General features: G+C 34.0%; 3 protein-coding genes and 1 pseudogene across 5 annotated transcripts in view; 2 read left to right on the forward strand and 2 right to left on the reverse strand.

Moving 5' to 3' along the window:
• LOC120169483 (aconitate hydratase, cytoplasmic) overlaps positions 1 to 2,666 on the reverse strand; it is a 19,943-nt gene extending 17,277 nt beyond the window's left edge. For both annotated transcript variants that reach the window (XR_005520663.1, XM_039177616.1), the window contains exons 1-6: positions 2,249 to 2,666; positions 1,751 to 1,855; positions 1,441 to 1,601; positions 1,253 to 1,345; positions 638 to 823; positions 376 to 537 (exon numbers count right to left, since the gene is read on the reverse strand). Coding sequence is in view for 1 of the 2 variants with exons in the window: in XM_039177616.1 (XP_039033547.1) it covers positions 376 to 537; positions 638 to 823; positions 1,253 to 1,345; positions 1,441 to 1,601; positions 1,751 to 1,855; positions 2,249 to 2,528 (987 nt within the window). In the remaining variant the exon portion in view is untranslated. The remainder of the gene's footprint in view (positions 1 to 375; positions 538 to 637; positions 824 to 1,252; positions 1,346 to 1,440; positions 1,602 to 1,750; positions 1,856 to 2,248) is intronic.
• A 21,679-nt stretch (positions 2,667 to 24,345) lies between these two features.
• LOC120169497 (NEDD8-activating enzyme E1 regulatory subunit AXR1-like) lies at positions 24,346 to 29,902 on the forward strand. Of its 2 annotated transcripts, none has more exons than XM_039177627.1 (14): positions 24,346 to 24,491; positions 24,673 to 24,845; positions 24,951 to 25,114; positions 25,353 to 25,463; positions 25,697 to 25,776; positions 26,221 to 26,371; positions 26,460 to 26,553; positions 27,050 to 27,138; positions 27,827 to 27,900; positions 27,984 to 28,146; positions 28,613 to 28,734; positions 29,057 to 29,140; positions 29,226 to 29,406; positions 29,542 to 29,902. In XM_039177627.1, exons 1-14 carry the CDS (start codon positions 24,454 to 24,456, stop codon positions 29,623 to 29,625), a joined length of 1,608 nt encoding a protein of 535 aa, XP_039033558.1. In that variant the 5' UTR covers positions 24,346 to 24,453; the 3' UTR covers positions 29,626 to 29,902. The 2 variants fall into 2 exon arrangements, with proteins under 2 accessions (XP_039033558.1, XP_039033566.1); XM_039177635.1 differs by having other exon boundaries at positions 28,613 to 28,698.
• A 22,707-nt stretch (positions 29,903 to 52,609) lies between these two features.
• LOC120169523 lies at positions 52,610 to 56,708 on the forward strand (annotated as a pseudogene).
• Positions 56,709 to 56,787: 79 nt separating this feature from the next.
• Positions 56,788 to 58,871, reverse strand: LOC120169513. Its single transcript, XM_039177643.1, has one exon. It carries the CDS (start codon positions 58,430 to 58,432, stop codon positions 57,212 to 57,214), a length of 1,221 nt encoding a protein of 406 aa, XP_039033574.1. The 5' UTR covers positions 58,433 to 58,871; the 3' UTR covers positions 56,788 to 57,211.
• Positions 58,872 to 63,525: the final 4,654 nt, after the last annotated feature.

The raw sequence follows: 63,525 nt of genomic DNA on the forward strand, positions 1-63,525 counted from the left end.
AGTTTACAGGATTACAATAATTCCTCCATTTATTGAACAAGATATCATCTTATTTGATTAGAATCTTCAATCAAATAGCAACTGAAACTAGTGAAAAACGGCTGCTTGATAAATGCTGCAAACAAGGAATGCAAGACTCATAAACTACCATGCCAATACTTCAGATTCTGCAAAGGTTTTCATGTTCACTTGTAACTTTAATTTTAGCATGCGGTATAGAAACGTGAAATTGCAACACATTCGACGGAAAAGACCCATTTTCTACTCATCCTTGTGGTACAGACAGCCTTTAATTAGCAACAACTTAAATTATCAAAAACCAAAGTTAGAACTATTGCAGTAAAAGAATTGGCCTTGGTCTATGAGAATACTGACCTGACCGAGCATGGCTGCCTCAGCTTCAATACCTCCAACTCCCCAACCAGCTACTCCTAGCCCATCTATCATAGTTGTATGGGAATCAGTTCCAACCACACTATCAGGGTACAGCATGCCATCAGTGTTGAACACAACCCGTCCAAGATATTCAAGATTAACCTAAAATTTTTGGGTGTTAATTTGCCACAATGTTTACACAGATAACTATTTTGTCACAAGTGTTTATTGCATAATATTGCACTCTATTTCCAAAGTATACCTGATGTACAATACCAGATCCAGGAGGAACAACAAGCATATTATGGAAGGCATTGGATCCCCATTTAAGGAAAGAAAACCTTTCCTTGTTCCTCTGAAATTCAAGCTCCATGTTTGCTTGCACTGCATTTTCTGATCTTGTTACATCAACTTGAACTGAATGATCAATGACAAGATCTACTGGAACCTGAATACAAGATATTTTCAGCAACAAATTATATGGATAGATTAAAAAAGAAAATTACTCCCAGGAACTTTGCAGAGGACATTTGACATGCAAAAGTGCTATTTATTGAACCAATACCAATTATAAATATCAAGGTATCTCCCCGTAATTGATACTGATCAGGATCAAAGATGGAAAACAAGATATCTCACACTGATAACATATGAAAAAAAAATCAGTTAATGATGCTTTCCTACTAAAAAGCATATTTATGTGATATGTAAAAATTTCTCAATATCCACAACATTATTAAGCAAACTTTTTTAAAAGATTACAATTTAACCTATAGCTTCCAGCAACTGACTATCCCTCGCAAAATAGAAACAGTTGGCAACATTTCAGTATTCTCATTACAGAAAACATTTGTGCTAATGGCATAAAAAAGCGTACCAAAGGATTAATCTTGTTTGAATCACTGCCAAGCTTGTTCATAGCATCACGCATACAAGCAAGGTCGACAACAGCCGGCACCCCAGTAAAATCCTGGCAACAAAACATAATGGATTGAATATAAAGCAAATCATCATTTGTTCCTTTTAGTAGAGAATCTATATGTATCTAGAAGATTTATCAAACACCTGCAATAGAACACGAGCAGGCTTGAAGGGGATTTCAACTTGCTTTGGAGAAGTATTTTCCCAATCGATAATTTTCTCAACATCTTCCTTCTTCACTTGGAAGTTGTCACAATTACGAACAGCAGATTCAAGCAGGATTCTGATAGAGTACGGTAGTTTGTCTATTACAAAGACACCAGAAGCAAGGGACAGATACAATCAGTTGGACAACTAATAGAAACTACTAAGCTGGACAAAGGCAAGAAGTAGTATATCCAACCAAGTCATCTAGTGAATGTATATACTAAATATAGTTGTACGAGAAAATTACCAATCCTTGGATCATTCAGGGCAGGCAAGCAATAGAACTTTCCAAACTCGCCTCCTCCTGGCTTGGGAAGACTCGTTAACACTGACTTAAAAGGATGTTCGCCAGCTGAAAACCATAAACATAAACAGATTAAATAAATTTCAATTTAATTGTCAATTTTTTAAACTACTAAACACGATAAAATCTAGGGGATATATATATATATATATATATATCCCTTTTCACAATCATTATGCTGAATTCAAAAGGAGAGTATCTTTTTGATCATGCAATCACATATTTAATCATGATTCGGGAAGAATAATTAAAATTTAAATCAGAGGTCTTTCATTTACTTAAATCTGGCCGAAAATTTGACTGAGAGTGAGAGAGACGGAGAAGTTAATCAAGGCTAAAACTAAATGTCTAAATCAGCAAATAAAATGTTAAATGAAGCTAAAATCAGATTCAAAACCAAGCAAAAGAGAGAGGCTCCGAAAGCATTGGAGAGAGCAGTACCCATTGAAGAGAACTTCCTCCGAAACCGTTCGATGATAGGATGAAAGGCTCTGATCTGAGCACGGAGGCTAAGAGGAGATCTACAATCGAGACGGTGGCTCCCCCGCGAGGGAGAACAGTGGAAGGAACGAAAGGTGGCGGAGGCAAGAGATCGGTTGTTGTTGTTAACAATAGAAGCATTGAGATTCTTGAACGAAGAAGGAAAAAAGCGAGTCCGAGTGTGAGAGGAAGCCGCTGCTCTTAAGAGAGAAGCGGCCGAGAAAGAGGCCGAAATAGGCATGACGTCGGAAGATCAAATGGATCACACGAATTAATGAACACGCATTCACACGACGATAATGGCAGTAATGTTTAAGCTGAGGATAAGGAATTCAATGACAGTAGCAGTCTATAACAGAAATCCATGGCCCTTTGAAATTAAAAAAAAAATGTTAAAAGTGGATTTGAAAGAGAAAGGGGCGTGTGGAAAGGGAGAGCAGTGGAATGAGGAAAGAGCATAGGGCAGCGTGCCGGCTTTCTAGAATGCCTCTGGCCCGTTCAGAGACGGTCGTCCTGAATTCCAGGAATCAATTCATGCTAACCGGTCTACGGTTTATATGTTTCAGTCACCAATTATATTCTGCCACGTGGAATCCTTTTTTTTGGGGGGTATGTTTACTCATGATGGATCTGAGACCCAGAAAGCCGATTTGGCCACAATCCTAAAATTGATTTGATCGCAAATCTGATCAAACTTTTGCCTTTATTCCCGATTTATTCTTCAAATTATATTCTTGGGTAAACTACACTTTTAGTACTTAACTATCATTTTTGTTCTGTTTTACTCATCTAACTATTTGTTTTTTTTTAAATCATACATAGTGTTACAATTTAGTTTCATTTTAATCGACCCCATTAAAAAATTAATAACATTGTTGGCGTGATATATTTATTTGTTTCAACGATGATGTGATATTACCTTATGGTAACACATCAATAACACCATTAATATTTTAACAACGGGTGACCAAAATGAAACTACAACTATAAGCTAAGTATGATTTAAAAAAAAAGATTGATTACCGAAATTAAACAAAAGTGATAAATATGATACTAAACATGTAGTTTATCCTATATTTTTCCATTTTATATTAGTTTTTTATCCACTTTATTTAAATTATTATTTTGTTTCGCTTTATAAAAAGAAACAAAAGCATTAGAAATTTGCCGGTTATTCCAGCCAATACTAACACACGACATGTCTATTTTATTCATATCATGAATAATATTATTTATCATGTATTATATTTTTATTTTTATTGTATTGAGCAACAAAACTAATGAAACATTGTTGTTCGCCCTCCATTTACACCATTATAGCAATCATATGCGATGGTGACTCCAACATCACCTCTCCAACAAGTTCTCCACACGTCATCGATGTCAAACAATCAATGATTTTGTTAGAATATTTTGTTGGTCAGGTGAATTATACCTTCCAGATTACCTAAACTTCTTGGAAAACCAAATAATCATTCATTATGATTATTACGTAAAGTTCACCATGTCGTGATAACTCTTTCATGATATCATACCACTCCATCTACATTATATTTGATTCATTCAATCGAAGTACAATGCATACTGCCTTTAGACGAGGTCTTTACCAATCCAAAAGTGTCTTTGCTTATGATCTCCTCTAAGAATTGTGGGTTGCTCTCAAGAATACTATACTCTCTTTTTTTCACAAATTTTTCATTGAATAGTCTTTTATTACTCCTACATACCAAAATTTACAATAAAAATTTACAAACAAGTTCCCATTGTTACTATTGATTGCATATGTTCCAAGTAGCTCGACTCGAAAACTCATGAGCTTAAAATTTTTAAGTTCGACTTGAACTCGAAATCCTGAACTAAAGCTCGTGGGCAGCTCGAAAATGCTCGAAATGAAAAAAAAAATCTTAAACTTAACTAGATTGAAGCCTCAAACTCAAACTCGAACCTAAACCTTAATTACATGAAAGTCTTACTGTATTTTTTAAAAAATTCAATACATAAATGTTAATATTATTAATAATTTATTTTTTTAAAAATAAAATCTTAATATATTATATTTTCGAGCTGCTCACGAGATTTTCGAGTCGAGTATCAAGTAGCTTGTTTTGACTTGTTAAGAATTCGAGTCGAGCTCTAGTCGAGTCTATTCGATCCGAGTATTTATCGAGCCTTGACCGAGTCGATCTCGAGCAGCTCACGATCTGTCTCGTCTCATTTACAACCCTATTTCCAAGTTCACAACCACCCACTCCTTTAAATCTAAAGAAATAAAATCAAGGGATTTTTATGATTTAATCAACCTCTTTCAAATCGTTATCATCTCAAATCTTTAAATCTCTCTTCGAAAATGAAAAAAAAATATCGCCATTAGTCATATGCTATAAAAAATTGAATTACCTTAACACCTACATGTGAATTATCTTACTCACAATTTAGAGTTGACTAGAATGTCGTTTGCTTTAAAGATATGAATACATTACATGCAAGGAGACAAACATTATATTTTCAGATACTTGCTTACTCATATGGAGTTAAACTTGAGGTGGTGAAGATGGTTAAAGATTTTGTAAGATTATGACTTTGTTGTTAAGTATCATTCTGAAAAAGTTAATGTCGTTGAAGATATATAGAATAAGAAGTCCATGGCGAATTTAAAAGTCATGTTTCCTCATTTGAGTTTGCTTGAGGGTGGTGGTTTGTTGACAGATTCTCAGATGAAATCTACGTCAATTCAAGAGACTAAAGCTTAACAACTGTTAGATGTTTTGTTACTACCCTAAGTGAAGCAAGGTGAAAAGGGTATGACATTAGATTTTACTCTTACTGTTGATGGCGTATTGTGCTTCTGAGGAATATTTTGAGTGTCGAACAATAAAGATTTGTAGAAGATGATACTTCATAGGGTGTATAGTGGCTGCTATGCATCATAAAGGAAATATGGTATATTAATAAGTGTTTGACTTGTCAATAGCTGAAAGTCGTGAATTAGTTTTCTTCAGAACTATTGCAATGGATTCAGATTTTGGAATGAAAATAAGAGCTTCTGACAATTAAATTTGTTAGTGATTTATCATTGATGCATACAAAGAAGAAATCAGTATGGATTATTATAGACAAATTGGCTAATTCGACTCATTTCTTGTTCATCCGTACAACCTACTCTTTGTAGTGTTTAGCAATGTTATGTAAAAAAAATAGAGATTTAAAAATTTTAAGGCATATTTTTATCGGGTAAAGGTAGAGATTCGAACTATAAAATTCTAATTTTATAGTTTATTCTATATAACCTTTATAATAATAAATTATATGCTCAAATAGTACTTGAAGCTAACAATAAGCAGCATCAATAATAGGAAAAAAAACTTACCAACGGGGTTGGTTCAATGGTAAGCAGCTTGATATCGTTTAAGTAAGTCTCAAGTTTGAGTCACTCTGTATGTAGACAATTTTCGTTGGGAGACTCACTCACTAAAGTCAACTGTGCGACACGAGTCAATCCGGATTAATCAAGGCAACGTCCTGAAAACTGGAAAGATAATGAAAACAAAATAATAGAAAAAAACTTTATATAAAAAAAAAGGGTACGAGTCACTCATCTTTTGTTCTATATCCGACACTGAGGTTAAAAAGTTTTATCCAAAGGAAAAACAATAAAAAGGAAAATTTGAATTTTTAAAATAGATACGAGACGTGAGAGAAAAAATATCAATAATAGATTTAATATTTGATCCTTCTGTTTGTGATTAAGATTTATTAAGAAAATAAAATTGAAGATAAAAAATAAAAAATGGTAAAATACATAAATTATGACTCAACTTTCTTCCTATTCCTATTTTGATCACTCAAGTTTAAAAACTTTTAATTTAATAACTAAACTTTAAACATTAAAACTTTTTCATCACTCAATCGTTGACGTTTTAACACTGTTATGACATGATTTAATAAAATATTATTTATTACTAAACTTGGCTTCTTTTGACTGACTGAAACAATACATTTAACTCAAAAGATAGCATAAGGAAAGAAAAAAAACTAAACTGTAGACACCCGTTTTTGTCCGGGTCTTTTCTATTTAATTTTAATTTTATTATTATTATTATTATTAATTAATTAATTTACAATTTTTGTAGGCCCAAATACAATCTCACCCAAGACCCAGTCCACCCGAAGCCCAACATGTGACCAAATCCCAATACTGGAGCCAAAAAAATACAACCCATCAGCAGTGAACCGCCCAATAAACTGACCCGACTCAAAATTTAGGGTTTTGAAACCCTAAAGTACCAAATCAGCCGTTTGGCTTCCCAGCAGCCGCCGGCTCTTGGTGTTTCAGTTTCTTGGTCAAGCTTCTCAGTCGTCGAGCCGATCAAGCTGAGCCTCCCCTCCAACAGCCTTCTGTCGCCGCCGTCCTCTTCTGCAACAATAGTGACTCGCATCCATCATCAACAGTGGATAGAAATCACACCAAGTCAGAAAACAGAGAAATAAATCAAAACAAATCTTATCCTAGAACCTAGGGTATTATTTCCCTACAAACTGAGCACAAATCCATCAATCTTCTGGGGCATAAAAGAAGAGATATCGCATGCAAGAGAAAGGACCAGGGGAAGATTCGGGAAAACAATAAAAATAAAGAGAAAAAAATCAGAAAAAAAACAATAGAAAGAGATAGAGAGCATTCGGGGTCCTAAAAAAATAATAGAAAGGGAGTGAAAATGCCCTTACCTTGGTCGGAGCTCGTCGGGGAAGCGCACGGGTCGCCGGCGTTTCGTTGATTCGAGAGGTAACCCTTTTAGATTTGAGGCTCTAAGGTTGTTTGTAGGAAAAAATATGTGAGTTTCTGGGAGGAGGAGGAGGAAATGAGGTTTTTTGGGTCTCTCTCTCTCTCTCCGGCCGTTGGCACGGCCATACGCCGCCACGACTCCGCCGTGGTTCCCTCTTGCCGGCAAGGAGAGGTTGAGAGAGTTTTAATATCTCTCTCTTCTCTGTTTTGAGAATGAAGCATAAATGAGGAAAATGGGCAGAGAAAGCCTGATTTTAGGCTTATAGCCATCAAGCGAAACGACGTCGTTTGAGGCTGTGGGGATTTACGTGTTTTGGTAAAAGGGATAAACTACACTGTAGGTCCTTGATCCTTGTAATCTCATGATTTAGCAATTAAATGAAGTTTCATTTTATTTGACTTTGAGTTTTTATTTTTCACTGTTATATATTGGTCACTATCCACGTTTTATATAATTTTTGTCTATATTTGATTTTGTCTTCAATATTTTCAAATAGTTCAATTTGATCACTGATTCCATGTATTTTATAATCTTTGTATTATTCTAATTTGGCCACCCTATTTGTAATAATTTTATTTTAGTCATTTATCTTACATATTTCTGTGATTGCTTGAATATGGTCATGATACTTTTAATTAGTCCATTTTAGTCACTATTTTAGTGTGCTGTTCATTTTCATTGACATCCTAATTTGGCCATGACATTTGTAAAGTCTTTATTTTAGTCACTGTTGGATATTTGGTTTAATTCTGATTCGGGCATCATGTTTGTTTTCATTGTATTTTAGTTCTAGCCTTTATATTAAATATGTGTATGTTTATATGTTATTTTGAGCACAGTTTTCTTTAAAGTTTTCATTTTAGTCAGTGATTTTATGTGGTGTATGTTTTTGTTGATGTTTGAATTTGACCCTTTAATTTATGTATATTTCAATTTGGTCTTATTATTGTATATTAGGCTACAATTGTTATTATCCGAATTTAGTCACCATGTTTTATATTGTTGCATTTAAGTCACCAATCTCGTGTTTTGTGTATTTTCTTTGATGTTCAAATTTGGCTACAGAATTTATGAAATTTTTATTTTGGTCATTGTTGGTTATTTTGTGTTAAATATGGAATGTAGCATGTATGTTTACTTTTATTTCATTTTAATCTTTTATCATAATTTTTGGGTTATTTCCATTTCAGTATTTGTATTATTTAACATTTGCTACTTGGGCTCTGATTTGTTTGTAATTATTGTTGTAGTCCCTAAGTTTCTATTTGTTTCAGTTTAGTCATAAATTCATGTTTATGCTATTTTAGTCCTTTAACTTTCTGTTTTGCTATTTTAGCCATGTAAGTTCATGTTTTATCATTTTAGTCCCCGAAATTATCCTATGTGTTTATTTGATTTATATTTATATTTGGATTTGTAATTTTATCTTAGTTTTATTTTAGTCCTTTATGTATGAATATTTTATATAATGTAGTTATTTGTGAACATATATATTATTAGCTCTAGTTATTGTACATGTTTTATTTCGTTTTTTAATCGTGTTTATTTACATGGTTTTATTTATTTGTTAATATTATTTGAATACTTTTAAGAACACGTATGCGTAGAATGAGCGTGGAAAGTATCACTTGGTCGAAGTGGTACGATCCGATACGGCATTTTAACGACATAGTAACTTAAAATAAGTTGAGTATATTTTGTTAATTTGTGCAAATGATGCAATGTGTGTTATTTTAAATAGTAATTTATTTTATTTTATGTAAATGTAAATTTCAAAATTTTCATTTGTATTCAATTCAAATTTTTAGTTAATCAATTTATTTGTATGTAAACATCGTTTTATAGTTATATTCGATTCATATTGTTTTTCATAATCAAAGATAGAATATTCTTTAACAATGAAAAATAGTTGAAGTAGCTTTCTCGACGGAGGATTGCTAATTTCAAGATTTTTTATCGAGTTAAAGGATTTTCTTTATATATTTAATTCGAAGCAAATCAATCGCATTTCAATAAACGAATCATTTTTTAACTTTATATTCGATCTATCATTTTCATTATTACGACAGTGTGTAAGCGACACAGTACCAGTTTTTTGGCGTTGTGGGGGTGCTAATCCTTCCCTATGTGTAACCGACTCCCGAACCCGTTTAAATCGAATCTTTGGTAAACGCAGACCGTTTTTGTCTTTAAAAATGATTTTCCTTAAAATTGTTTTTCAAAGATGTTTTTAGGTATTCGACCTACCTAACTCAAATGTCGATGGCGACTCCCTTTTCCATTTTATTTCAATCAATTCAAAATCACCAGTTTTTCCAAAATTAAAGTCATAATCATTTTTTAAAATAATATTTTAATTGTTTTATAAAAAATGGTTATGACATAAACCATCTTGAAATCAACATATCAATGAACGGTTCAGAAGACAACTATATTGTGAAAAACGATGGAAAAAACCGTTGTTGGTTGATGACTTCTCATTAAATGTCTAGCCGAAGGTGTGAATTTATAGTGAGGAATTATGTTATTGTCAGACGAAGTATGTATAAATATTTAAAACCATCATTTCATATTAAAAAGCATGCATGCACATATTTGTAAACAAAGATGCCTGCCTAGAACATGGAACGATAAGAGATGACATTTTAGGGGTTTTGTGAAATGGCTTCTGCATCTTATTGTGCCTGTTAACATCCATAAAATTTCTACCAAGTCCTTAATTATAAACATATTAATGTGAATTTCTCCCACCATACTGCAACAACTGGATATATAGTACCATGAGGATGTTGTTTGCTTGTAGAATATATTAATTATACGATGATATCTTCACTCTGTGTTCTTATTGTTGATTAATATTAAGAGATATTTGATGTTACATTGTGCACTGTAATGCATAACATAATATCCTTGTTGCTTAATGTGTAGCATTTTAAGTCTTCATCTCCCAACTTTGTTTTTGCTTTAGCATCTGTGCAGTGCACCTCATTGATATGTTGCTTTCAGTTTTAATGGGTTAAGAAAATCACAAACTTCTTTAAAGATATTGTTGATGTTTGAATCTTTATTGTCATGTATTTGTTCCAATAAGGCATATCATATATGTTATGAAATAAGTTTCCATACAGGTAACAGAAATGAAGACACAGAAGCATAGAGTTACTGGTTAGGATTGATGCAATCATAATGGAAAGTGAGCAATCATCCTTCTTCCAATCGTTCTGAGAAAAGTTGGCTTTACTGTGCTGGTCCACTTATTATTTCATGGAGGACGACAAGGAACCTGAAACAAACACTAACACTATGAGAAAAGCTCTGTTAATAATAAACTACACCATCCTTTCTATATGCACAATACAAAAATTAAGATTTTTAGTGACCATTTAATTATGATACTAAAAGATTTCATCACATAAAGTATGTTATTTATGACGAAAATTATTTTTGTCACCTTTGAAATGAGTAATTGTGACTTTTTCTATTTGATCAATCTTTAGATAATAATTGTGACAATTTCAAATTTCAGCACAAGTAATTCATCACTAATAGTGTTTTATTGTGACCAAAGTAAGTTGTCATTATCAATTAGTCACTAATAGAATGCTCGAATTGACACCAACTTATTTTTCGCGGGAAAAATTTGTAATGACAATATGTTAAACATTCACTATTATTATTCATAATTGTGACAAAAACATTTTATCACTAGTCTTAGTTGGTGATTTATGACGACAATTGTTTTAGCACTAGTCGTGATGATTTGTGAAGATAATTATTTTTGTCACTATTGAAGTGAATAGTTGTGTCATACTTTGGTCACTAATAAAATGCTTGAATTGGATCAATTTTTTAACAGGAAATAATGTAACAGTTACAAATATTAAGTGATCACTATTATTTCATAATTGTGACAATAACATTTTTTTACTAGTAAGTTTACCATTTTTAATGGTATACTTGTGACAGTCTTAAATTACATCACAAGTATCACTATAAAAATAATTGTTTTTACTGACAGATTGATAGTGGCTATTAGTAATTTTTTCACAAATATTAAATTTTTCGTGACAAATTTTGTATGACACTATTAATTAAAATAATTGTGATTTATTTTTATTTCATCAGTGTTATAATAATAACTACGATGATTAATTTTTTTTCTCACAATTAAATTCTCACTATAAGTATATAATTGAAACACAAATTTTAGCGTCACAAAAATTTGACACTATTCGAATATGCAAATTGGCACAAATTTTTTCCTTGGCGAGAAATGATATTATAGTGACGATATATAAAGTAATCACTATTATTTGATATTTGTTGTGACAGTAAAGTTGTTTGGACTTAAAATTTTACTTTTTTCGTGATAAATATTTACATCAATAATAATTAAAATTGTTGTTAAGATAAATTAGTTTTTCAAAAGTTAAAATTTTGTTATTAGTCTCTATACTATGTGCAAATTGTAGGTATAGTTATTATGCTCTAATTTGATCAATTTTAGTACTTATATACTTTAAAATTTTCAATTTCAATAACCATCCAATTGTACAACAACTATATGACTAATAAATGACTAATAAAATTACCTTAACCTTTTAAATATATTGTTTTATATTATTATAAATTTTATTTTTATTAACAAAATAAATAACTGACGATATTATAAGTTTTGATAGTGCTATTTAATATTCAATTACGATTAATATTTCCTTCAAAAAAATTGATTAATTTTTATATGTAATTTATGATATTTATTGAAATATATGTGAATTTTGCAAACATCACTTAATTATTAGTACTTTATTTTTTAATTTAGGACTTTCATTGTAAGGGGTTAATACATTGTCAAATATTTTTATTTTATTTTTAAATATAATTTGAGAACCCTTGATATTATATTAGGTTTAAATCTTAATATTTATATGTTTATATTTTAAAACCAACCTAATTAACTTTTATATCTATCTTCTATGAATGAATTTCATAAGAAATCATATAAAATTTAATTAAATAATAATAATAATAATAATAAATATTATATATATTAAAATAAATAAAATTAATTACAACAATAGTTTAACATAAATATTATTTTTTTGTCAACAACAAATATTTCTTTCTTAGCATAGTGGTTAGGCGTTGCACTCTTTCACTGAAGATCCCAGGTTCGATCATCTTAAAAGTTATGCATTGTATTAATTTATCAAAAAAAGTTAGATATGAAACCAACAACCAGTTGGTCAAGTGGGATGAGATACTAGATCCCTTAAGCAAATTGGGAGATAATATAAGTGTCTAAATGTATTATATTATATACTATGATTGATTTCATAATGAATTTTTTAATTATTCAATTTAATTATGTAGTTTTGATAAAATATTTATCATTAATAAGGATAATATAAGTATCTAAATTTTCGTCACTATTATTAATCTTTCGGTGTCAAAAACGTAATCACAAAAAATACAAATAATTGTGACAAAATTTATTAAAATCATCACTAATATAATAGTGTCGAACATTTGGTCACTAAAAAAACACTTGGTGTGACAACATTGGTGGTCACAAAATATATTTTTAGTGTCAAACAAATTTATCACAATTTCTATGGATAATAGTATCAAACATTTGGTCACTAAAAAATACTTGGTGTGACAATATTAATGACTACAAAATATATTTTTAGTGTCAAACAAATTCATCACAATTTATATTGATAATTGTGTCGAATTAATGGTCACAAAAAAGAACAATTGTGACAAATTTTAGAATAATTTTCACTAATATAACATTGATGGAGTTATTAGCGACGAATTGAAATTTTTGTCATTATACATTTTAATGTCTAAATTTAATGCTTTTAGTGATCATTTGCATTGTTATTAAAGAATTGCCCGTCCAACTCAGTTGGTAGAGCGCAAGGCTTTTAACCTTGTGGTCGTGGGATCGTGTCCCACGATGGACAATTCATAATTCTGACTGCCGAATGTCTTGCACGGAAGCTACTCTCAACCTGGCGTTGGGGGTTAGCCTATTACCTTACCTCCTCCTCACCCCATTACATATGGGAATAGGGTCAGTTAATTTTTTTTTTTTTTGCATTGTCATTAAAGATGTATTTCCTTGTAGAGATAAATGAGTGTATTCACTTATAATGCACTTCTACTTCATCCATGGTGGGAAACTGGTTCTCGAGCTAGCTCGAGACTAGTGTTTGGCACATCATCATTTTCCCAATCACTTGTGTTTACTTTCATCGTTCGAAACCCAACCCAGTTCCCAAAACAAGTTTTTTTTATGAAACTGCACTTGTTCTTTGTTGTTGTCGTCATTGGAATCCTCACTTGCTTTCATGATTACCTATACGCTTATGGGGTCGCTTATCTACTGGTTTCGACTGTATCCTTTGTTAGTACCTCACAGTTGGGGTTTACTTTTGTTTCGGTGAAGCAAAAATTCACTTCTTACTCCATAAATGTCTTGCTTCTGTTAGTGATTGGAGTCAACATTCTATCTATGCAACGTCCACCAGGCTCGTTTTTAAATTCTAGTTTGCATTTGTGTTTCGGTCGCGTTGTGTTTATCATTATTGCGGACATAATTGATAATATTGTGGTCACTTCAAGTATCGTGGTTGTGAATTTTTAATAACATATACTATTATGAACAAAATCATTGTGAATATCAAGGTTTCGAATGACGTTGTTACCACTACATAACGGTCGTTGTTTTGGTTACATATCATTATTTAAGTAATTGTTCATAATAATAATTGTCGAAAAAATAAATTATAAGGGTAGTTTCATGATAACAATTATTGGAAAAAAATGAGTTTCTAATAACAAATATTAAAAAAAAGTAAATTTTAAGAGTATGCTCGTACTAACAAATATTAAAAAATTGTAACCCCCACAGACCGATAAGGGTAACCTGATTCGATCCGGGGTGTCATATTAGGGCCACCGGAGCGACCCACTGTAATTATAACGGAAAATCTAACCTTTTATCAGAACATGTAAACTTATAAAATCAGTTTTCACTATTTAAAAATAAAACAGATTTCCAAACTCGTATATAAATCAAAATACAATTACATGCCCCCTAATCACATGTACCATACTCTGCAACAACACCGGACGAACTCCCTTACTGAAGTCGATAGATGCACTGGTACAATTCTTTTAACCTGAAAAGGTGAGTAATAGAGTGAGCTTTGGAAAGCTCAGTAATACAGAACTACCAGATGATACTGATGAACGTGCAGATACAAATAAATATATATTTCCTTATTGTTTCCGAGCATTTACAAATTTTTATGCTGAGCAGAGATCCTACTGATATTTCAGGTGGTAACGGACAATGAGCTTTCAGTTCAGAGAAATATTTCGGATGACTGAGTTCAGGAGATCAGAATAGGTTTTCTAGTGTGTTCCCATAAAACCAGTAAAAAGATATTGATCTTTTAAAACATATATATATATACCCCCATCCAATAAGTCCAAATTGTATAGGTTCCCCAGAACCATACACCCACCATCAAGTCCAGTAGGCCCTGAGCACACAGTCGAGGAACCGGTAAATAAGGCCCTGAGCACACAGCCGAGGAGCCTCCAAGTATACTTCCTCCAACATTACCCCCCAAGTAAATATGTTCGTCTGTAAACGGATATATCAAAAATCAAAACATAAATCAAGTCAAGTATCATATCAAACTCCAGGTCAAGTATCAGATCAGAATCCAAGTCAAGTATCATATCAGAATCTATGTCAGATATCAGATCAATCCATGTCAAATATCATATCAGAATTCAAATCGAAATCAGATAAAATATTCATGTGAGTAGGGAACACACCAGAATTTACAGATAGTATTCAAAGATATTGGATAATCTTAACAAGTAGAGGAATACGGATTTTCAGTATACCGATAGAATATCAGAATTCAGAATCACTATTGAAAGAGTTCAATGACTGACAGAATCATCAGTTATTCAGAATGTGACTTGAGCTGATAAGGAAGAAATGAAGGTTCAGGACATTTATATTCTATGTCGATTGATCGGATTATCAGACAACTCTTACATGAATAGTTCCCAGAACTAATGCCTGTCGATTGGTCAATTCATTGTTCTTCCAGGGTATTTACTCTTTAATACCACAATTCTTGTCCATAGACCATTTTCGGAATCATCGTTGAATAAATCTTCTAATGTCTTTATTTCATTTCCACACTTCCACAATATCATGAAATGCTGACTTACTTGATTAATTTGTTCATAACCCATTGTAATTGTACACTACGTAAACTCATCAGAGTTTCCAAACTTATCCAAATCACTTACTAAATCCTCAGTCATTGAGGTTACCTATTTCATTTAGCAGTCATCTCCATTCCAATTACTTCAGGATTTTCCAGAGTAATTCAAGCGTTCCTGAATTTCATATACATGTTGTACTTCCATTCCATTCAATTTGGTCTTCGTGGTTGATTGTCGAACAAACGTCAAATTCTTAGTACTGAATACAATCTAGAGCTGAGCTGAGCTGAATACTTCCAAAATTTATCATCGAGCCAAACTTGAGAAGACGAAACACATGTTCCAGTAATATCTATGTCATTCAGGAATTGACATAGCTTTAGGGTTGATCTACTCACTTAAATTGTTTTCCATAACCTTTAAAGGTAGTCTAATACCTATGCTTACTTGGATTCCTTAATTAATCCAAGACATTTACTTAGTATAGGCCATAAGGTTATTTTGTAAATTTTGGTATTCTGTTTTATTCCATTCATTTCAGAGCTCGAGGATATCCAATCATTTCTGAGCTTGATGATATTCTTGGGTCATTTCCATTACAGGGGTATTTTGGTCATTTTACAAATCTACGGTATTTCAATCTTTTCCTTCCATCCGGTCTTATTATTTAATTCAATCTTATCATTTACTTTAGTCCTTTTGAACAATTCTGACAGCAGAATACCCCCGATAAATTATTCTTCAAGTATTTACTCATTATTCGGATATTTTCGGGTCAAGTGTCTTCTCAGATTTTAAAAACGGAATATCATGAATTTTTTCTGTACAAAGATAGGATCTTAACAATTAAATTCGTACTTAATCGAGTTAAGTACAAATCCTTAAAGTACTTTCTCATTCAGGGTCAACTCAGACTATTTAATCTCTTAAGGGCATTTTCGTAATTTCTTAACCAGATAATTTCGATATTAGCTCTTAACGAAAATAATATAATATAGAGATCTTATGATTAATTGCTTTCTTGAACACTCTCTGATCTTGAACGGTTCTCTTAACAAAACTTCTAGTATCTTCAATCTCTCATAGGATTAAAAACCGGTTATCCATAATTTCCAAATAAAACTAACATTTCTTATACACGTCAATATTTTTATCAGATCAATATGTCTGTAAATCCTCTTATCTAACTTCATATTCAAATCTTGTCTTTTTATAACATAAGGGTATTTTCATAATTTTACCCTACCAGAGTATTCTCATAATTTCCCAACCAAGTACCTTTAACATTTAACCTTTGATGAAATAAATTATAAGTTGCAGATACAGGGCTGATTTCTTTATCACTAATCACAAACTTGTAATTTAATCTCACAATTCCTTAATCTCTTATATTAGTCATTCGATCCGTAATTAGTTACAGAATTTCTACCACATCATAGCGAGTGTATAAATTATTCAACTCCACCAAAGTGACCAACATTATCTTGTTCATGCATTTATCAATATAAACATGTTCCATAAAGCATAAAGAGGTAGTAAAGTATTACCTCGATTTCCGTGCAATACTGATCGACCATAAAAATTCCATTCGAATGCCTTTGATCTTCAATTCAACTTCCAATAATTCCTCAGATACATATCAACATAAATTATATCAGAAACGGAGCTTAATTGCGATAAACGGATCGAATCGGGTGATAAATCAGTGAAAGATGGCTTACCGGGTTCGAATTTGGCGAAACGGACTTCGGATTCAGGACGTCGAAAGCATAAAATATGACTTTTCGAAAATTTAAAATTTTTAGTCAAAATCAAAGTCAACGGGTTTGACCGATAATTTCGAGGTATTCGGGTTCGAATTTCGAAAAACGAAAAGTGGAATCGGATTTAGAACGTCGAAAAATGTTAGGATAGGTATACTCGGTCGAAGTTAAAGGTCATTTAATGCCCGGTCAAAGCCGGTCAACGGTCAACGGGTAAACGGGTCGGGTCAACAGGTCGGGTCGGGTAAACGGGTCTGGTTATGACCGGTCAAACCGATCAACTATGCACCAAAACTGTTAAACCGGTCATTTGGACCATCCCCACGCGCAGTGGCGGCGCGTGGGGGCGCGTGAGGCCCCTTTCGGCTGCCTAAAAATCACGGAAAATTTCTTAAAAATTATTTTGGGCGATTTCAACATACTTACAAAGCTCGGTTCACAATTTTGAACGGCGGAGAGCTCGATTTCAACAAATCGGAAACTTTGACCGCTTCACCTCCTCATGCGCCGCCGTCGCCGGAGAAAAGGAAGGACACCGGTGGACTCGGAACTGCACAAGGAACACGATGGTGCGGGAGGTGTCGTAAACGGATGACCCGATCATCGTGAATCTATGAAAAACCAACTAAAATCGAGTTATTACCGACGATACTTCCGACCGAAATTAACGACGAACGGCAATGGTTCACGATGAAAGGTTTAAGGGGTTTTGTTCCTCGGTTGACAACAAACACGATGGTGGTTTCGGCTTGTCGATCGGAGGTTGGACGGCGAGTAGTTCGGAGTTGAAAGTTGGTTGATCGGAGAGGGAAAATCTGGAAAATTTTCCAGAAAACATACGGGAATGGGGGATTTATAATTCAATTCATAATAAAAATGGGTAAGCCATGAGTTTAGTCACTGAAATTCTTGCACTTCTTAAAACGGTCTGCCAACTTTGAAATGTTACAATTTAATCCCCAATTCCTTCCAAAAATACCAATTAAATTAACCACTTTATAATTTCTTAAATTTATCCCCTAAATTGGAGTGTTATAATTCTCCCCTCCTTAAAAGAATTTCGTCCTCGAAATTAATTCATGTCACATAATTACAGAAATAAAACTTCCATAAGTTCTTTCATATCTTTCATGTAGCTCTTATAGAAATACAAATCCTCCATTAATCTTTAACCAGTTGAACATATATTCTTATCAGAATTTTTCCTCATTTCAATAAAAGAATCATAACGGAATATCCTTGTGGAATCAATTCAACCTTGGTGACGATAATAGATTCATATAGCAGTAGCATATCCCAATTTCATTTCTAGAGTTGGGTCAAAATTTCTCAGATGAGTACATCTCATATGCCTCGTGTGGTACTTTACAGCGTTTAGACAGATGTTATTGGCTTTCCTTTTTGTAAAAATATAGCCTTAACGGATAAAAACTTTGGTCTACTCGTTACAGATAAGGACTCAGCCCTGGGGTTCCAGCTCAGAGATTTACGATTGCAGTCTAGGGGCATGTATTGATCAAACATATTTTAACATTCGACCGGTCGGTCTATCTTGAAATTTTTTTGACTCAAACCATAGCTCTGATACCACTAAATGTAACCCCCACAGACCGATAAGGGTAACCTGATCCGATCTGGGGTGTCACATTAGGGCCACCGGAGCGACCCACTGTAATTATAGCGGAAAATTTAAAACTTTTTATCAGAACATGTAAACTTATAAAATCGGTTTTCACTATTTAAAAATAAAACAGATTTCCAAACTCGTATATAAATCAAATACAATACATGCCCCCTAATCATATGTACCATACTCTGCAACAACACCGGACGAACTCCCTTACTGAAGTCGATAGATGCACTGGTACAATTCTTTTAACCTGAAAAGGTGAGTAATAGAGTGAGCTTTCAGTTCAGAGAAATATTTCGGATGACTGAGTTCAGGAGATCATAATAGGTTTTCTAGTGTGTTCCCATAAAACCAGTAAAAAGATACTGATCTTTTAAAACATATAAATATATATATATATACCCCCATCCAACAAGTCCAAATTGTGTAGGTTCCCCAGAACCATACACCCACCATCAAGTCCAGTAGGCCCTGAGCACACAGCCGAGGAGCCTCCAGGTATACTTCCTCCAACATTACCCCCCAAGTAAATATGTCCGTTCGTAAACGGATATATCAAAAATCAAAACATAAATCAGGTCAAGTATCATATCAAACTCCAGGTCAAGTATCATATCAGAATCCAAGTCAAGTATCAGATCAGAATCTATGTCAGATATCAGATCAGAATCCATGTCAAGTATCATATCAGAATTCAAATCGAAAATCAGATAAAATATTCATGTGAGTAGGGAACACACCAGAATTTACAGATAGTATTCAAAGATATTGGATAATCTTAACAAGTAGAGGAATACGGATTTTCAGTATACCGATAGAATATCAGAATTCAGAATCACTATTGAAAGAGTTCAATGACTGACAGAATCATCAGTTATTCAGAATGTGACTTGAGCTGATAAGGAAGAAATGAAGGTTCAGGATATTTATATTCTATGTCGATTGATCGGATTATCAGACAACTCTTACATGAATAGTTCCCAGAACTAATGCCTGTCAATTGGTCAATTCATTGTTCTTCCAGGGTATTTACTCTTTAATACCACAATTTTTGTCCATAGACCATTTTCGGAATCATCGTTGAATAAATCTTCCAATGTCTTTATTTCATTTCCGCACTTCCACAATATCATGAAATATTGACGTACTTGATTAATTTGTTCATAACCCATTGTAATTGTACACTACGTAAACTCATCAGAGTTTCCAGACTTATCCAAATCACTTACTAAATCCTCAGTCATTGAGGTTACCTATTTCATTTAGCATTCATCTCCATTCCAGTTACTTCAAGATTTTCTAGAGTAATTCAAGCGTTCCTGAATTTCAGATACATGTTGTACTTCTATTCCATTCAATTTGGTCTTCGTGGTTGATTGTCGAACAAACATCAAATTCTTAGTATTGAATACAGTCTAGAGCTGAGCTGAGCTGAATACTTCCAAAATTTATCATCGAGCCAAACTTGAGAAGACGAACACATGTTCCAGTAATATCTATGCCATTCAGGAATTGACATAGCTTTAGGGTTGATCTACTCACTTAAATTGTTTTTCATTACCTTTAATGATAGTCCAATACCTATGCTTACTTGGATTCCTTAATTAATCCAATACATTTACTTAGTATAGGCCATAAGGTTATTTTGTAAATTTTGGTATTCAGTTTTATTCCATTCATTTCAGAGCTCGAGGATATCCAATCATTTCTGAGCTTGATGATATTCTTGGGTCATTTCCATTACAGGGGTATTTTGGTCATTTTACAGATCTACGGTATTTCAATCTTTTCCTTCCATTCGGTCTTATTATTTAATTCAATCTTATCATTTACTTTAGTCCTTTCGAATAATTCTGACAGCAGAATACCCCCGATAAATTATTCTTCAAGTATTTACTCATTATTTGGATATTTTCGGGTCAAGTGTCTTCTCAGATTTTACAAACGGAATATCATGAATTTTTTCTGTACAAAGATAGGATCTTAACAATTAAATTCGTACTTAATCGAGTTAAGTACAAATCCTCAAAGTACTTTCTCATTTAGGGTCAACTCAGACTATTTAATCTCTCAAGGGCATTTTCGTAATTTCTTAACTAGATAATTTTGATATTAGCTCTTAACGAAAATAATATAATATAGAGATCCTATGATTAATTGCTTTCTTGAACACTCTCTGATCTTGAAACGGTTCTCTTAACAAACTTCTAGTATCCTTCACAAACTCTCATAGGATTAAAACCGGTTATCCATAATTTCCAAATAAAACTAACATTTCTTATACACGTCAATATTTTTATCAGATCAATATGTCTGTAAAATCCTCTTATCTAACTTCCATATTCAAATCTTGTCTTTTTATAACATAAGGGTATTTTCATAATTTTACCCTACCAGAGTATTCTCATAATTTCCCAACCAAGTACCTTTAACATTTAACCTTTGATGAAATAAATTATAAGTTGCAGATACAGGGCTGATTTCTTTATCACTAATCACAAACTTGTAATTTAATCTCACAATTCCTTAATCTCTTATATTAGTCATTCGATCCGTAATTAGTTACAGAATTTCTACCACATCATATCGAGTGTATAAATTATTCAACTTCACCAAAGTGACCAACATTATCTTGTTCATGCATTTATCAATATAAACATGTTTCATAAAACATCATATCGAATGCCTTTGATCTTCAATTCAACTTCCAATAATTCCTCAGATACATATCAACATAAATTATATCAGAAATGGAGCTTAATTGCGATAAACGGGTCGAATCATGTGATAAGTCAGTGAAAGACGGCTTACCGGGTTCGAATTTGGCGAAACGGACTTCGGATTCGGATTCAGGACGTCGAAAGCATAAAATATGACTTTTCGGAAATTTGAAATTTTCGGTCAAAATCAAAGTCAACGGGTTTGACCTGTAATTTCGAGGCCTTTGGGTTCGAATTTCGAAAAACAGACAGCGGAATCGGATTTGGAACGTCGAAAAATGTCAGGATAGGTATACTCAGTCGAAGTCAAAGGTCGTTTAATTCCCGGTCAAAGTCGGTCAAAGTTTTGGTCAACATTGGTCAACGCTTGTCAACGGCCAACGGGTCAACGGTCAACGGGTCGTGTCAACAGGTCGGGTCGGGTCAACGGGTCAGGTCGGGTCGGGTTATGACCGGTCAAACCGGTCAACTATGCACCAAAACCGGTCAAACCGGTCAATTGAACCATCCCCCGCCGGCGGAGAAAAAGGAGGACACCGGTGGACTCGGAACGGCACAAGGAACACGATGGTGCGGGAGGTGTCGTAAACGGATGACCCGATCGTCGTGCATCGATGAAAAACCAACTAAAACCGAGTTATTACCGACGATACTTCCGACTGAAATTAACGACGAACGGAGATGATTCACGACTAACGGTTTGAGGGATTTTGTTCCTCGGTTGACAACGAACACGATGGTGGTTTCGGCTTGTCGATCGTAGGTCGGACGGCGAGTAGATCGGAGTTGAAAGTTGGTTGATCGTAGAGGGAAAATCTGGAAAATTTTCCAGAAAACATACGGGAATGGGGGATTTATAATTCAATTCATAATAAAAATGGGTAAACCATGAGTTTAGTCACTGAACTTCTTGCACTTCTTAAAACGGTCTGCCAACTTTGAAATGTTACAATTTAATCCCCAATTCCTTCCAAAAATACCAATTAAATTAACCACTTTATAATTTCTTAAATTTAGCCCCTAAATTGGAGTGTTACAAAAATTGACCTCTAATAAAAAGTATCGAAAAAATTAGACTCCTAATAAAAAATACATATTAGAAAAGAAATTGAATTTTAAAAGTATACCCCTAATAACAAATATTAAAAAAATTAGACCCCTGATAATAAGTATTGAAAAAATTAGTCCCTTAATAATACATGTTAGAAAAAGTATTAGCAAAAAATTGGATACTTATACAAATATTAAAAAAATTATAAGAGTATGACTCTAATAACCAATATTAAAAAAATGAGCTCATAATAATAAATATTGAGAAAAAAATTAAACTCTTGATAACAAGTATTAAAAATAATTGAGCCCTATAACTAATTTAAAATTATTTTTTTACAAATATAATGCATTATAAAAATTCTGAATCTTGGGTAACCCTCATGTCTAGGCCCAATAAGTCCCTGGTCCCATAAAAAATATATAAAAATTAAAAAGTCAAAGAGAAAAGTTAATTTAAAATGTCATGTGATCACTATGTTAGTAAATTAATAGAGGAGTGACAAAAAAATTATATGTTTATAATTTAGTTATTAAAATGAAAAATGTTATACTTAAGTGATCAAAATAGGAGTGAGAAAAAAGTTGAGTGATGATTTATGTAGTTTATCTAAATATGTTATGGGGTCGCACTCCCTAGGATGTTCCTTAGGTTGTTTTTCTTCTTGTGCCACTCTCCTTTTATATTTTTATTTGACCGACGACGACACCAATTTTAATATTAGTTGTCGATCATGATATTTCTGATTTTTTTGCTTATTTTTATATTGCATCTTTATTTCCCTTTTTATTTTTAGTTTTCAATAACTCTATAGTATTTTTTTACATTTTACCTTTTTTTGTTTTTATCTTTCTCTTGGGTGGATTTAACAACGCCTCAATTAATCCAGATGACACTTATTTATTATCATGATGATTTTTTTCTACTCTGGACACTCAAATTGGATTGGGATACGCAATTGTATTTGTTGATAGTGTCCCACGTCCCTCGACTTTAATATACAGTTTATCGGTGGTCTTTTAGTAATTTTCATCTCATTTTATGGTTCGTAAATACATGTATATATATATAAGGATATTTTTGTAAATATCTTGAATTAGGCGAAGTATTATCTCCAAATTCAATTATACCCGAACAAAAAAATATATATATATTCAATCGGCTTGTTCCAGCCTAAAACTCAATTTTAAAAAAATAATTTAATCCTATTATATTAAAATCGATCAAGTTAAAACATATTAGATTCAATTATTTTTCCATCATTACTCAAAAGTTTGAGTTTTATTTTAAAAGTTTTAGGCCTGTTTTCAGACAATTAAATTGATAAAAGAATAAGGAAAAAATGGTGAATCGTTGGATGTCACTCTTTTTTCGAAAAAGAAAACGATAATAAATATGATAAATGATAGGAATTTTGAGAAGAAAAAAATAATTTCCTCTAAGAAACTTAAATTTATAAAAAGAAAAGAAAAACCACCTTAAAGAAGAAATCTATCAAAACTCAATTTTGAGATTTTTTAAACAGTATTTTAATATTAATTTTTATAATATCACATCAAAAATATTCAATTTTAATAATGATATGACAATACAATGTGTCATGCCATGTCATCAAACCAATAAATTATTAAAAAGAATAAATGATTTTGAAAATATTGAAACATTAAGAAGTCGTTTGACAAAAAAATTAAGGACTGAAGTGAAAAATTATAAAATATTAAGAACTATTTTTGACAATATGCCTTTGAGGTCAACATTTCCCGTATCAAAATTAACATTTAGCTCGAACAAAAAGAAAAAGAAAAAAAGCAGCAATTAGCAAGCAGATTTAGGCCTATCCTAAACGATGCGTTTCAGTATCGTCGCCACCGTCCTTAAAACATAGACTGGATGTAGCGTGGTCCTTGCGTACTGCGTAGTGAGCAAGCGAAGAACCATATTTGAGGTTTAACAATGGCGGAACCTAAAACCAAATACGATCGCCAGCTCAGGTAACCTGTCAATTTTATTCCTTTTTAATTTTTTTTTCTTTGAGTGATTTTCTCTTTTCCCCAGAAGGAATTAGAAGTGTTGAAAGAATTCACGTCTTAATAGAGTTTTCCTCCCGAATAATCTAAGTTGCTTTGCCTATTTGCAATATCAAGAAATTTTCTTTCCTTTAAAAATTGGTAGGATATGGGGTGAACAAGGCCAAGCAGCTCTCGAGAAAGCGAGCATATGTTTACTAAATTGTGGGCCGACTGGTTCTGAGACTTTGAAGAATCTTGTTCTTGGTGGTGTTGGGAGCATTACTATAGTCGATGGATCTAAGGTTGAATTTGGTGACCTTGGAAACAATTTTATGGGTAGGTTTTAGTATGCTTCCCCATTTCCTTTTCACGTTTTTTAATGTCCTTTATTTTAGGGTTTAACGATATTGTCTTCTAATTTTGGGAATTGTTCTGGGGTAGTTGATGATTCAAGCCTCGGTCAGTCCAAAGCCAAGTGTGTTTGTTCATTCCTCCAAGAGCTAAACGATGCTGTTAAAGCTAAGTTTATTGAAGAGCATCCTGAGGCTTTAATCGACACCAACCCATCTTTCTTTTCTCAGTTTACCTTGGTTGTGGCCACTCAGGTAAGGAATCTTCCCATTGCTGAACTTCTACTGATGAACTTAACTGTTAGGTACCCTTTTTAGGCCGCTAGTGGTTACTTAAAAAGTTTTTGTTTATACTTCCGGTTTTATTGTTCTCCATGTGTGCTAAGAAAATTTGGAATTAAGGTGGATTTGTTCGTAACTTTGCGTTGCTATGTTTCTTAAAAGAATCATCTGGTTTTATGTTTCTTCCCTTTTAACTATGTTGTTGTTTCAGCTGGTGGAAGAGGCTATGGTGAAGCTTGATAGAATCTGTAGACAAGAAAATGTGATGTTGATATTTGCTCGCTCCTACGGCCTCACAGGTTTAGTTCGAATCAGTATGAAGGTAAACATGTTGTGGTTTATGTTGTTTCTGTTTTCATCCTATGTATCAGAGGTCATGGCATTGATATCTCACTGATATAGCTTGATATCGGCAGGAACAAATCTTGAATTTCTATTGAACTTATATAAGCCAGCCCATATATATGAATGGTTATTTGACATTTTCATAAGTTTAGTATTTAGACAAAAAAGAGGGGAAATGGCTTAAAATGACTCATGTTTTGCTTGTGGCAGGAACACACTGTAATTGAGTCAAAGCCTGACCATTTTCTAGATGACCTTCGGTTAAATAATCCATGGCCTGAGTTGAGAGGGTATCTATCTTTTATTTTATTTTCTTTCTCAGTGCATGGTTTGACTTCTGTATTTGCTATAAGCTTGCACTATTGTGTATTCCTATTGTCAATTTAACTGTTAAAACATCATTGAGATTAGATAGAATGTTCATTGCATTTTTGTATTTGGAATCCAAAACTCATCTCCCGGAAATCATGCAATCTCCCCTCTTATGGTCAGTGGTCAAATTTTTTAATTTTGTTGGTGGGGGAGGTAAGTAGATATTTTCCATAATTTTGGGATGAAACCTTTGGTATGTCGTTAAAGGATTTTTATAATTTATGCAATGATGTTCCTTTCTTAATGATTTTACTCCTATTGTGCTCTTAAAAAATATTTGAGTATTCTCTAAACTCTAAGCGGCAAGCTCGTATCATTTGTTTTCCTCAACTGGAGTTCTGACTGGCATTTACATATAATAGGTTTTCTCAAGCTATTGACCTAAATGTGCAAGATCCTGTTGCTCATAAGCACATACCGTATGTCGTCATCCTTGTGAAGATGGTCGATGAGTGGAAGATTAGCCATGGAGGTACTCTACCATCAACCAGGGAAGAGAAAAGAGAGTTCAAGGTTTGCATTTCTGTATATTTTATCTGCTAGATTTTATTTCTTCTGTTTTATGTCTGTGAGATTTAGGTTTAATTCTTGGACATTTTAGGAACTTCTCAAATCTAGGATGGCTGCAATGGATGAAGAAAACTATAAAGAAGCTATTGATGCCTCCTTTAAAGTGTTTACTCCTCAAGGAATCAGTAAGTTTGTCTTAGTAGGGTCACGAATCAACTTTTGGATGGTTAAATATTTCCATAGAATTTTCTCTTTTATGGAAATGGAATGAAAAACTTATTTGGTTTTAGAAGATTCCCTGACGTCTATAGCCTCGGACCTTGAAATCCATTTGACCCCTGGCAACACTTTTTGGCCGGGATAGGAGTTGATTTTAATCTTGTACATTATGTTTTCAAGGCCAAAGATTTGAGGCACCTTGCTCTTTGTTCATAGTAGTAGTACGCTACATACTATATATTTTGCAAAGAGCTTATTGATGTGAAACAATTTGAGTGGGGATAGTATCCTTTGTATGATTTGGTGGACACTTTATTTTTCTTGATGAAGCTTCTTTGTGTAATTGCAATGCAGTATGCTTTACATTGGTTTAGTTGTGTTATGTGTTGATTTAGTATCAGATGGGAAAATCAAACACTACTTCGGCCGGTGCTTAACAATCCCCCCCCCTTTAAATCTCAGGTTCGGATTTGCAGCAGATAATTAATGATAACTGTGCTGAAATTGGCACTGGTTCTTCTGACTTTTGGGTTATGGTCGCAGCTTTGAAGGTTGGTATTTAAAATTTAACCCACTCTGCTATAACCTCAATAATTATTTACTCCTGTAGATACTGTTGCTGAAGTGGTATTGTGCAGTGGCACCTAATTAGCTGTGGGCACTAGTCTGTTGATACATGTATGGAATGGTTGTATACCAAAAGACTCTCTGTAAACCATGAAAGATGACAGCTAATGTGACATTTTCTCATTTTATGACCAAAGACGCATATTCACATAGCTGATTTGTTTCTCAGAACCATTTCACTCTTTCAAATATTTCTGGGAAAATTTTAGATGAAATTTCAGTTGCAGTGTTGTCTCCATAATTTGTTTTCAACTTTTTATTGTCTGTTTTCTTCATTTAAGTGACACCATCTATCTGAGTTTCTGATTCATGATCATAAGTGGGGAGTACAAGAGTTGTGGGATTTTGAATGGAGTTTTGGTGCCATGATATTTGCTTTATTTATTCTGCAACTATATAAGATATTGATCATATAGTTTAAACCTGCATTTTCCATGCTACATTCTTGGTGATATTACTTTGGCTATTTACAATTTCTTAAGGATTATTGAATATCCAATCAACATCGATCCTGCTATAATCCTTTATGATTATCTTCAATTTAATTCTATTCAAGCTCCTACAAATTTCTCAAGATCTAAATTAGTATTTGCAATTGTGAACTTTATGCAGGAATTTATTGCAAATGAAGGTGGTGGGGAGGTACCACTTGAGGGGTCAATACCAGATATGACATCTTCAACTGAGTTAGTGATTGATCCCTACAAAATTTCTAGCATTCCTTTTCTCTAAACTTGAGAATAACAACTCTATCAATTCTCTTGTTCAGGCATTATGTCAACTTGCAGAAGATCTATCAGACTAAGTCTGAGGCTGATTATCATGTCATTGAAGAACGAGTTAGGAATATTCTTAAGAAAATTGGAAGAGATCCCCATAGTATTCCTAAAGCTACTATAAAAAGCTTTTGTAAAAATGCTAGAAAACTCAAAGTAAGTGCTACTTTTTTATCTGTTTTCTATTTAATGATTCACTCTATTGCATGTATCCTTATTGACACGAGAAGACTAATGATATAAATGTCATCATTCATAACAATTGCAGATGAGGTAAGTAAACTATTTGGGGACTATAATATGGCTTCAAGTATTACTTTCTGGAGGACCTCAGTTGATCTTTACCGTACTTTGTTGAATGCATTTTATCAAGTAATCTGGTTTTATTCCATCTAGCATAAAGACCATAGTCGTTCCAGTCTTATTTTCATTTTTTTTCCTGTTAATTTGGATCTTCCTGCCATAAGTTTCTGTTATCAGCATCCTGCCTGCTGACCTGCATGAATGTTTATGTTACAATTAATAGAATGATGTACAATGTTTACTGATTGATGATTCCAAATAGATCACAGTGAGTCATGCCCCTTTTGGGTTAGTCCCTCAACTAATCTTTTCTTTGTAGGTTTGTAGGTATCGCTCCATTGAGGAGGAGTATAATAATCCATCCCTTACTGAGCTGCAGAAGTATTTAACTGATGAAGATTACAGGTCTGGTGACTCAAATTTTGATACTTCTTTTATATGGTAATATGTTAATACTACATGAAGATTCTTTCATATAAAATGCTTAACTCATGTTCCGTTGATTGGTGCTTCTGCTTTTTGCAATTTGTCCCTTGTTTTCAGTTCTTTTCTCTAATCTTTGGCTTTTCACTTTCTATTGAGAAAGGCAAAACATCAACCAAATGGAACCTAAGTTAATTTGTTTGATAATCTGTGTAATGTAATAGTGACAATGTAGGTCCTTTACTATTGTGTTTAAAATGTTTTGATTTTTTTTTTGTTGATTTGCAATTCAAAACTTGTTGATGTGTACAAAACATGATCTTCTGTTTATGCGTTTCAGTGTTTCTGTGGTTTTCTATATTCTTCTAAGAGCTGTTGACCGCTACGCTGCAAATTTTAACCACTTTCCAGGGCAGTTTGATGGGTAAGCGTAACACATCGTAGTTTTTCTTTCTTCGGATATCATAACCTGAAGTTTGCATTCTAACTATGCTGTTATTGTTTTGCAGTGGATTGGATGAGGATATATCTAGGCTAAAAACTACTGCTGTTTGTCTACTTAATGATATGGGTTGTACTGGTTTAACACTGACAGAGGACCTTATTAATGAAATGTGCCGATTTGGAGCTGCAGAGCTCCATGCTGTTGCTGCTGTCATTGGAGGAATTGCATCACAAGAAGTGATCAAGGTAGCGTTTTAGTCTTTTGTTGGCTGTGTTCGAAATTCATGTTTCTGTGGTATGCCTGGAGAAATTTACTGAAAAATGATTTTACATATCACATGACTTGGTGCCGTGAAATCACAAAGTTTGTGTTTGCTGCAGCTTATAACAAAACAGTTTGTTCCCATGTGTGGCACATTCATATTCAATGCTATTGATCACAAGTCTCAGTTGTTGACTCTGTAGCAGAACTTCAAGCAAAGCAATTTTTGGAAGTAAATGGTGTGTTTTCTTCCCATCTGGTGCAAACTACCCAGTAAAATGTCAATTTCAAATGAAGAAGCGATCGGACTTCTGGATTTGTTGGCAGATTCAGTCGAGAGATGGGATGGCTATTTATTTGCAGGTATAGCTTTGCCGCTACATATGTAAAAGATTTCTGGGATTGAGGCAGTATTTTTGTATCTTAACAAGAAGACATAGCTACTTTTTATTTAGCTTATTGAACAAAGGTGTAGCAATGCCCCATGTTTTGGCGTTCTTTGTTCTCTTACCCACATCTCAAGTTTACCCATTTATAAGAAAAAAGTATGGTAGTTAATGGATGTTGGAAATGATCCGAGTATGGGCCGAGTCTGGGTCAAGTTTTTGTATTGTAATTCGAGTATGTCTGGGCTGGGGCAAAGTAAAAGAATCAAATGCTCCAGGTCTGGTTTGGGTGACATCTCTAGCCAAAGCGTAATTCAGGTATGAAAGTAAGATGAACAGATATATGAATGGGTAAACTACACACATGACCACTTAATTATGTGTGGATTTTATTTTGACCATGGATCTTTTATTTTTATCAATCAATTTCAAATCATTCAACTGTTTAAGTGTTGCGAATGAAGTCACTAGTAGTTAACATTTAATGGAGGAACTGACGTGATTAAATTGATAAAATGTGTAAATATTCAGGATTAAATATATAATTATACTATTTTTTAACAGTCATGTCATTTCATCCGTTAATGTTAACAGTTGGTGACTTGATTGATAACACTTGTATAATTAAGTAGTTTAATTGATAAAATTAAAAGATTGATGGCCAATAAAATCTACATATAGTTAAATGGTTATGGATGTAGTTTACCGGATAGAATCGCTTGAGGGATGAAATATTACAAATCATGAGCCAAATTGGGAGACAATTTGGCAAAGGATCCATCTACAATCCGGTTTGCATTAACCAGCATCCCATGTCCAGGGTTCAAACCTGCCCTTGTCATTTAACAGTCTCTTAATTCTAAAGTAAAAATGTCGAACATTACTGTCTAAAAAACAGTCTTGTAATGTAGAATGTGTGGCGCATTGGTCCCTTTCTCATGTGAAAATCTAGCTAGCATCAAGATGTTGATGCTTCCATTCCTCAGTTGAAAAAGAAAAGGACAGTAAGTGATTTGGGATTCATTCATTGCATTGATCAAGTGGATGCAATGGGGTCTTAAGCTTAGACAGTGAATGGTGGGTTGATAGGGATGTGCAAATGCCAAATGTGGAACCGTCATCTTACATAATGCTTTTTCCATGGTTCAATGAAAATTTCGAATCTATATCGAAACCTTCACCTTCATCTTCCCCGATCGTTTGTTTTGAACTAGTAAGTTGCTTAAAAAGATGAACATTTTCATGTGATTACATGATAATGGGACACAGATAATGTAGATATGGAGGGTTTGGTTGGGACAAGTATGGAATGGTCCAAATTTTATATCTACACTTGTTTTCTTTCTTTTTCATCATCAGCTAATGAATTTGAGGCAATATCTTTACTTTATAATGTGGATGTTAATCTTATTTTATTCACTTAACACAATACAACTGTTACACTTTTACCTTTTTGTCTTGTAGTGAGCCTTGTATAGGAATTATTCCTTCTTTTGGCTGCAACCCAATCTCTCATCATTTTCCGAAATGTTTAAAAGCAACCAACAATCCATCTGAATGAGGTGAGAGAGAGAGAAGGAAGATGGCTGAAAAGATATCAAATGAAGGGTTTGGTTGGATAAAGCAATGTGCTGCTGACTGCACCATCCAACAGGTGGCGCAGCCTGGGTTTTGCTTCAGCTATTAAACAAACCAGTGTTGTAAAGCTACAGCAAACAAAGCACCTAATACCCTTTCTCCATTTTCTTTATTCTGATTCCCATTATGTGACTCTAAAGTTTCATCGAACTTCTTCATACCAAGTTGAACTTCAACGCTTAATTCTCTTCTTGGCCTAGAGATTAAAAGAAGAATGTATGGTATTTGATGCGTCGATGAAATATGATTTTACGTGAATCAGATAACGATACATTATACATAATAAATTTAAAAGATTTTAGTTTATAATAAATTTGAAAAGAGATATATTGATACTTTAAATATTAATTCTCTGTGTAATGTCCAATTTGATTAGTGTCGAAGTCGATAAATATTTTTGTTTTTCTTTGAATGAAAACTGATTTATTTGTCCCATAAATATAATTAGTGAGATTCGAAATCCTTCGTTTTCAGCAAATTACATACAATATAGCACTTAACATCTCAGTCTAGAAGAATCAAATGTGCCGATAAGGTGGGATGTCCCCATCTTCTACGGGCACCACCCCTACCGGATAGCATATGTTCCTTCCGCCTTTGTTCAATTAAAAAACATTAAATTAATTAAAGTTATAAAATAAAACTCAAATAACTAAAATAATAACTTTATTAATTCAAAATTTTTATTAATTAATGTATTAAGTCATCCAACTCTATATGATATATACATAACATGTGAAAAAAGATGAATAAATAAATATATATATATATGTAGTTATAGAAAATAGTTTAAATTATAATCAAATATTATTAATATTTATAATTAAATTTAAACAAAAACTCAAATAATTCGGCTCGATTTGAATTCTATAAAATCTGCTCAGTTCAAAAAATTTAAATAAAATTTGAATTATAAAATAAAACTCATTAACATAAAATTTTTAAATCGATTCGATCGAACGGTTATATCTAAAATAGGGTCGTCACATGATTACTAGACGGGACGCAAGATCTAGTGAAGCCCTTTATCCAATTGCATTCTGCCACGTCTTCTGCTCGGCTGTTATGCCAATTATCACATGTCGTTCGGTTTCTTGCCGTTTGACTTTCTGTTCTATTAACCCATGTTTATAAAAGGTAATCATTGCACATGTGTTCGATTAAGTTACAATCATACAAGTGTTTATAATCAAAATACATCAATTAATGACAATTACAATACACCCCCAACAATTTAACAAAATAAATCCATTTTTAAACATATATTCTTTAAGCAATTTTTATTTAATTCAGTTGATATATTTAATTCATTATTAGCTCTTAATAAATAAATTGTATGCTAATCAACTTTTTTTAATATATAAACCACTCATTTAAAGTATAATCCAATCTAAAATAAAATATTAAAATTTATATTAATTTAAATCAAATTTAAAAGTATGAAAATTGAAATTATCAAGATAATTAACCAAAAATATTTGAACTTAATCCTCAAACTTAAATAAAAAGCCTAAAACCTAAATAATTTAAATTAAAATCACCCAATCCCAAGATGATAACAAATAACACAACCATTTTTTATATAAATCTGAAATTAATACTAAATAATATATGTTCAAAGATTCTTAGTCTTTGGATTGATAATTAAGTCTCGTACCTCTGACATACATGGTACTCACCTTAAAAGATAACAACAAATTATTTAACCACTAAAGTCGATTGGTTTGTGCACTAACACAGTCAAATCTAGATACAACCAAAAACTTTGAAATTTATATTTATCTAACTTAAATATATTGAATTCAAAATTAATTCATATTACTCAATGAAAGATATAATTATTTACTATAAATATATAAAACAATAATACATAAAATTATTAATTTTTATCTTTCATATTTATTTTATAAACCACATCCTAAATTCATAATTATTATTTTCAATAATATTATCTTAAAATTTATATTATCTTTTTTATTGAATATTTTTTTTATTTTCTACTATTAATATTGATGGTCTATTTAACCTCATTCAATAGTCTTAAAACTATGTAAAATTAGAAATTTTTATAATGTGTAGTTGGATATCATCCTTATAAATAATATATTAATTATAGAAAATAACCTCAGTGTCCAAAAATGCCTTATAATATACTATTTTAACCAACTTTTTTTGGATTTGCCAAAATGACCAACTAAATCGCAATGCGATCGATAATTCGCAACGCGATCTCTGGTATCGCAAATCAGTTTCCAGATTCGCAACGCGATTCTGACTATCGCATTGCGATTTCCCAAATTCGCGTTGCGATTTTCCTAAATCGCAATGCGAATACGTAAATCGCATTGCGATTTTCCTAATTCGCATTGCGATTTACGTAATCGCATTGCGATTTAGTAAATCGCAACGAGATTCTGACTATCGCAATATTGAATTTCAAATTCGCAACTCGATTTCTGAATTCGCAACAGGTTTTAATTTCGCAACACAAATGTTTTGGGTATATAACTACGCAGTAGCAGCAACTCATAACCTAAATCCCTAAATCGCAACTCATTCCATCTCTATCTATCACTCTCTCTGGCGACATCCGCTCCTATATCCAACGACATCCTTCCCCATCCGGTAACAGGTTTTAGTTTCGCAGCTCGTTTGTTTAGTAAATTAATTTACAATAATGAAATCATCTAATGTTGATCATATTTGGATAGATTTGAATTTTGGAGGGTCATGGGAGAATGTTCATGGTGTTTTACAATATATGCCTTTACCCATGAATCTTCAACTAAAATTGTCATTAAAAAAGTTAACTTATGAAACTCTAATGTTACGTGTTGCAAATAAATTGAATTTAGATCCCCTAAGTGGATTTAGACTATCTTATCAGAGAAATAGTAAAGTTTATTTGTTAACCGACAATGAAGATGTTGAACGATTCATTGCTTATATTAGTGTTTCAAGTGATGATGTTACATTGTATGTTGTTGAACCTAGAAGTAGTGAAGTTGGGTCAGTAGCGGGTAGTAATCAACTAAGTTTTTCAACTCCAGTTTATGGTGCTCAAAATTTAATGGTTCCACCACAATTTCATCACCAAGCAAATATTGTTTCACCACATTTCCAATACCAAACACAATCTCAAAACTCACAACCTTTCCCTAATCCAAATCCCAATCAACTTTCAGCACCAAATTCCGGTTTTTGTATTGACCAGTTAGACGATGATGAGCTAACAAAAAAATTTGTGAGTACTAGTCAGTATTCGAAATTTAATCTTGGTCAATACCCGGACTTTGATCTTGGTCAATACTCGGATTTTGATGATTTTTCAGAAGAAGAAACAAACCCTGTGTGTAATGATTTTGATATTGGTCAATACCCGAATTTTGATGATGAAACAGCCGTTGCTGAGGAAGATGTTGTTGATGATAATGAGGAGGAAGTTACGACTGTAAATGAACATGTTGAACATCCATTCTGTAATTCATATAACACTGAAGAAGAAAAAGAAGAAGAAGAAATCCCCAAAGAAAAGTCCCCGAAGAAAATGCCACGGGAGTATAACTGGAATATGCAAGAATTACTTCAGATACCGGAAGAAGAGTTGGTAAAGATAGCAGTTGATTGTTACACAAAAATTATTCGTATCAAGAAAGATGATTGTTTTGATACAAAGGAAGACTTGAAGATAGCTTTGTATACGAAATGTGTGGAAGATGGCTATCAACTAAAAGTTAACAAATCAAGCAAAGATCGTTTCGAAACAAGGTGTATGATTGACAAAAACTGTATGTGGCGTATGATTGCAAAGAGGATAAAAGATTGCGAAATGTTTCAAGTTAGGACTTTTATTGATAAACATACATGTTCAAGAACCCAAGTTTTTCCTCACCATAGACAGGCAAACAAAAAGGTGTTGGGTGGTTTTCTGGCTTTAATGTTTTTGAATGGTAGGGTATATCGGGGACATGAAATTATGACTGACATGAATGCTCGGTTCAAGATTAGTATCTCATATTCTCAAGCTTGGAGAGCCAAATGTTATGCCTTGGAATTGTTGAGGGGGTCGCCAGAAGCATCGTTTGCCCAACTGTCGGCTTATTGTCACAATTTAAAGGTGAAAAATCCTGGGTCGGTAACTCATATCAAAACAGATAGAGATGGACGCTTTGAGTATCTGTTTATCACCATTGGTGCTGCGGTTAGTAAATCAATATAATTTTGTTGACTCATTTTTGTTAGTTACATGCATTTCACATTTAAATGATTATTTTGTATATATGATTTTGTAGATTCGTTCGTTTATTAATTGCATGCGTCCAGTTATTATAGTTGACGGAGCACATTTAAAAGGTCGATACCTTAGAGTAAACTTATTAGCAGTAGCCATGGATGCTAACAATGGGATACTGCCAATAGCTTATGGGGTTGGCAAATCTGAAACCTCTGATTCATGGACATGGTTTATGGGGCATCTTAGGGATTGCATAGGTCCTATTAGCAATCTGAAAATCATATCCGATAGGGCAAACTCAATTGACAACGCTGTTAGAAGGTGTTTCCCAGATGCTTTTCATGGACTTTGTGGTGTTCATTTGTATAGAAATCTAAAATCAAGGTCTGCTGGTATAAAAAATCACAAATGGACATACTGGAAGGCTGTAAAAGCTTATCGGGAAGTGGATTTTAATAAGTATATAAACTGTTTAAGACGTGTTTTGCCTCAGTGTGCTCAAACACTAGAAGATGTCGGGTTTGAAAGATGGTCAAGAGTATATCAACTTGGAGCAAGATATGGTTTCATGACGTCTAATAGTGCAGAATCAATCAACGCTCTAAGTCGTCATTCCCGTAAATTACCCATTACTATGTTAATGGAGTTTTTTCGAGCCTCTATTCAACAGTGGTACTACAAGAAAAGAAACCATGCAGGTATTATTTCTTTAAATTCGTAACTTATCATATATTTTACTAAGTATTATTTATTTAAATTTACAGGAACATTGGAACATCGTGTTACACTATGGACAGAAAAAAAGATAACGAAACGTGTTGTGAAGTCAACGTCATGGAGAGTTGAACCATGTTCAAACACTTTATTTGAAGTGCTGGATAATAACTTAAATGGCCTTGTCGATCTAAATGCAAAGACGTGTAGTTGTATGAAATGGCAAACATCTGGTTATTCGTGTGGCCATGTTATAAAAGTTTCTCTTCATCTAAACCAAGATGATTCAAGCGCATACGCTATGGATTGCTACACTACAGAAGTATATCGACAGACTTATAGCGAGATTGTCTACCCTATTCCACATCCTTCTGAGTGGGACATACCAGATGACTTACAAACAGTTTTGCCACCAGCCATGGACAGAAGGCTACCTGGCCGACCAAAAAGTCACGATCGTATACCGTCTAAGGGTGAAAAGAAGAAGATATCGACATGTAGTCGGTGCAAGGAAAGTGGTCATACAAGGTTGACATGTGGATCACCAGTGCCATCAAATCATCTTTTCCTCTACCAAAATATGGATCCTCATCAAAATCCAAAGCTCATATGGTGTCAAGCAAAAGGCAATCAAAATCGTAATCATCTTTAAAATCCCAATCACAACCGGCTTCACCTTTTGGGACTGTTAACTTAGGTGATTTTTAAATGCAAACGTTGTATTATGTGGATTTTATGTGTGAACTTTTAACATTTTCAGTTAGGCATGTATTAGTAACTTGAGTTTGAAAATTGCTATGATTTGTTCAGTTGTTATCACTTATTAGGAATTCATTTGACTATCACAACACGGAAATGACGTTCGCAATCATCTTAATGTGTATCGCAACGCGGAAATTATTACTATCGCAATGCGAAATGAAAATCGCAACGAGAGAATCGCAATGCGAAATGAAAATCGCAACGCGAAACTAAATTCGCGTTGCGATTTTCATTTCGCTTTGCGATTCCCTCGTTGCGATTTTCATTTCGCATTGCGATTCTCTCGTTGCGATTTTCATTTCACATTGCGATAGTCATTTTTGCCTTCAACATAATGGAGATTGAAATCAACAAAATCAACCATTACATTTCAATCAATTAAACAAGCACAAATAATAATTATGTTCACATCAATTAAACAAATCAACTTTTACAAATCATATTTTACAAATCAATTAAACAATAAAAAAATAAGCAATAATTCTTATTTCCTCATCTACTATTGAATCAACTTTTGCAGCCATACATCATTTTCACGCAGCTCACTTCTGAGATTAACCTGCAGAAACCAAACATTTGCTCAAACAACACTTTCTACACATCTAAAACCTACAAACAACAAATTATTGAATTCTAGGTACTTAACCAATCATTTTCAAACCAAAAGCCTATAAACTTACCAATTGTTTATGGACATTTTTATAATGCGGATGCAGATAGGCAGCGTCTCGTATATATCGATCTAGCCATATAATGCCGAAACCACAAGCCTACTGCAGCTCTATCTCTATCGGTGGGAGGTAGATACTTTATACTTCCTGTGATCAAACGCTCCAACGCCAAGCATACGAGAGGACCACAATCCCCTCTGGGTCCATTCGTTTTTGTGGTGCGGTCTCGTCTCTGCTAACTGTAATATTGAGCTTCTTTGGCTTCTTGTTTCCAGAACGAGTCCAATAATTTATCGCATCCAAGAATTTAGCCAAATGAGAGCTCCATCCCTTAATAATATCTCTTAAATCAGCCAATGATATGTAATTTATCATGTTTTCATATACTATTGCCTTAAGGGATATGAGCTGAAGCTCGACGAGAAGCCAATGTTTACGTTCCAAAACAGGGATAAACACCTGCAATCATAAGTAATAATTCATTCATTTGCGCACTTATTTATGAATACCTTTAAACTCAATCTAAAATAAATACTAACCTTATCGACCTCCCACCATGCAGGATAAAGTTTAGCTTGTCCATTGCCCAACGCAAATGATTCATCTCGTTGATTCTTCAAGTGAACGGCGTCGGCATAATTGTATATCGTGTATTTCTTTTATTTTCCTTAAGTTTCCTAATTATTAGAAGACGTGACACCCACGCATCGATATGCTGTTTTACAAGAAAAGACATATATTAGTAACTTACATAAATTTAAAAAAAATAATCAAATTGAAATATAAGAAAAATATAAGACTTACCCCTCCATCGAAATAGCCATTGTCTTCGACCCCTAATAATACGCCCCACCAAGACCGATCAAGCAACAAATAGATATCATCGTTGAGCTTTCATATGTCAGTGAAACACCCCTGGCTCCGCTCATGTAGATAAAAATCAACTGCGGTCTTAGCCCAAAGGGTGTTATCCAGAATTGTGTCCGGTAGTTGTCTCCTCTCCACTTCAGATACCGGAATTGTACTGGCCGGTAACTCATACGAGAGCCAACTATCATTCATATGACACGTCAAAGGGTTTCTCAAGAATCTTACATATGACACCATGTGAATCGGGCTCTTGAATGGTGGGAGGGACCTCTTCAACGATGACAGTGACCTCTTGAACGGTGGGAGGGGACTCTCGAGGAATGATAGGGGCCTCTTTAATGATAGGAGTGGACTCTTGAGGGGTGACAGGCGAGTCGGGCTTCTTCTTGCGGTGTCTTCACACTATTGGGGTGTACAGAGACTTAATAGCACGTGCATGCCGTCTGATGCGTGAACTCTGTTGTGCAAGAAAAACCCGACTTAAAGCATCCACCTTATCGGGCCGCTAAATAATTAAATACAAAAATTAGTAAATAAACAGACATGATATTTAAACAGTGAAAACAAAGACAAATATGTTTCAAACTTGCATTGAATTCACCCAAGTCATTATTCTTTCATAGTTCACAAAATGCATCAGATAACAAAGACAAATATGTTTCAAACTTGCAACATTGTCAACTTAGTATTTGTCTTTGTCTATTGGTTGAAGTAATGCAATTCATTCAAGTTTCAATTTGCAGAAGAAGAATAGTTTCTAGAACTTAAAATCGCAACGTGAAAAATGACTATCGCAACGCGAAATGAAAATCGCAACGAGAGAATGAAAATCACAACGCGAAACGAAAATCGCAACGAGAGAATCGCAACGCGAAATGAAAATCGCAACGAGAGAATTGCAATGCGGAATGAAAATCGCAACGCGATTATAGTTTCGCGTTGCGATTTTTGGTTTCGCGTTGCGATTTTGTCGTTGCGATTTTCATTTCAACCAAAAGACAAAACAGTGTTGCTAAAATATAGTTTCAAGAATAAACTATTTCTTCTTCTTCTGCAAATTGAAACTTGAATGGATTGCATTACTTCAACCAAAAGACAAAACAAAGACAAATACTAACTTCAGAGTATTAAAGAATACACAGTTTAGCAGAATTGGCAGCAAACGAACAAATTTACTTTCAACCAAATGACAAAACAAAGACAAATACTAACTTCACAGTATTAAAGAATACACAGTTTAGCAGAATTGGCAGCAACCGAACAAATTTACTTTCAACCAAAAGACAAAACAAAGACAAATACTAACTTCACAGTGTTAAAGAATACACAGTTTAGCAGAATTGGCAGCAACCGAACAAATTTACTTTCAGCCAACAGACAAAACAAAGACAAATACTAACTTCACAGTGTTAAAGAATACACAGTTTAGCAGAATTGGCAGCAACCGAATAAATTTACTTCAACTAAAAGACAACAAAAGACAAATACTAACTTCACAGTGTTAATAAACAGTTTAGCAGTATTGGCAGCAACCGAATAAATTTACTAAGCAATCTAAGTGAAATGGTTAATCTAAGTGAAATTATAAGTAAATTTATCATCAAGTTAAATATGGAAAATCTTAAACTTACCTCGTTGCGTAGAGTATGAACCTCATTCTGCAACGATACTACCATCTCACGTAGAGCGGCAACCTCACCACGTAAAGTAGACACCTCCACACGCCATGCACCATCGTTATCACGTAGAGTATCGATCTCCTCACGCAATGCATTGACCTCATCACGTAACTCCCTTGACTCATCCCGTGGAGGTGGAGGTGGAGAATAGAGAGATAGAAGAGGTGATGGCTCAGCCTCCGTGGGTGTCAGTCTCATTAATAGAGTGTTGGCCTCCTAAAATATAAAACTAAAACAAGTTAAACGTCTACTATTAATAACTTATTTATATATGATAGTATTTGTGTTAACTTACATTATTTATTGTCGCATATGGTATTAAGTCTTCCCAATCCAACAGACGTTTCCTCTTCCAGGAAATAGCCCTAGGAATATCATTTGAAGTTTTTAATGCATATGTCTGCATGCTGGGGAAAGCCTCGAATATCCAATCTACAAACAATATAATAACAACATTAGTAATTGTTAAATAATTAATTATAATTTTGAAACATTATATAGAAATTCTTACCTTAAAGGCCCAAACAAAGCCTGACAAAGTGTATTTCGACCCATCGCCACGCAAACTTTTGTGATCATCAAAGGCAGACGACAACTTAGTCCAGGTAGCTTTCCATATATACGAACCCCACGGAAACAGATTACATGCATTTAGGTCCTCTACCAATAATATTAGCTCCTGAGGAATAGGTTGTATGGCCTCTCTGCCTAAAAGTCGGCATACAAAAGTACTAGAAGGCATACTCGGACACACGACGTCATCATCTGAGTAAAACCATCTTTCTTATTAACAATTTCTTCAGGTCATCGACGTGTAAGTTCGGCTTTTTTATTGACTCATCAGGAAAAACCCTGGATAACCATGATAGGCGGGTGATATGACGAGTGTACCGGCCTACATCATCGTGTCCGAATCGTAGACCAGTGATTAAGCAGAACTCCTTTCGCCCAAAACAAGTATACGCCGGTGGAAAATGAAACCATATCTCTTCCTCACCACGTTGTATACTGTCAGGTAGATCGCTAGTCATGGTCTGAAGCCACAAATGGGTCAAATTAGCATCTCCACCCGGATGTTGTACTCTCAGCCATGGCCCGAAGCAGGTTTCCTCAAACAATTTTCTTTGTGCAGATGAAAGTGTTGAGTTAATCGATTGACGAAATCGGCCAAGAGGGGGGTGAATTGGCAATTAAAATTTTTGTGGAAGCTTTTGCAGAAAATTGAAAGTAATTGCACAACGATTTACAGTGGTTCGACTTTCTCAAATAAGTCTACGTCCACCTTAGTTATCCACACTAAGGATTTTCCAACAAATTCACTAATTTGTTCTTTCTTTTGAGGCCAAAGAGATAACCTTACAATTCCCTCAAGAGTATACCCCAACTCTTGAGAACACTCTTTTTCCCAAAGAGAAGATTACAAATTTGCAAACTTACAAGAAAACCTCACAAGGTAAGATGTTTGCACAATTCTAGAACAAAGAAAAGAACACTCAAAGATGAATACAATTGAGCACAAAAAGTGAAAGCAAATGAATATTGAATGAAAATAGGCTTGAAATGCTCAAACTTGAGGTTTGATGCTTTCTCTTTGATTCTCTCTTGATTCTAGTTGCTTGATGTTTCTTGTTGTTGATCAATGGCTTCTAAGCTTGCTTAAATACACCTTGGATCACTTCTAAACGTTGGGGATGATTAGAGAAGATATTATAGCCGTTTTAGTGTGAAAACATTTAATAAAACAGCTTGGAGCATGGGGGGAATCGGTTCCCCCTTGAAGGGAATCGGTTCCTAAGTGTAAAATTCAAATATTTCGACCGTTGTACAAGGGGGGAATCGGTACCCCCTTGGGGGGATCGGTTCCCTCCGAGCATACTGGAATTCTCGGAGCAAAACTGTTTAGGGGGGAATCGTTCCTCCTATGGGGGGAATCGGTTCCCTCCGAGCATTCTGGAAATCTCGGGGCCAAAACCATTTAGGGGGAATCGATTCCTCCTATGGGGGGGAATCGGTTCCCTCTTAGCAATCTGTAATTTTTGGCTTTGAATTGGTTCGAATACTTTGTAAGATTATTTTGAAATTGTTTTATGATTAAAACTTAATTTTACACTTAAGTAAGGATTAAAAATGATTTTTGAAATATTTGGAGTAATGTTTTGATATTTGAATAGTTATATCGAATATACTTAGAAAATCATTTGGAAAATCTTAAAATCCATTTAACTTAATTTGTTATATCGAAATATCAAAATGTTTCAACAATCTCCCCCTTTTTGATATAACAAAACATTTTAGTAATTTTAATATTTTTGAAATCAAGTTTTGAAATTACTCCCCCTTACTTTAACACTTCTTCAATTTATTATGTAAAACATTTAACACCTATTCTTCTCCCCCTTTTTGTTAAATCAAAAAGACATTGTAAAACAAGGTTTTGAAATCATTTAGCCAATTGATTTATTAATTATAAGCTTAAGCTGCTAAGATCACAATCAAAAGAGAGGTTAGCCATTAGTTTCATAAATCAATATTCATAAATAATGTGATATGGCAAAATTGGTCATATTGCTAATGATGATGCAAAATGAATAAAACATATAAGTTCACACTATTCATAAATCCAAATCCAACAATCCACAAATCAAACATTCAAAATGTTGAAACAATATTCATTTTGTTCAAAGTTGTAAAGCTAAACACAAATCAGCATCCGGATCGGTAGAAGGAAAACGGGCTCGCATAGCAGCCATTTCATGAGTTAGTTCATTAATACGAGCATTGGTTGCTTCATTGTTTGCACGCATCTCCTGAAGAATCTCTAATTGTTGAGCTCCCATTGTGGATAAATGAGACTCTATAGAGGAAAAGCGCGAATCCATTGTAGCATAACGGAAATCAAATGTCTCCATAAAGGATTGAAAATATGGAGGCATTTGAGTCGATTGTTGTGCGTGCTCCTCGGGTTGTTCAGGTTCTTCTTCAGCTTCATCAATATCCCTCATTAATTGTTCAAACTCGGGATCTTCGTCAGCTTCGGGTGGAGCTTGTGAAGAACTAGCTCCCGAGCAGAAGATCGAACCCATGCACCGGTTTCCTTATTTTTGACCCATCCCGCTCTTGTTAAAGAAAGATTGATTTGTTTCTTAAGAGGAAATGAGGCATCTAGACCAACTCGGAGTTCAGCTTTAGAAAAGAGATTACTAAGGATACAACCGTAAACTAGTGAAGAACAGAGTTTCTTATTTGGCACTAGGTTAACGGTTTCAACAATTTCAGCAAAGATAATCTCGGAGAGGTTTATTTTTATATTGTTTTCAAAACAGTGCAACCACCAAGATCTAAAGCTCTAAGAGTTGAATATCGACCCCCGGATGGTCGAAACCACCAAGTGATCATGAGATGAAGGAAACGCTCATGGAGATCTAAAACACTTGCACTATCATTCCGTTTATATCGTGAGCCTAAAACTTGTTTTTCGTTTGATAAACCATCATTGTCCAAGCCTAAGGCATTGGCTATGTAATCCGGATCAAGATGGAAATATTGACCTAGGAGGTAGGAACGCACTCCTATGGTTTTGGTTTTGTCACGATTTTTGATACAAACGGCATTACAGTAGAAGATACGAACAAGTTGATGATAGACAATGGGTTCAAGTTCGAAAGTTTATCAAATTTCCATTCGTGCAAGATAGGGAGATATTTAAAGTTAATATCAACCATAGTTTGAAGAGATGGGATACGTTCTTCCCTAATCTTATACGAGTCAAAATATTGGTAAAACCAATAACGATAATCTTTAGGACCCGGTTGATTGAAACAAGAATTTTGGATAGTCAAGTTAGGATCAAGATTTGGAATAGGATTTTGAGGAATAGGAGGAGGATTTGGTTGACGACTAGAACGACTAGATGAAGACCTAGGACGTTTAGGATTTGACATGGTAAAGGAAATCGGAATAGATAGAATAACCTGCAATTTTAAAATAAATGTATGCAATTCAATTAATCCCAAAACTCAAATGAGTCCTCAATATTTCAAGATTCTCTAAATCAATCCTAATGGGCAAAGTTTTTGAAAACTTTTGAAAAATATGGTTTTGAGAACAATATATGTATAGTTTTTCATAACAACAACATAATTTAATCAAACACAATAATTTGAAAAATAACATTTTTTTTATTTCAAAAATTTAAAAATTTTTGAAAAATTCTTGTGTTTTTGATGAAATTAGTTGTAACATCTAGTTTCTAATCCCTAAATAATCAATTCCCGATCACTATTTCAACCTAGAACTAATTGAAACTAATCCTATGTTCAAAAACAATGAAATAGAGAGTTTAGAAAAATTTACCTTGAAAGATGAAGATTGAGGGGATTTAGATGTTGTTTGCACAATTTTAATGATTTCAACAGGTTTAGAAGATAATATTTGAAGCGAATTCCGATTAATATCGATGATTTGAGGCAAGAAAGGAGATTTGAGTGTTTGAGAAGGGTGAGAAACGGTTTGAAGAAAAAAAATAAGGGTTTTGGGAATTTTGGGGTGTTCTGCCCGATTTTAACAGAACCCCAGGGGGTATCGATTCCCCTGTGGGGGGAATCGGTTCCCCTTCAAAGGGGGAATCGGTTCCCTCAGGGGGGGATCGATTCCCTCTGCACCAAAATGCTAAAATCCAATTTTTTAAGCACAAAATGCTAAATTAATCTTTTCTAGTGGTATTGGCAACTCATATATCAAAAATTAATTATGTTCAAACAATTAAATTAATCTTTAATCGATTTTTGAACATAAAATTAATTTTCATTAAGAATCACAAACTCCCCCTAACTAATAGCAAGAATGCAATCAAAAATTATTATTATAAGCATTTTTCAAGATTGATTAAAGTGCTAAAATTATTTTAAACACTAAGTGAAGATAGGTTGGTCAAACCTAATTCTCTCCTAAGTGTCCAAATCTTTCCTTGTCTAAGGGTTTTGTAAAGATATCCGCTAATTGGTGCAAGTATCAACAAATTCTAGAACTACATCTTCCTTAGTGACATGGTCTCTAATGAAGTGATGTCTTATTTCAATGTGCTTAGTTCTAGAGTGTTGGATGGGATTTTTAGTGAGACAAATAGCACTAGTATTGTCACACTTGATAGGAATATACCTACTTCAATTCCATAATCAAAAAATTGTTGTTTCATCCATAAAACTTGTGCACAGCAACTACCGGCTGAAATGTATTCCGCTTCAGTGGTAGATAATGCAACACAATTTTGTTTCTTTGAAAACCAAGAAATCAACATATTTCCAAGGAATTGACAAGTACCGGAGGTGCTTTTCCTATCTAATTTGCATCCTCCATAATCTGCATCAGAAAAGGCATGCAAGCTAAAGCTAGAGTCTCTAGGATACCAAAGTCCTAAACTAGGAGTGACCTTAAGGTATCTAAAGATTCTCTTAACAGCTAGTAAATGTGATTCCTTAGGACATGATTGAAATCTAGCACATAGCAAACACTAAACATAATGTCCGGTCTACTTGCAGTTAGATAAAGCAAAGAGCCAATCATTGACCTATATAATTTAACATCTACACATTTACCTCCTTCATCTAAGTCAAGCTTTGTTGAAGAGCTCATTGGAGTGTTATGAGGTTTCCCATTTTCCAGTCCAAACTTCTTGAGCATATCTTTGACGTACTTAGCTTGATTAATGAAGATGCCATCTTTTCTTTGCTTGATTTGGAGTCCCAAGAAAAATGAGAGCTCCCCCATCATGCTCATCTCAAACTCACTTTGCATTAGCTTAGAAAATTCTTGGCAAAGAACATCATTAGTAAAACCAAATATTATATCATCAACATAAATTTGAACTACTAATAAATCTTTACCTTTTCTCTTTAAAAACAATGTAGTGTCAACCTTTCCTTTTAAAAAATCTTTTTCAATTAAAAAATTTGACAATCTTTCATACCAAGCTCTAGGAGCTTGTTTTAAACCATAAAGAGCTTTTGTCAATTTTAAAACATGATCCGGAAAATTTGAATCTTCAAAACCTGGAGGTTGTTCCACGTACACTTCTTCTTTTATAAAACCATTTAAAATGCACTTTTAACATCCATTTGATATAATTTAAATTCATTGAAATATGCAATGCCAATAACATTCTAATTGCTTCCATCCTAGCTACGGGAGCGTATTTCATCATAGTCTATGCCTTCTTCTTGAGTATAGCCTTGAGCAACAAGTCTAGCCTTGTTCCTCACTATATTACCACTTTCATCAAGTTTATTTCTAAAAACCCATCTAGTACCTACAGTAGATTTATTACTAGGCCTTTCAACTAATGTCCATACTTTACTTCTCTCAAATTGATTTAATTCTTCTTGCATAGCCATAATCCAATGTTCATCTTTTAATGTTTCTTTGATGTTCTTAGGCTCTATGCATGAAATAAATGCAACATAATTACAGATATTTCTAAGAGAAGATCGAGTAGTTACCCCTTTTGATGGATCACCTATAATTTCACCATCCTTGACATAGTTGTACTCTCTTGGAAAAGATACTTCTCTTTCTTCAATGGTTGGATTCTCGAGGGGATCATGAGTTTCCTCATCTTTTGTTTCTTCCTTTGATGATGATTCTCCAACGTCATGTCTAACGTCATTTGCTTGTACAATACCTACATCATCATTAACAGAAGAATCCTTCCTCGGAAGGGGATTATCATCGAAAACAACATGTATAGATTCTTCTACAACTAAAGTTTTTTTATTAAATACACGATAAGCTTTAGAATTTAAGGAATAACCCAGAAAAATTCCTTCATCACTTTTAGCATCAAATTTGCCAAGATTTTCTTTACCGTTGTTTAAAACAAAACATTTACATCCAAAAGGATGAAAATAACTAATGTTAGGCTTTTTATTTTTGAGAATTTCATATGGAGTTTTCTTTAAAATTGGTCTAATCATTACTCGATTTACAACATAACAAGCGGTATTTGTGGCTTCCGCCCAAAAATATTTTGGCAAATTATTTTCACAAAGCATGGTTCTAGCCATTTCTTCTAAAGTTCGATTTTTCCTCTCAACAACTCCATTTTGTTGAGGGGTTCTAGGTGCTGAAAAATTATGGCTAATACCATTAGAATTACAAAACTCAATTAATCCAAGATTTTCAAATTCAGTTCCATGATCACTTCTAACACTAGTGATAGAGTAACCTTTTCATTTTGGATTATTTTTGAAAATGTGATGAAATTTTCTAATGCTTCATCTTTAGTACTTAAGAATAGCACCCAAGTGTATCTAGAATAGTCATCTACCAAGACAAAAGCATATTGTTTTCCTCCCAAGCTAGTAGTTCTAGTTGGCCCAAAAAGATCTAAATGGATCAATTGTAATACTCTACTAGTTGATACAACATTAATAGATTTAAAAGAAACTCGTTTTTGTTTTCCTTTAGCACAAGCATCACATATTTTATCATTATCAAATTTAAGCTTAGGCACCCTCTTACTAAGTCTCCTTGAATTAACCGTTGCAAAACACTCATACTAGCATGACCTAGTCTCCTATGCCATAACCAACTATCATGCTCATCCTTAGCAACTAGGCATAAATTAGTCATATCAATAGAATCTAAATGCACCATGTAAATGTTTCCTATTCTATGACCAACAAGCATAATCCGATTAGATGCAATGTCAATGACTTTACAACCATTAATTTCAAATAAGACATTGAATCCTTTATCGCATAATTGACTAATACTCAATAGATTATGCTTTAATCCATTCACATATAAAACATTCTTAATTTGTATGGAAGAGGTATTACCTATTGTACCAATACCTTCAATGTGACCTTTTGAATTGTCTCCAAAAGTCACTTCTCCTCCATTTTTGGCGTTAAGCTCAATGAACCGGCTTTTGTCTCCGGTCATATGTCTTGAGCATCCACTATCAAGGTACCATGAATTTGAATTTGTTTCCCGTGCCTTGTAGCAATGCTCCTTTCCCTACAAACATAGATTAATTTTTTATTTTTGGTACCCAAATTCTTTTGGGTCCATATAGTTTCCAAAATCCTAGTCCCCTTAGGTATCCATTTGTGTAGGATATTTTTATCTTTAGTAGTAATGAGTTCTTTAGGAACCCACATACTTCTAATGATTTTTCCATTAGAGGTTCTTTGGGGACCTCTATGATTGTAGTTTCTAAAACTTTTTCTAACAAAGTTGGATTTTGAATTTCCACCTTTTTCAAAATGTTTTGTTCCAACTTTATCAAAAGAAGTTTTAAGATCATCAATTTTCTTTTGATGATCATCATTGATCTTTGAAAGTAAATTTTGCAAATCTAAATTTTTCTTTTCAAACTCTTCTAGTTTGATTTGCAAATCTTTGATTTTACTTTCAAGATCGTTGTTGGTTTTGGATATTAGTTTGTTTTCATTTTTCAATTTTGAAACATCATTTTTATATTTTAAAAACAATTTCTCATAATCCGAAGCCAACCCATTGTACTCCTCAAATAACTCATCATAAGATAAATCATCAAAATCGGGATGAGTTAGAGGTTACCTTAGAATCTTCCCCGAATGCCATCAAGCACAAGTTTGCTACTTCTTGTTCCTCTTCATCGGAACCTTCTTCATCGCTCCATGTAGCCACATGAGCCTTGTGCTTATTCTTTGATTGACCCTTTTTCTTCAATTGTGGGCAATCATATTTGACATGCCCCGGCTTTTTGCATTCATAGCAAATGATTGGGTCCTTCTCTTTTGGTTCATTTTTGAGGCCTTCGTTTCGTTTGAATTTTCTTCCTTGGTAAGGTCTCATCATTTTTCTGAACCGTTTGGCAAACAATGCCATTTCCTCGTCATCATCATCATTATTAGAATCACTCTCATCTTTTATAGATTTGAGAGCAACTCCAATATTTTTCTTCTTCTCCTTTTCCTTTGGTGTCTCTTCAACTTTATCAAGTTCCACCTCATCTTCGAGCATCATCTCATGAGTGAGGAGTGAACCGATAAGTTCTTCAAGAGTTAAGGACGATAGGTCCTTAGACTCGATGATTGCCGTCTTCTTTGATTGCCATGATTTTGGGAGGGAGTAGACTAACTTCCTCACAAGCTTTTCATTTGAGATGATCTCTCCATATGATTTGAGACCATTGACAATCGTTGAAAATCTATCCGTCATAGCTTTGATGTCTTCATTTGGTTTCATCCTGAAATTTTCATAGTTATGCGTTAGAATACTAATTTTTTATTTCTTTACCTCATCTGTACCTTCATGTGTGACTTGAAGTTTTTCCCATATTTCTTTGGCGGTTGTACACGATGAAACTCTTACGTATTCATCTGGTCCAAGAGCACAAAAAATAATATGGATGGCTTTGGAGTTGAGCTGGAACATTCTTGTCTCTCCTTCACTCCACAACCTTGGATGAGTGAGAGGTTTGATGTATCCTTCTTCTACAGCATTCCATGCTCCCATGTCACTTGCTTGAATGAAGTACATCATTATATTCTTCCAATAGGCATAGTTAGCTCCATTGAAGAAAGAAGGCTTGTTGACGGGCATCAAATCGAGACCGGAGTCGAAGTTTGAAGTGGAGGCCATTGATGACTTTAATAATCGATATAACTCTTCCCGAATCGACTCAAGAGGCGATAAAACCTTCAAATGAGTTAGGCTCTGATGCCAATTGTTGAGTTAATCGATTGAAGAAATCGGCCAAGAGGGGGGTGAATTGGCAATTAAAATTTTTGTGGAAGCTTTTGCAGAAAATTGAAAGTAATTGCACAGCGATTTACAGTGGTTCGACTTTCTCAAATAAAGTCTACGTCCACTACCTTAGCTATCCACACTAAGGATTTTCCAACAAATTCACTAATTTGTTCTTTCTTTTGAGGCCAAAGAGATAACCTTACAATTCCCTCAAGAGTATACCCCAACTCTTGAGAACACTCTTTTTTCCCAAAGAGAAGATTACAAATTTGCAAACTTACAAGAAAACCTCACAAGGTAAGATGTTTGCACAATTCTAGAACAAAGAAAAGAACACTTAAAGATGAATACAATTGAGCACAAAAAGTGTTCTTGAAAGCAAAATGAATATTGAATGAAAATAGGCTTGAAATGCTCAAACTTGAGGTTTGATGCTTTCTCTTTGATTCTCTCTTGATTCTAGTTGCTTGATGTTTCTTGTTGTTGATCAATGGCTTCTAAGCTTGCTTAAATACACCTTGGATCACTTCTGAACGTTGGGGATGATTAGAGAAGATATTATAGCCGTTTTAGTGTGAAAACATTTAATAAAACAGCTTGGAGCGTGGGGGGAATCGGTTCCCCCTTGAAGGGAATCGGTTCCTAAGTGTAAAATTCAAAATATTTCGACCGTTGTACAAGGGGGGAATCGGTACCCCCTTGGGAGGGATCGGTTCCCTCCGAGCATACTGGAATTCTCGGAGCAAAACTGTTTAGGGGGGAGTCGGTTCCTCCTATGGGGGGAATCGGTTCCCTCCGAGCATTCTGGAAATCTCGGGGCCAAAACCATTTAGGGGGAATCGGTTCCTCCTATGGGGGGGGAATCGGTTCCCTCTGAGCAATCTGTAATTTTTGGCTTTGAATTGGTTCGAAATACTTTGTAAGATTATTTTGAAATTGTTTTATGATTAAAACTTAATTTTACACTTAAGTAAGGATTAAAAATGATTTTTGAAATATTTGGAGTAATGTTTTGATATTCGAATAGTTATATCGAATATACTTAGAAAATCATTTGGAAAATCTTAAAATCCATTTAACTTAATTTGTTATATCGAAATATCAAAATGTTTCAACAGAAAGCTTCGAAGCAATTGTAGTGGCTAGGCTAACTTTATTTCTTAATGTCAATGAAGCCGAAAAAAATTTCTACAAAAACAATAAACATACCAAGTTAGATATACCAAAAACTACACTGTGAAGATATGCAAAAAACAATAAACATAAATAGTAGTTTATTCTTGAAATTAAAATTTGCAACACTGTTTTGTCTTTTGGTTGAAATGAAAATCGCAACGAGAGAATGAAAATCGCAACGCGGAAATGAAAATCGCAACGAGAGAATCGCAACACGAAATTAAAATCGCAACGAGAGAATCGCAACGCGAAATGAAAATCGTAATGCGATTTTGGTTTCGCGTTGCGATTATATCGTTGCGATTTTCATTTCACGTTGCAATTCTCTCGTTACGATTTTCATTTCTCTCGTTGCGATAGTCATTTTCGTGTTGCGATTTTTATTTTCATGTTGCGATTTTAAGTTTAGAAACTATTCTTCTTCTGCATTACTTCAACCAAAAGACAAAACAAAGACAATTACTAACTTCACAGGGTTAAAGACTAAACAATTTAGCAGTATTGGCAGCAATCGAATGAATATAATAAGAAATCTAAGTGAAATGATTAATCTATTATTGAAATTACCAGTAAACTTATCATTAATTTCAATATGAAAAACCTAAAATAATGCAAAAATTTCAAAATAAAAATAATTAAAAAAACTAACCCTCGGAGGTTGATTTTCCATTTCTGAATGATTGTGAGGGATTTCTGACCGTGAATGGTTGTGAGGGATTTCGCCGGAGATGGGGATGGAAATCTTCGGAGATGGGGACGGATTTCGCCGCAGAGAGTGAGAGATGGAGATGAGACTGAGTTGTGATTTTAGGTTTTAGGTTATGAGTTGCGATTACGAGATATACTGTGGACGGTTCAGTTTCCGATATATTAATATATTCGTGTTTGGAATTTGAAAAAAAAATACGCGTTAATACGAATGGCGCTATGTAAATCGTAATGCGATTACGTATTGCGATTTACGTAATCGCGTTGCGATTTACGTATTCGCATTGCGATTTAGGGAAATCGCAATGCGATAGTCAGAATCGCGTTGCGAATCTGGAAATTGATTTGCGATACCGGAGATCGCATTACGAATTATCAATCGCATTGCGATTTAGTTGGTCATTTTGGCAAATCCAAAAAAAATTGGTTAAAATAGTATATTATAAGGCATTTTTTGTTACTGAGGTTATTTTCTCAATTAATTAAGCCACCTTCAACAAAACCAAGAGGATAATTTGGTAAATTCAGTGTAAGAAGAAAGATCGTGCCTTTCTTGTATTCATTCAACGTCCCGTGCCTGCACTGCACAATTGAGAATTTGAGAGAGAATATATAGATAGAAGAAGAACCCAAGCAAATCCATCAACAAAAGTACCCAAGCAACAAAATATCAAAGCCCAAAAACTGAGCACTCTGTTTCTAATTCTTCTTCTTCTTCTTCTTCTTCTTCTCAAATTAGGATCTCAGGGGGAGTCGTTTTCTGCAACTGGGTCACTTTGATTTGCCTCAGGCTTCCACTTTTACATATGGGGTTTTCTCTCTTTTGATAGCTAGTGGTTGATAAATAGGAGGGAATTTAGATTGAAGGTTTCGAAAACTATGTCTTTTAAAAGCAAAGGAGAGCAGTCTTCTGGAAGTTTTGTATCAAAGAAATGGATTTTTCTTCTTTGCTTGGGCTGCTTCTGTGCTGGAATGCTCTTCACCAACAGGTACCCATTTTTTAAATATCCTTCTTGTTTGGTGTTTTCAGTTTCATTGGATTCTCAAAGTTTAAAGCTTTTGGCTTTTCATTTCTCCAATTCCAATTTTTTTTTTATTGTTTTGAACTTTGCTTTAAGATCTTTGCTTAGCTAAATTTTGCTTCATTTCAATGGTGAAACTATGTCAACCTGTTTTGATATTAAACTTTGCTTATTTTCTAAATATGGGTTATTTTGATTTTTGTTGTTTGCAGTTGTATTAAAGCTTGAGATTTGAACATGTTCTTGTCTTTGAAGGAGTTTCAATTGGGAAGTCAATGCTATGGTCCAGCCTTTTAGGGTTGCTATTTTTATATAAAAATTGGAAGAAGAAAAAAGGGTGGTTGTCTTATAATTCAACGATCAATTAAATCTGCTTCCATAATTACATTTCATGCCATTTTGAAACATTTCCCTGGCAAGAAGAACCCTGATACATGCTATAGATAACTGTAATACAGGTTTAATGATATTTGTAATTTGGACTCTTGAATGAAATTGTGGAGGCATATAAACATCTATAAGTGTTTTTATGCTTCTAGCTAATTTTTTGGCTTTTAATATCTTTGTTCCCCTCATAGAAGCTACATCTTTGAAGATCATTGCTATGAAGAACTAAAAAATTCCAATTACCTTTGACTTCATTGAAAATTTTGACCCTCTTTTGGCACATCTATGAATTTTGTTTTACGGTTCAATATTTTTGTGTTATAGTTAAAATTTTGGATTCATTTGTTTATAATGGTGGTATGCTTGTTGATTTTATTGAGGCTTAAATGATGGCTTGTTAATGTGTAAAATCAGTAACAGGGTGGAGATTGTTCCTCAATCTAAAGGTATCATGAGGGCAGCTGCAATGGAAACTGAAAAACTAAAACTAATGTCAGAGGGTTGTAATCTAAAAGCTGTGAGTATCGTACCCACATTGTACTAAACCTTTTTATTAGGCATCCGAAGTTTTGTGGTTTTTAGGTTGATTGGCTTCCTTTGTTTGTTTCAGAAAGAAGAAAAGCATGTATCCAGAGATATCATTTGGGAGGTTTTTAAGACTCACCATGCTATACAGTGAGTATTGCTTTTCCATAACTATGGTTGATCTGATTTTAAAGTGGCTGATCAATCAACGAACTTATCGGGTCGATTCTGATATAGGACATTGGATAAGACTATTTCGAACTTAGAGATGGAATTAGTTGCTGCAAGGGCAGCACAAGAGTCCTTACTTGGTGGCTCACCGTTATCCCCAGATGCGAATAAAGCCAAATAATCTAGGAAAAGAAAGCACCTGATGGCTATAGGAATTAATACTGCTTTTAGCAGCTGGAAAAGAAGAGACTCGGTTCGTGCTACGTGGATGCCACAAGGTTGGATTGATCTTTTTTAAACCCTTCCTTTTCTTTATTCTCTTAACACACATTAGTTCCTTTCCCAAATTATGCCATTGGAATTGCCGAGTTAAATCTGATGCGGTTTTCCTTCCTAAAAATAAAAATCACTGGAAAATAGGTGAAAAGCGGAAGAAATTGGAGGATGAAAACGGCATTATCATTCGCTTTGTTATTGGTCATAGGTGAGGGTTTAATTCACTTTCTTTTACTTTTTGGTTGCTGAACTTTGACATGCACTTCTCCTTAAATGTATGGAAACCATATAATAGTCGTATTTCACTTCCACAGTGTCCTAATGAATTCTGCTATAAGCATTTAAATTTACTAGTATAGATTCTTGATTCGAAAATTTTTAAGTTTGTTTCAGAAATAGTATATCTGATGCCTGACAATGACCATTCAAGGGTGGAAATGACAACAATAACAATCCCAAATTACAAATTTAAGAACATATTTTATGCTTCTACATAGTAGTCTTTTTTTTAATATTTTCCAGTGCCACGACGGGTGGTATTTTGGACCGAGCAATTGAAGCTGAGAATAAGAAGCATGGAGACTTCTTGAGACTGTTAGGCTGTTTTAGTCACTTAATCTCTTGTATATGGGCTAGTCTGTTCTAATTATGTTCTTTAAGAACACTCTAGATGAAAACTTACAGTATGAAAAGATTAAATATGTAAAACGGGTAACGTGTTTTACATGTCATCAGGACCATGTTGAAGGGTATCTTGAGTTGTCTGCAAAAACTAAGATATACTTTGCAACTGCTGTCGCTTTATGGGATGCAGATTTATATGTCAAAGTTGATGATGATGTCCATGTAAATATAGGTAAGTTTTGAGATTTTTTTTACTAAAAAGTAAAGTTTACAATCAGACAACAAAAGGATTAGTTGTAGTTATAATTATCCTTTACATAGAGGATTAGTTACATAAAGCCTTTGTGCTTGAAGATCAATGCTTAGATATTATCAATAAGAATTATGATACTACTCATTGTATTTAACAGTAATCAAGTGTTTGTTAAAATTTTATTAATTCTTTGCTTTTTAAGTCCACGTTTCCCATTAAATTTATGCAGCGACACTTGGAGAAACTCTAGTTAGACACCAAAAGAATCCACTTGTCTACATAGGGTGCATGAAATCTGGTCCCGTCCTCTCTCAAAAGTGAGCCATATTTATCGATATATTGTTTTTTCTTGAGAAAGTATACTGGTTTTCTTAATTGTTATGTTATGGAACAGGGGAGTGAGATACCATGAACCTGAACACTGGAAATTTGGTGAGGCGGGAAATAAATATTTTCGTCATGCTACCGGACAGTTGTATGCCATTTCAAAAGATTTGGCCTCATATATATCGATTAATCAGTAAGATTTAAGATCCGTGTTTAAAATGAAGCTTGTGTGTGAATCTGGAGGCCTGCCTCTCGAGTGTTTCCATTGTTTGCTGTACTAATTATGATTATATTACATGCATGATTATGTCAGGCATGTTTTACACAAGTATGCTAATGAGGATGTTTCACTGGGATCATGGTTTATTGGACTTGATGTCAAGCATATTGATGATCGGAGATTATGTTGTGGCACACCACCTGGTAAATATCTTAAGTTCTCCCAAATCTTTTAGAATTTCGAATAATTTGCATAGGAGAAGACGATGTATATTGTAACTCGAAACTATGGTTACTTCGTTAAGAATATTAGTTCATATGTCATACACTAGTTGCCGGTAAGTCATTTTCGTATCAATTCTATGGCCTGGTGAACACCAAAAAGCTGAAGCGACTAAATTGTTGTGTATGAACAATGTTATTTTTTCTTTCTTCTAAACTATGTAGCTGAAAGATATTAGGCATGATATTTCTGTGATTTTTTCAAACCTGAGTATTCTTTATACGTTGAATCCCCGGTTAAGACTTACGGCCCCTTGAGCATTTTATAATGAAATTTCGTAGTTTCATTTGAATGGGGCATATTTCTGTTGAAGACATTCATTATCAGTTAAAATAATATTTTCTTGCAATCATTTCCATATTTCTCATAGATCAATATCATATATACTTTAGCAATTCTTGGTATAGAAGTGAAATTGCCTGATACAGATTATGATATCGTTTTGGTCTAATGAATGGACCCCGAATGCAGATTGCGAGTGGAAGGCCCAAGCCGGCAATGTCTGTGTTGCTTCCTTTGATTGGACCTGCAGTGGAATTTGCAAGTCTGTGGATCGGATTAAAGAGGTTCATCGGCGGTGCGGGGAAGGAGAGAATGCTTTGTGGAGTGCTACTTTCTAATGGTAGCAAGCATCCTGTTTTCTTCCTAACTCAGGAGGATGATAAAGCAGGTGTGATGAGCATACACGGCAATCGATCCAAAATCTTTTTTCTGTAGTCTAATGAGTATAGAAAATGTTATATGAGACTAGAGATAGTGAGAAACCATTGAAAATGGGGGGACCTTTACAATATTAGTACGAGGGAACTGCCACTATAGCAGCCCTACAAGGAAGTGGCTGCCGGCTGCCACTACCACCCACCTATTCTTTAAGCCTTGATGGCCAATTTGTAAGTTGCAGTTCCATTAATCTCATCATAAATACAAAACATTTTTGGTTCTTTAATCATCCATTTCTGAAAATCATGTTTAATGATTGGATCAACTTGAAAGGCTTAAACAAAAGGTTGTGAAATGGGAATGTGAAGAAAATTACATATGTAAATGAACAAAGAAAAACATGGAGTGAAATTTGAAAGATTGATGATGACCTATTTTGAGTCCAAACACTGTGAGGGGATTCAATGTTTCATTTTTCTTCCCTGGATTGTTCCAATTTTGATGGAGCTTTGAAATTCCACTTCCATCCTTTGTAAATTCTTTTGTTCTTTTTGATTCCTCTTTCATCCATTGTCATCTGATATGAACTCCCATTGCTTAAGGCTCCATTTCCAGGTATTGGTAGTGCATTCTCAATGGAACCGCTGGATTTATATGGCTTAAATTCACCAGCTTCTCTCATGCTTCCAAAACCAGATAAAACACCCTTCTTCATACTAGGAGGAATATCCCCTTTAGACTCTGCTTGAAAATCAAATTTTAAGTCAATGAAGCCTGAATCATCTCCACCATTGAAATAACTCTCTTTCAAAGAAAACACCCTCCTGTTTGCTCCACTAAAACCACCATCAACATCCATTAAACCACCACCGATGCCGATGCCGGCGCCACTTTTTCTAACGGCTCTAATGTCTGCAATATCAGACTCTATGAAAGTACTGTCCCTTTTTTCACTATCAAAACCACTTCTCCTATGTTCTGCTTCACTGAACCCACTTTTCCTCTCAGGATCATAAACCAGACCGCCATTAACACCGGAACTCCGAGCGGCTGAAATGGAGCTCCTAGCACCCGAAAAGTTCATCAAGTCACTTCCATCTTCTGATCCAAAGAATCCACCACCTTTGAAACTGCAAAAAGACCTTGACCTTGACACTCCCATGTAATCAACCACCCACAAATCACTTTTCTCATCAACTCCACACCCACTCTTCCCACAGTTAGTCTCTTTGTCCCTTTTCTTCTTGAAAAACCTCCCGATTCTCCAGAAACCATTCTTCTTCTTGATCTCAACACAACTGCTATTGCTTCTCTTGATCAAATAAACATCGTCCGACTTAGTATTATTATTCCCACTACTACTACTTTTAGCCTCGGGGTTTTGAACAGCTTGATCCTTGTTTTCATTCTCTATCAAGAACGGCACCCGAACAGCACTGCCTACTTCACCACCGGTGCATGAATTACGAGGGTTGGTGACGATTTCGGAGCAAGAACAAGACGAGAGACGCTGCTCGCCACAGTCTGAGCAAACCAAGTTGATCAAACGGTCCTTGAGACAATACGCGCATACACCGGCCGCAGAGGATTGTGGATGTTTCCTACATGGAACAACATCCGAGGAAGTGTAGTCTTGGAAGAAATCAATATCGTTGTTGTATACTTCCACAGCTTTGCCTCTCTCTTTCATGGCTTCTCTTCATCATGTAACCAAAATGAAGCTCCGAAGTTCGAAGACTAGCTTAGCAGAGATTACTTCAGGGACAATACAGAAAACACAAAAATCGAAAAAGAGTATAAAGATCAAAATGCTTGCTTTAATAGGCATATGTCGAAGCTGATCTAGGAAGCAAAGGATCAAACATAGGGAATATGAGAAAAGAAAGAAAGAAAGAAAGCTAAAGGCTTAGACATTCAAGTATTGCAGGAAGAGTAGCTTAACACTTGTAGTTAAATTGAATGATAATAAAAAGCATAGAGAAGGCGTTAGCTTTACGTTTTTTCTTTAGACAAAGAGAAAAAAACAGTGATGCAGAAAGGGAAAAAGAAAAAGAAAAGAATACTATTTCCTACATGTATAATTATGTAGGGACATGATAAGTGAATGCAACAGCAAAATTTAAGTAAAGTTGCATAGAAACTGGAATAATCAAATAATATATATAAGTGTTCACACCGTGTTCATCATGTTATGAAGTTTGTTTTGAATCAATATGGTCCAAATCCATCAATCTGTCATGTGTGTTCTCAACTTTTGCCCGGATTTCCTTCTCTTTTTGCTCTCCCATGCTAAGTGACACAAACTAGAATTGTATCTTCATATGCTTTGCCCTTGTATTATTGGATCCATGAAAGCTACCTATGAGGCCATAAAAAGAGGCTGAGTTAAGAATGCATTGGTCCACTTTCTCTTTTACAAATGTTTCCCAATCCCATGCTTCTTTTTCATATCAGATCTTGACCACGTGTTATACCCACAGATCCCTTTGTCATGGTCCCCATGGCTTTTTATTCCTTGAATTTTCTCTTGGAAATTTCCTGCCCTGATTTATGCTACGTTTACATTGCTAATCTTGTTGATAAGAACCATGATAGATTCAATCTAGGGAAGTTGTGAAATTGGGAGATGTAATGGACTGTGCAGACAACAAAACATGAGAAAAGGGGGATGACAAAATGGAAGAAACAAAGCATGTCAATGGCAGAGGCATGTCCATGGTGAGATATAATGGGGGGAGGCAGCATGCTAGATCTACATACATCATTAAGACAAATACAGTAATATTGTTTTTGGTCCAACTTATTCTATTGTATTTGGAGATGGTGATACTCATGATGTTCTATTGCTCTTTCTTCACTGATAATTTTGTAATATTTGTAAAAAAAGGGTTTTTGGGATTGTAATTTTTTTTAAATAGTTTAAGGTGATTAGAAGATAATATCTATTCCGAATTTTCTTAACTAATTGACAACGCATATACACCTTACAAACACAGTTGTTCGAACCCAAAATCTCTGTAGTGAATAACATTCCCTTTTGCCACTTTGATCATTTGTTAGATTATTGGCATCGTTAAGTTTTTAAAAGTTTCACCTTGAAATGCCTCCATAAAGTTTGCTAGTATTACATATAAGTTAATGTATAAAAATGGATTTTTTTACTAATTAACAGTATTTTTTTTATTAATTTAGAGTGAGTACAATGTAGTATATATTCAAATACTCTTAATCATTTGACATTGAACGCTTATACCCTAACGTACATGGTGTTCGAAACCGAAATTATAAGGAATGATAACAATTTTCGATCACTAAGTTTGTTTGGTTCGTGTTAATTAACCGTATTCTCAAATAAGCCATGGATGATGATTGCTGTCATGTTGTCTATAGATTACCTTTAACTTTCATGCCTACCTTTAGTTTTTGGTGGAAGCCAGCCAGCCTTTAAGGTGCTCTCTGCTCTTATGAAAATAATAGTTTTAGCTTCTTCCTTTTTCTTTTTTTTTTAGTAATTCAAATTACCCGTTAAATATTGTATAACTATAAACAAACAAATGTAATATAGGGTTTAAGAGAATTTATTTTTCTTATGTATGCCCCAATATATGAACCCAGTTGAGTTGGTCCATTAAGTATTAACAATGAAAATTCATTTGATTTATGGATATACTACTCATTTAGTCAGCCTGTTATCATCATATTTATACTTTGATCATTCAATTATTCTTTTGGTAAATTCATCGTCAATGTTACTTTTTCTTTCTTTCTATTTTAGCCATTGTTAGTTAAATTCTTGTTAATTTTTGTGGCTGCCCTCCTAGTTTCCAGGGCTTTGCATTAATGAATCTAGATCGTCCCGTGTCGCAAACCTGACTTTGGTCAATGAGTTTCCCGGCAGGAATTTTTTGCATACACAAAGACTCGAACTTGAGGCTTACTTAAGTGATATCAAGCTGCTTACCAGGTAAATTCTCGTTACTTTTTAATAGAGTTGATGATGTAATCTGATATAATAACCATTTTAGTTCCTAAAACTTATATATATTATATCAATTTGGTCTATTTTTAAATTTTTTATAATTTAATCCTTTCACTTTTCTTTCCCCTAAAATAACCTATCAAGTCTCCTGAACTGAAATGCTTCTACATAAAAATTGTTCCTCGTGAAAGCAGAAATAAAAGAAGTTCGACAAATAGCATCTAACTCAAACAATTCATCAAAATATGTATAATAAATTAATAAAATTTAACAAAATAAATATCCAACAGAATTAAGACATAAATGTTGAGAATATTTAATTGTTTATTCATAGTTAGTTTATTATAGTAGTTAGCTAGTTGTTAGCCTGATAATCAAGGTTAATTGTTAACAGTTTACTACTTGTATATAATCATACTTTTGTATTGTTTATTCATATATGAAAATTGAGGTATTTCTTAAAGCTCATTTTAACATGGTATTAGAGCCAGACGTTTTTTCCTTTGGGATGAGAACAATGCACTAGTTCTGTTTTTGGATTGTCAATAGGAAGCAACTCAACAAAATTCTCAATATTTGGCTCAGCATAATCTTTTTCAATTTCTTATGGGACTGAATGAAACATATACGGCGATACAGAGTCAGATTCTCTTGATACAACCCCTCCCTTCAGTCAACCAGGCATATTTGATGATCCTACAAGAAGAATCTCAACGTATTCATCTTTCTGGTTGTCTGTCACACTCAGATGCTTCTGCTATGTATTCGAGTATTTCTTCTAGCAATAATCGACGTCGCTTCAATTGCATGTATGATCATTGTAAGATTCGTGGTCACAAAAAGGAGAACTATTATTGCCTGGTTGGCTTCCTCCCCCTCCCCCGATTTTAAGTTCACCAAAAAAAAAGATTCTCATGCTGCAATGGTGGTGAAAGGTTCCACTTCAACTCCTGAATCCCTTAATTCCAGTAATCAATCAACTGCTCTGGTTTTTACTCATGAGCAGTATCAACAGCTTTTGAGTCTTTTGCACAAAACACCACTGGTTGAGGCAAATATCAGTTTTGCATGTATGGTTACTCGATGTTTACCAACTTCTTATGATTTGATTGTATGGATTTTGGACACAAGAGCTACAGACCATATGTTATTTGATTTTAAGAACTTAGTGTCTCCTGTTTTATGTGCTTCAAAGTCTAGAATGGTTCATTTGCCAAATTGTCGGATCACCCCTATTACCTATTTTGGTTCTTATGATTTTAATTCTCATAACTTTATCACAAACATTCTCCATGTTTCTCATTTTACTCATAACCTTCTTTCAGTCTCAAAGTTAACCATTGATCTTAACCGATATGTTGTTTTTTTATCCTCATTATTGTATTCTACGAGAAATCTCATGGAAGGACAAGGGGGATTGGTAAAGAGTCACAGGGGTTGTATTACTTTGATACTTCTAGCTTTGATTTTGGTTTGATTTCTTTTTTCAATGTAATCTTGAGTTCTCTACTTTTATTGTCAAGTTTGTTTTTCTTGATGTTGTTGATCATTATGTCATGTTTGTTTCCACTATTGATAATAACACAAAACTTTGACATGATCGTCTTGGGTATGCTCCCATTGCAGATTTAAATTGCATTCCTTATAGTATGTTAAATTGCATAATGATTGTTTGAGTAATTGTCTTGTGTGTCATTTGGCCAAACAGTCTCGCTTGCCTTTCCCTCTTAGTATTACTAGGAGTGATCTGCATGTTCACTTGATTCATATAGATTTATGGGGACCCTAGAGGATATCCACACATAGTGGCCATCGATCCTTTTTAACCATAGTTGATGATCATACTCGTATGTGTTGGGTGTATTTGCTGAGATTGAAAAGTGATGTTATAATCTTCCTTAAAGAATTCTTTTCTTATATTCGAAATCAGTTTTAAACCATGGTCAAAATTATTAGAAGTGATAATGGCTAAGAATTCTTGAATTCTTACTGTTCACCATTGTTTGCTTCTCTTTGTATTATCCATCAAAGCTCTTGTGTTTGTACTCCTCAATAGAATGGAGTGGCTAAACGAAAGAAGAAACATCAGCTTCCTATTAAATTTCAGGGAGAGTGTGTTCAGACAGCCTGTTATCTTATTAATTGTCTTATCTCTTCTGTTTTGCATTGGAAATCTCCTTTTGAAGTTTTGTTTCATAAGTCTCTTGATCCGTCTCATTTAAGAGTCTTTGGGTGTTTGTGTTATACTACAAGGGTTCAGGCTACAGACAAATTTTCACCTAGGACAATTGCTGCAGTATTCATTGGATATTCTTATACTAAAAAGGGTTATCTCTTGTTCAACTTAGAAGATAAGCATTTTTTTATCAGTAGGGATGTCAAGTTTCATGAAACTGTTTTCCCTTTTCACTTACCACTTCCAGAAAATTCTTGTTTCTTTCCTCCTTCATCTTCTATTTCAAACTTTGATTTTCTTGGTTCTTTCATCCTCTCCTACAACTTCATATTTGGATACTAATACTTCAGATTTTGCTTCACCCTTACCTATTGTTCCTTTAAGTCCAGATTTCATTTCAACAAATACACCTATTGTAGATTAGCCTGTTATTGTTAATGACGGTCTTAGAAAATCTACTAAAGTGTTTAAACCATCAAATTGGCTTCATGATTATGTGCAATCTTACCAATCCTCCTTTATTTCAAGCAAGTACCCGATTTCTCATTCTCTTTCTTATTCTCATTTTCCATCTCATACTTAAGCCTTTCTTTCTTCCATTTCTTCTTTGCCCGAACCTAAAACCTTT

Source organism: Hibiscus syriacus, unplaced genomic scaffold (assembly GCF_006381635.1).
Source record: "Hibiscus syriacus cultivar Baekdansim isolate YM2019G1 unplaced genomic scaffold, ASM638163v2 tig00003041_pilon, whole genome shotgun sequence".
NCBI classification, from domain to species: Eukaryota; Viridiplantae; Streptophyta; class Magnoliopsida; order Malvales; family Malvaceae; genus Hibiscus; species Hibiscus syriacus.

What these genes read in the sequence shown, in the direction of transcription:
- LOC120169497 (XM_039177627.1), top strand. Translation starts at nt 24,454, where the DNA reads ATGGCGGAACCTAAAACCAAATACGATCGCCAGCTCAG. An exon ending in CCTTGGTTGTGGCCACTCAG is followed by an intron (nt 25,115 to 25,352) that starts GTAAGGAATCTT and finishes TTGTTGTTTCAG; the next exon opens with CTGGTGGAAGAGGCTATGGT. An exon ending in CATCACAAGAAGTGATCAAG is followed by an intron (nt 29,407 to 29,541) that starts GTAGCGTTTTAG and finishes TGTTTGCTGCAG; the next exon opens with CTTATAACAAAACAGTTTGT.
- LOC120169513 (XM_039177643.1), bottom strand. Translation starts at nt 58,432, where the DNA reads ATGAAAGAGAGAGGCAAAGCTGTGGAAGTATACAACAACGATATTGAT.